Source organism: Gymnoscopelus microlampas (genome assembly GCF_963454915.1).
Source record: "Gymnoscopelus microlampas genome assembly, chromosome: 3".
NCBI lineage: Eukaryota > Metazoa > Chordata > Actinopteri > Myctophiformes > Myctophidae > Gymnoscopelus > Gymnoscopelus microlampas.
Genome location: NC_139940.1, coordinates 46,061,537 through 46,130,019, shown reverse-complemented (window position 1 = coordinate 46,130,019; position 68,483 = coordinate 46,061,537). Strand labels below are relative to the sequence as shown.

At 42.6% G+C, this 68,483-nt stretch overlaps 2 protein-coding genes across 4 annotated transcripts in view; both read left to right on the top strand.

Moving 5' to 3' along the window:
- Positions 1-1,604, top strand: part of lars2 (leucyl-tRNA synthetase 2, mitochondrial) — a 90,899-nt gene extending 89,295 nt beyond the window's left edge. The window contains exon 21 of the mRNA XM_084053774.1: positions 1,321-1,604. Coding sequence (XP_083909900.1) covers positions 1,321-1,500 — 180 coding nt within the window. The 3' untranslated portion in view covers positions 1,501-1,604. The remainder of the gene's footprint in view (positions 1-1,320) is intronic.
- Positions 1,605-11,389: 9,785 nt separating this feature from the next.
- limd1a (LIM domains containing 1a) lies at positions 11,390-63,097 on the top strand. 3 transcript variants are annotated; one of them, XM_084053778.1, is made up of 11 exons: positions 11,390-11,918; positions 12,757-13,815; positions 14,090-14,600; positions 30,844-30,945; positions 41,812-41,879; positions 42,433-42,501; positions 47,638-47,700; positions 49,045-49,175; positions 54,469-54,520; positions 58,511-58,579; positions 60,455-63,097. In XM_084053778.1, the coding sequence occupies exons 1-11, from the start codon at positions 11,913-11,915 to the stop codon at positions 60,593-60,595; spliced, it is 2,271 nt and encodes a 756-aa protein (XP_083909904.1). In that variant the 5' UTR covers positions 11,390-11,912; the 3' UTR covers positions 60,596-63,097. The 3 variants fall into 3 exon arrangements, with proteins under 3 accessions (XP_083909904.1, XP_083909905.1, XP_083909906.1); XM_084053779.1 differs by having other exon boundaries at positions 11,390-12,003; XM_084053780.1 differs by lacking the exon at positions 42,433-42,501.
- Positions 63,098-68,483: the final 5,386 nt, after the last annotated feature.

The following is a 68,483-nucleotide window of genomic DNA, read 5'->3' as shown; positions in this document are numbered from 1 at the left end:
ACACACACACACACACACACACACACACACACACACACACACACACACACACACACACACACACACTTAATCATCGTATCCCGACACATGCCCAGTAAAACTCCTCGGTGTCCAATGATCCCTTTGAGAGTCTACAAATTTGTCGAGTCTCGGAGTAAAATTTTTACTGTGCATATAAACAACCAGTTGTGCACACACATACAAATTGTCCTGTCCCTGTGGGGATAGAGCTTCTTGGGCTTGGGCCGCTGTCAGCCGGAGACACAGGCTCATAAACACACTTGAAGCAGCATGCAGTCCTCAATACAGTAGTGCAGAGCACCAACCGCCCTTCCCATATCTACCACAGACTGTCTGTTTTTAAATAGCTCTGTTTACATGGACTCTGTGTATGGGAAACTGGAGGACAGGCTCGTTCCGTTTGTTATTTTGGGCCTTCTTCTTTTTACGAGGGTAGGCCAATAAAAGCAAAATCTGCACTATTTCCTCTGGGTAATTAATGGTCAATTGTGATGCCTGTTTCGTCCATAGATAGCTGTGACCAAGTTGTCACAAACCCGGGGTGAAATGAGGAAACCCGAGATGAGGACACCGCTCAGAGGACGGTAGTTTTATTGCCACGTGAATAACAGAGGCTGTCTCGTGCACACGGCCGAGAGTTAACGACTAAATAGTAATGGTGGTCACCCCCAGTGACACTAACACAGTTTTAAGGTCCTTATGTAACAGCCAGGATTTTGAACGTGGGTCTCCCGCACGCGAAGGAACGCTTAACGCCAAGCATCTTCACCTCTAGGCTAAGAGGGAATCCCTCCTTGGCGCCAGGGGAGATCTTAGCCTTTTTGGTCTCAAAATCATACTTTTAACACGTAATTGAACACAAACAATGCAGTTTCTGCCAATAAGGGGGGAAAAAAACAAGTCCTGGTACTTATGTTTGGGAAAGTGAAATGGCTATATATACATGTTGTATTACCCTTGACGGAAGTACTTTCATGCAACAGAAATTGATAGCTAACCAACATCAGTGTAACGTGAGCGCCACTGCCAGTTGGATTTGGTTTTTAAAGTTTGATTTTGAGATTTTATTCAAGTTCATGTAGCTATTACAACCCAATGTTCTACTAGAGATCACATTTTTTTGTCAAATGTGGAACTGATAGGAGATCATAAACTATTGCTAGTGACCAAGGTTTTTCTAAACTGTTGGTTATTGGTATGGTGGACATGGTAATTTTTGTCATTTATTCACCTTTACCTTTTCACATAGAAGGAGAGTTTGGAAGCAGTAGAACCTCTTAACCTCCATCTACTCCTCAGGTAAACAACCAGCTGTGTGGAACGGTGACGGTGCCCGTGGCGATATCCCAGGATGCCGAGCGGGTGCGGCAGCTGGTGGTGGAGAGCGCTCTGGGACGGACTGTCCTTGGGGAGCGCAGCATCAAGAGAGCCATCCTGTCCCCGAGGACTGCACTCATCAACTTCCTCGTCGACGAGTGACGTCTGCAGAACGACAAAAACACAGCTGACCCGCATACCCGTACGTGGTCAGAAAGGTGGACTTCTGGTTCTTTACGTTGGACTGTACGACAGAATGAAGCCACTTTTTTGTACAAACATTCTTGACAATGTTTGTGTCAGGAATGTAATGTAAATATAATAAAATGAACATTTTATTAATGCTTTTTTATATGTTCATCTTTGAAGGAGAAAGAGCTTTGCACGTCCACTATAAATAAGATGCAGGACAGACTGGTCAAGACAGGTAAAATAAATGGAGTCCGCAATAGTTTATTAGCGCTTCCACACGACAAGGTCTTCTTCAGAATTAAGACTTTCTTCAGAAGACCTTGTTGTGTTGAAACATTCATAAACTGTGAGCTGTTTAATTTGACTCTGTGCCGACTCTATTTATTTTACCTATTCATTTTTAAAGACTGATTAACCACTTAAGCCCTATATACTTCATTGTATGACCAAAGAAATCACAATGCATCAACTCGCGACATATTGAGCTTTGCTAAGATTTTGGAAAATGTGGGGAAAAAGGTTACTAGTGTTAATGTGGTTAAGCTTCTGGACAACAGTAACCTCTGTTTATTTGTCTTTCTTAAACTGAGGCGTAAGATGCAGCATCAGTGATGCTGACATCATGTGCAGGTGTTGACACTAACGGTTGCCCGACTGCCCGTGGGCCGTGGCAATTAAATAAAACTTTTGGGCAAGTGAAGTTTGCTTTCAGGTTGGCCGGCGGGCAAGTGCGTTTGAATGGCCAAGCAACTGTCTTCATAATTGGTTATTCATGAAAGAACCAAAAATGCCAGTTTTACAAGTAGCAGTTTGCGCTCATCCAGACTATCAAAGTGACTGTCACCATGCGGCAATATCGATTGGATTTAACATTCATTTGATTTACTTTTCGGGCAAGTAGAACTTGACTTGTAATTGCCCGACGGGCAAGTGCCTCTGAGACCTTAGTGTCAACCCCTGATGTATGACGTCAGTGGGCCCCTCCTGACGTCAGACAAACACCCGAGCCCCCCACCTAGATTCCACACATGAGTCACATTCCTCCATCGTCTCAGAACTCTGGTTACAGCATCCCTCGCTACGCTTCACAAACACCTAACGCACCATGGCGGCTTCCCGCCTTGCTCCCTCCTCTGCCCTGTCCGCCCGGGCCTGTCTGTCTGCTCCGCTCCGTGCCTGTCTGTCTTCTCTGTGCCTGTTCTCTGTGCCTGTCTGTCTGTTTGCCCTGTGTGGAAGTGGATTGGCTCGCTCAATCTCAAGGGTTTAGCCCGGGCTTATCGGTAGTGCCTGCCCGCCCGAGGTCTCTGTCGCTGCCCTTATCAGACGGGGAGCTGTCTGAAGAAGCCATACATGGACTTGTATTGTAGTGTCATGATTAGTCCAGCACGGCAGCCAATGTACCGTGGCCGTCCGCTTGGCTTAACAGCAGTGTTTCCCAAATAATGGGTCGCGGTCTCGTGGACCCATGTTTATGGGTCGCAAGTAAATATCCCTATTCGAATGCTTTGTGTGTGTGTGTGTATGTATGTGTGTGTGTGTGTGTATGTGTATATATATATATATATATATATATATATATATATATATATATATATCTTAAATTATATATATATATATATATATATATATATATATATATATATATATATATATATATATATATATATATATATATATATATATATATATATATATATATATATATATATATATATATATATATATAATTTAAGAATATTTTCCAAAAAAAAAAAAAACTTAATAGTGAAAATAGCAGATCAACAAGCTCACAAGATCTGCTCTATGTAGATCCGTCATTTTCATTATTAAATAGGGCTCAAGTACTGTAGTTAGTTTTTATATTTTTGTAAGTTTGGGGGGAGAGACACCAAATGTATCTTTTTGGGTCTGGAGCTGAAGGAGTTTGGGAAACGGCTGGCTTACAGAACCACCATTGTGTTCTGCGGTTCTCGGGTTCCAAAGCGCTTCTGTGTTGGAGGCCGCCAGGCCGGCGGAGAGGCCCCCCCTAATGTGCCCAGGGACCGTTTCAAACTGACCACAAATATCTCTTGTCGTCAATCAAGTTTCTATTCGGGGGTCGATCCAGTCACAATGCTGTCGCCTCGTCACTCACAACTCCCATTCATTAGCTGTTTGTCAGTGTACACATTCATAGCATTGCAGCGCTGTAACTACCAGTATTGGATTTAGATACTTTTACTGCCCTGCCACTGCTTTACAGGACCAATGTGTGAGTCAGTTATTACCATCATCCATCCTGGCAGCACTACTAATGCCATGAAACGTACCCATGTAACTAACCAGCTGACCATGTGAGAACTGCTCTGGGTAAGCAGCAGTTGTTTGTCATTTGATACACACTATCTTCCTTCACAACAACCCCTCTCGCTTCAATCTGCTATTCCAATATGTTTTTTTGAGAAACGTCTAGTGCAGCGGTTCCCAAACTTGTTCAGCCGAGGCCCGAAAGATCATTTTGGTGATGGGTAAATAAAATACATTATTAATTGATAAGTTACCTACCTGTTGTGAGCTTGTAGGTCAGCTATTTTCTTTATTTCTGAAAAAAGTAATACACTTTATGGAATTTAATTTAATATAGGAAACGTACATTTTTTTTTAGGTTTACTCCCGATCCATAAAAATGGTTGCATGACTCCAAAATGGGTCCCGACCCATTGTTTGGGAAACGGTGATCTAGTGAATCATCCCGTGTCGCTCTACGTCTGATCCTCGCTGTATGTATCTGTATCTATTATTATTATAATAATATCTGTAGCTGTACCTGCCAGGTGGAATTTCATATCTTTGAAACCAGGCCTGTACGTGACAGCCCGGAGGTGAGTGCCACCACGCATAATAAGGTGTAGCCGGCGTTTCTCCCTTTAAAGAAAAAAATGCTTTGATAACTTCTGATGATCAAACTAATGTCATGTGAAATAATGCCGCATGGGATTACATGACGGATATACCGTACCGGAGGTGAAGAAGATCGAGTCTCTTCATAAAGAGAGTGAAATAAGAGTAGCTATACGGGGCGAGAGAGAGAGAGAGAGGAAGCCGTACTTTGTTGAACCTCTAACCTATTCTCCATATTTCTATATTCTATCTCTGGCTTTCAGGGAACAGGAAACGGCTCACAGGAGAGACAGAATAACAGGAAGAGAAGCCAGGATTGTGTGGGGGGTAGGGTAGGGGGGGAAATGTGTCCAGGGGTCACATACAGTCAACCAGGGCTGCTGGATTATGGGTTAACCCATTCAATTCAACGTGTCTCATTCATTCATCATTTTAGATATCTTTGGCTATTCAAAAATAGCAGATATACTATATCTATCTCCATAATGTACACGCTCATATTGCTATGAGCTTGTAGATCTGCTATTTTTAGCGGTGCCAACCGCTCTACACTTGACTCTGTCCGTATGAGCGTCCGTCCGTCCGTATGTTATGTCTGTCCGTATGTTTGAACACGGCAAGGTAGCAACACATGCGCCACTTCCACACACACACACACACACACACACACACACACACACACACACACACACACACACACACACACACACAAGCCAATACTGCACACATGCACACACACAAACACACGCACACACACACACACACACACTTGACGTCCGTATGTCCGTTTGTATGTTATGTCTGTTTGAGCACGGCATTTAAACAGCTATAACTCCAGTTCGCAGCATGCTACGGAGTACAAATTTTGTACATGGACTAAAACCACCAATAGGGACGAACTGAAATTAATTAAGCCCCGCCCCCTCTGTCTTCCTATTGGCTGGCCTTTAAACAGCCCTACGCCCAGTTTGCAGCATGCCACCAAGTCCAAATTTGGTATGTGGACTTAGACCACCAATAGGGACGAACTGTAATTACTTAAGCCCCGCCCCCTCTGTCTGCCCATTGGCTGGGCTTTAAACAGCCATTATTCCAGTTTGCAGCACGCTACCAAATACAAATTTGATAAGTGGACTCAGACCACCAATAGGGACGAACTGAAATTAGTTAAGCCCCGGCCCAAAGGCACCGCTTCCTTCACACAGGGTGTGATTTTTGAAAGATTGTGAAAATTTGTTTGTTAAAAGCCAAAGTATAAAAATAATGGTTATAGCTAATATCTAAAATGACTCAGTATGCGTTCCCAGATTGAATGAGTTAAAGAAGGAGCATTTCAACAATTTTCAACCTTATCTTCATATAATTGGTCCTCACTAATGCTCATTGTAAGATGGCACCTTCTCTGGTGGGCTGTGGACAGTCCAGAAACCTGCCTACCAATGACATCATCGATGGGGAATTCAAGCTAATAGAAACTGCAGCATGCTGAAATAGACGCGTTGTTCATGCATTAATAAAAAAAAACATTTTAAACGTACCGATGATGTAACTGGTACGCAGGTTTCTGAACTGTACACATCCCTCCTCTGAGACACAGATTGAGTAGACAGAAATGGTACCATGTTATCATTAGCATTAGTGAGGACCAATTATATGAAAATAAGGTCTGAAAATGGGTGAAGTGCTCCTTTAGTTGTGGGAAAGGACACTGGGTTCTGGGTGGTGGCCTTCTTCCCAACACCTGATCCCGTCACCTCAATGTGCTATTGTTGCTGTTTTTTGTTTGTTTGTTGGTTCTCAGCTTTCCTCTCTTCTCCTCAGAAGCCACAAGTCCTCCTTAAAGCCTCGCAGGCTTATAAAGCAACGAGTCTGAACTCGAACCGCCTCAAGCGACGCCCGCCGGCCAGCCCTCGACGGCGAAAAACAGCTGAATCTCAGCAAAATGCGAGTGCTGTCACCTTTTGTTTTTTCTTGTCGAGTCAGACGTGTCATGAAAACGTGCCTCAGGGCTTTTTTTTTTCTCTTTCTAAACGAGCAGCTTTGTACGTACCGTGTGTTTGGACAGTTATTTGGAGTGGTCTCGTGTGATTTCACGTTTCCTGTGACTAATAAGACCACTGACGGGCCCTCAAGTCATTTGAGACTTCCGTCAGGCCCCGGCAGTTGCCATGGCTACTGCCGGATCACTGAATAGGCAAAAAGTATTGTAGCTGTGACTCACGTTATGCTGTTAGTCCTCCTACAAACATCTACCCCGGAGACGTAGGCCCTGAGTGGGATTCAATGAGGTCTGACTGTACTGTAGCAATCAAAGGCCAAGTTCACAGTTAAGTCAAAGTCTCACACACACACGCACGCGCGCACACGCACACACACACATTGAGTCACCAATGGCACAAGCTTAGCCCTTATATATAACCTTATTATCCTCACAGGGGAACAGAATCACACCTGAACTCATTATAAATGTTAGTGACGTCAGGATCAGTAATTGGATCATCTGTGGATATATAGAGTACAGCATTGTGTGAGCTCATTGTATGGGGTTTTTATTTAGTCATCTCTGTACGTATGTGGATTTAGTTGTTTACCTCTGCCTAGCAACAGTCACCCAGGCTGGATGCTCCAGGGTTTCGATGGCTTTGTGAAGGTATTATGTAGTCCTGATAAACAATGGCTCTGGTCCGCGTTGGGAATAACTAACACGTTGTCACCCAAGTGGGTGACGTTCGTATATGATGCTGCTGTGTGACGGTGTGTCACAACAAGATGGGGCCCAGTCCAGTCCAGTGCCCAAAAGTGGGTTCTGGGGTCTCAGCCAAAAAAGGGCAACTTTAACCACTCGCGCCCTGGCATCCCTATTCTGGGGGGGGGGGGGTAAACGTTCAGCAAAAAGAGCCAATCTACAAGCCTACAACGCGGTGCGTCACAACATGTTTTGAGCTTGTAGATTGGCTATTTCCAGCGAAGACATTTTAGTGTTGAGCAAAAACAGGAGGGGGGCCTGGTATAGATCTCTGGGGGAATCCGAGCTATTTATTAATTAGCTAATGACAACATTGGATAGGTATTGTAAATGAGTGTTTCGCTACAACAACTAAACTGCACCTAGTTTTTTTTTGTGTGACAAATCTAACGCCCCTGTGTTGCCCATACCAAATTTAATAACCATAACTCAACTCATCCAGACAACCACTTCCATATTGTGTGTACTGTGTACGGTAGCTCAAACGAGTTTGAATACTTGGGAAATAAAAGTGTGTATCCTCTCCTATGTCATTACATGTTACTCTGCTAACATGTTTACTCTGGTATTTAATGAGGTGTTAACAGCACACTTAGCCAACAGAAAATGAGCGTCGGCATGTGTTCCTGTGTGCTCATTAGCATTAGCAGTAAAAGCCAGAGTGACCTCACGTTTTCCACTGTTGCAACCATCCCTGTCTGAACTGTGAGGGCTGTGTACGCACTGCAGGATAAAATCCTCAGTGTTTTTGTAAGGGAAAAAAATGTTAAAGCACTATTAGTCCGATAATCATTACTAAACCTAGTTTATTAAAAGGAGTCTCCCTGTCTCTTCAGCTCTTCAGTGAACTACGTACTAAACAGAAAATACATTTTCTGGTTGGGATACCATTTTTATCCAATAAGGAGAAATATCATATCAGCCTCAATTTGATAGTGTTCCAGTTCCAATTTATTCTGCTATTTTTTACTTATCACTTCTTGTTTCACATGTTTATCCTGTATTCTGTATGAGTTCCCTTTCCTGATTGGATTAAATTGGTATCCCGTCCAGAAATGTTATTTTCTGTTTACTAAAGAACTAGGGAGACCGGGACGTCTCTGGGGATAACATTAGCCAAAACAAAATAGCAGATGTAAGCTCTGTGGGCTTGTAGATCAGCTATCTTTGGCGAAACGTTTTGGTGTAGACGAAATGTATGGTAACCGAATGGACCGGTTGCATTTTGTACAGTTCTCAGAGTTAAATGAGCACTGAGGATATGTACAGCACAGTGTATGTCTGATAATGATGATGATGGCGGGTTATAGGGTCTATGCGTGAGAAAGTCATAAACAAGGTTGGGCTCACGCTGGGAGGACGGGCTGTGTTGTGGCGGCAGCAGCTTCCTCAATGTACAGATGGTTGTGCCTTATAAACAGTCGGTTGCAATTATACAACCCCATCACACAGCCTGGAGCCTGGAGCCTTCACACACTGGCTCCATGATGCTTCCACCTCACACCACTGACACTGGTGGATATCGTTGCTTTCGGATGAAAACATTGTCCACAACAGTTCATTTTTTATTATTTAAAATGTGTTTTTAACCCATTAAGAGTAAGACATGAGGCTGATTCTACAAATGCTTTCTAAGTCAGTTGTTCTCAATCTTTTTCGTAATTCAAATTGTTTCAACGAAGTGACGTGCTGTGAGCTTAGTAACTGCTATTTTTGAATAGCCAACGCTAAAATCTAAAATGACACGGATGCTTTCCTGCTTTTAATGCGTATTGCGTAACAATAGTGAAAATAGCCACAATGCGACGTGCGTTGTGAGCTTGTAGATCGGCTAATATCAGACTTTTGTGTGACACTCTAGTATGATGAAGTAGGGAAATTAATTGATAAAAAAAAATGAAATATGGAGATACGATGTTTCTGCCTGACAGCAACGATATACTGTACAGCATTTCCAAGACCCCCCAGTTTAACATGCAATGGGTGTGACTGGGTGATTGTAATGCACATCGTAAAGCACTTTGAATAAAGGCGCTAAATACCTTAATTGCACCATTTACCCCCATCAAGGATACAAATAAAAGGGAATCTGTCACTTGTGCCTTTGCTGGGTGGGGGGGGGGGGGGTTGTCTTTTTGCAGAGCCCACCTCACTTAACCTAACCTCCTCCTGCACTATGCACAGATAACCTCCCTCCCCCTCCCCTCCCTCCCAGCCTAACTTTCCGACCAGGATCAGCATACAATGGAAAGGAGGGTCTCAAGAGGGGACCACCGGTTCCAAAAAAGCATGTTTGTTTTCCATGGACATCGAGAGAGAGAGAGAGAGAGCGCCAGGAATGTGTGACATCACTCACCCGGAACGGGGGTGCCGGTGGGGGGGAGGGGGGGCTAGTGTAAATATGCCCCCTCCCCTCCTCCAACCCATCTCTCCTGATAACAAACATACAAGACATGTTTAACACGTTTCTTTTCTTTTTACGTAGTCTAATGCAGAGGTTCTCAAACTAGGGTCATGGGGTCCCCAAGCCATTGTAGATCAGCTATTTTTGAATAATGTTGACAAATGTTGACAAATCTCCTCTTCTTGGGGTCGCTGTTATCAAATGGGGGTCTGCGGCAAATACAATGTGATTTTGGGCGTCCTTGACATGAAAATGTTTGACAACCACTTGTCTAATGATTAGACCAGTGGTCTAGACTCTAGACTATAGTGGCACGTTGATCGTTGAAGCATGTATACTTTACCTGGTGTGACTTGACCTTGTTTTAGGTTAATAAATAACCATGGCATTCCTAAGCCAATAATGTGATGACCAGCCTCTGGCAGTGTCTCCTACTGACTACTGACTCCTATTGAATTATTGGGGTCCCAATAAAATGTTATCAAACTTGGGGTCCTTGAAATTAAAGTTGCTGTAAGTGATATTTTTTGGTCAAACAAAAAAAGTTTTCTGTTAAGTTAAAGCTCTATATTGTGATAGTAATCATTGATTACTATCACAATGTAGAGAGCTATCTAACCCCCCCCCCCCCCCCCCCCCCAAAAAAGTGAAAATAATCACTGTTTTGTCATTGTTTGTGTTGTGTTGTGTTGCCTTTTGTCATGTCTTGAGTTTGAAAATGGACAATAACGTTTTTTTATGACAAAAGGTTGAGAATCACTGTTATAAACTAAGTTATAAGTCGTTGACTGTCCCTGCATGTGTGCTGCAGATTTGGAACTCTTAAGATTTAGAAGTGGAACTCTGATACGAATCTGGAACTCTGATACAGGTCTGACTGCCTGGGCTGGAACTCTGCAGATTTGGAACTTGTGAGACTTGAGGATTTTTCAGTGGTGGAAAAAGTAGGCTACTCACATTTTGTACTTAAGTATCAATACTGTAGAAATACTCTGTTAGGGCACGGTCACGCCGCACTTTTATTTGACCTATGGGGCGGAATCTGCCAATGCTTTGTCAATGCAAATGCATGGATTCATGGTCTTGCGCATCTTTCACTAGAATCCACGCATTTGCTTTGACAAAGCATTGGCAGATTCCGCCCCATAGATCTTGCTTATCAGTAAAAGTCCGGAACACAAAATTGATTTACTTAAAAGTAGCCTAGGCCTACCAAAAGTAGAAAGTACTCATTATGCAGAAGAATGTCCCATTTCACAAGTTTTCAAATGTATAAAATGTGTAGCTAGCCTACAAATCTTTTGAAAATGGCAGATCTACAAGCAGCACTGTGAGCTTGTAGATCGGCTATTTTCAAATGGCCGAAATGTGTAAAATGTATGTTTTGTCATAATAATCCAAATCTACAAAGTAACTACTAAAATGTTCAAATAATTGTACTGGAGTGAAAGTATAATATTTGCCTCTGAGCTATGTGGAGTAGAAGTAAAAGTACTGAAAATTGGAAATAGCTACTCCTCAAGTAAAGTAAAAAAAAATAACTCAAAATTGTAATTAAGTAAATGTACTTGTTACTTTCCACCACTTGGGATTTTTACAGTGCATATTTGGAGCGCTGTGCCTTTAAACGCACTCTCACACACACAGCAGCATTGCACGGTCCACTGGCCACGTTGGGTTCCTCTCTCTCTCTCTCTCTCTCTCTCTCTCTCTCTCTCTCTCTCTCTCTCTCTCTCTCTCTCTCTCTCTCTCTCTCTCTCTCTCTCTCTACCCCCCCCCCCCTCACACACACACACACACACACACACACACACACACACACACACACACACTCGGGCTTCCATAGTTTGGATCTGTATTTATTCAGCTGTGAATGATCATCTCGCCAGTGGATTTATTTCAGTGAGACCTGCGGGTTGAACGGATGACACAGTGAGTGAGTCTCATTCACTGCGCGTAGAGAGAGAGAGAGATAGAGAAAGTTACACTGTGAGAAGTTCTGAATGAAGGTTCTCCATTAAAGAAGAAGAAGTGGGATCTGTAAACAAAGTAAAGTAAAGGGATCAGATCAGTTAGTTCAGTTCAGTGAGAGTTCGGGGATCGTGGATCCGTAGCTGCTTTTTATCAAGCGATCACACGGTATCCTGTCCTGCTGAGCAGAGCTGAGAGGACGGACGGAGCTTTTATTTCTGTTCTTTTGTCCAGTGTTTAAAAAGACGTGAAAGTTGTTGTCTGGACACAGACAGACAGACAGGAGAACAGCACTTCAACTTGGCCCGTGGATTAAAACCCCGTGACGGACTGACTGCTGCCTGGGAACTACTATAACTTCTGGATACTGTTTTCCAGTGGATGAAAGTAGGCTACATTTACTCAAGTACAGTAGTACTTAAGTACAATCCAATTTTCAATACTTTGACTTCTACTCCACTACATCTCAAAGGTAAATATTATACTTTTACGCCACTGATTGATTGATTGATTGATTGAATACTTTATTAGCAGTTTGCAAAAAAAAGTACAGTTCAATACAAGGTCTGCTAAGAGGAGTTTAAACCCGAGAAAGCCTATGGCTTGTTTCCGTTGGGCTCCTTTGTACTCAATTCATCGAAAATAAAGATTGTCCTCCCCGTCGGGGAATTGAACCCCGGTCTCCCGCGTGACAGGCGGGGATACTGACCACTATACTAACGAGGAATATGTACCGGAAAGCTACAGTAATAATATACCTTTAATTACTAGTACTATTACTACTACTTTTGAATTATTACATTTTAAGACATAATAATAATTATATTAACCACTTCAGCCCTATTTTATACATGGGGTATTTGAAAATGTCAGATCTACAAGCTCACACGCAACACATTGTGAGCTTGTAGATCTGCTTTTTTTCAAACATTTTAGTGCTTTTAATTTTGGTACTTTAAGTATATTTTGATGTAACATTTTGAACACAGGCCTTTTATTTGTAACAGAACATTTTTATATTGTGGTATTGCTACTACTTTTACTTAATTAAAATATCTGAATACTTCTTCCACCACTGCTTCTGGATATTGTCAATCAATCAATTCTCTGTTGTTGTGTAACTTTTTAATTATATTTTAATTTAATATTTTTTGTTACCAATGTTTTGCTCTGTGATTATTGAGCATCCTGCATATATATACATATATGTTTTTCTTCCTCCAAGATGGATAAATACGAGGATCTGGGTCTGGAGGCCAGTAAGTTCCTAGAAGACCTGAACATGTACGAGGCGTCCAGAGACGGCTTGTTCCGCACGAGGCGAGACGCCGGGAACAACCAGGACTTCGAGGAGACCCGCAAGGTGTTCGCCTCCAAGATGACCAAGATCCACATGCAGAAGCAGCAGGAAGAGCAGGCCAAGAACACCCTGGCGTTGAGGATGAACGGCGGCCACAACAACAACAACAGCAGCAGCAGCAGCGGGTATTACACTAAGGACCGGCCGCCCATCAACAGCTACCGACAGGCGGGTGAGATGGCGGCAAAACCCCCCATCCTCTCCGGCCCGGTTCCCGGGACCGTGGTACCGGGTGCCGTGGTACCGGGCACCGTGGCGGGCGGTGGTGCTGGGAGCCAATACGCGGCCTACGACGCCCAGAAACACCACCCAGCCGTCCAGACGGAGCTGCCAGCCAGCCGGGCGTACGGCTACGGAAACAATTACGATAATAAGGAGCGCTTTGAGCCACATTCTTACCACCACCAACAGCAACAACAACACCACCACACCCCGACCACTCCCAGTCCCCCCCCAGCCCTAGGAGGAAACGCGCCCCACAGCGCACAGGCCAGTCACCCTAGTCTCAGCCCGCCGCCCGGTGCTTCATGGGCCCCTCCTTCCAGAGGAAGCCAGGCCTCTCCGTCTTCTCCTGGGTCCAGGTCTGGGAGCAGCAGCCCCTCATATCACCATCACCAGCAGCAGCCCCCCCAGAGGCTGTCTCCATCTCCCTCCCTCAGCTCCACCGGCTCCAGCCACAGCCAGAGCCAGGCCGTCACCCCGCCGGTGAGGATGAGTCCTCCCTCCTCGGTGGCCGGCTCCCTGGCCAGGGTCTGGGGCGGAGGAGGAGGAGGAGGAGGAGGAGGAGGAGGAGGAGGAGGAGGAGGGGGGGGGGAGTCTGGCCCGGCAGCGCCGGGGAAGGCCGACCTCATCTCCAGCATTCCTCTGAGTGCCTTCACCGGTGGCGCTGACATCCACCATCACCACCACCAGCCTTCCACCAAGGTTAGTATAGTTACTGTATAATACGGGGTAGTCCAGGGCCACATTCAACAAAGCTCAGACAAATTGCTAAAATAGATAATCTACAAGCTCACAACGTGTGATGCGCGTGGATAGCTTGTAGATCGGCTATTTTTGCAATAAAAAAAACTTGTGTATGAAATATTGAATGACAAAGACTGATTTTAGTTAGTTTTTAACTAAAATGTTCTTCCAATTCCAGTTTTTGTTATTTCATAAGTTTTAGTTTAACTATAATAACCTTGCTTCCACTCAGCCCGTGTCAGCAGCAACACCATCCTCAGCCACGTACTCTCCACCTTCCACGGCGTCCAGACCCTCCTCCTCCTCCGCCAACCAGAACGGCCTGGCACCACAGACCTCCGTCTCCCTGGCTCACACAGCAGCAGCAGCAGCAGTGCCCTCATCATCATCTCCTGTCCTTCCCACCACCACCACCACCACGCCCTCTGAACCCCAGGTCCCAGCAGCCACATCCACAGCCTTGGCCCACGGATATGTCATTAAACCCGTCATCGGCCAGGGTCAGGGCCAGGGCCAGGGTCCGGTTCGGGGCCAGGCGGTCGTCGCCTCCAGTCAGGGGTGCCGCGCTGAGCCCGAGGGCTCCGGTGGTCCCACCGCCACCTCCAGGCCCGTCAAACTGCCCTGCCAGACCCTCCACGTGCAGCAGCCCGAGCAGGGGCCGTCCGCCGCCGAGATCAAACTGGAGGCCATCACCGACCGTCTGGAGAAGGAGATGGACGCCCAGCCCCGGGCCGACTACTTCGGTAAGAATGTTTTTTAGAGGCCGCTGAGATTAACAAGGGAACCTCTGTGTCATCAGCTAGGCTTAACTGAACTGCAGTACTTAGGAATGAGAGACCTTCCCACCCACAGCTCAGTACGCCAATGCTAATTTTGACATCAACCCACGCACTCACGCACCACACACACACACACACACACACACACACACACACACACACACACACACACACACGCAAACACACAGCCACAACTGTTTTCAGTCATGTCTTCATGTGGAAGCATCTTGCGCCGTGAAAACAGCCGATCTACAAGCTCTCATAATGTTACATAATATTGTGTTAATTGTTAATAGGAATCAGCGCTAGTGTGTGGGAGGCTCCTTTTCACACTGTTTCACAAGTCGCACGTTAGGACTTGGTCATACAAACATTTTCAGTCGTAAGATTTGATTCAGCTTTAATTCATGGTGACCTGCCAACCAACAGCTCAGCACGCCAATGCTAATTTTCGCATTTACACACAAAGTCACACACACACACACACACACACACACACACACACACACACACACACACCGTGTGTGTCACAAGGTTCTGTAGCCAGATTTAATGGCATTCCTGTGGATGTGTGCCAACATACATTGTGTATGAACAGCATGTGTATCTGTCTGTGTTCTTGAGGTCTGACATCATGATATATACCAGCCCTTTACACTCCAGCAAGCCTGAGGTCTCTCACTCACTCACTCACTCACTCACTCACTCACTCACTCACTCACTCACTCACTCACTCTTATACCTTATACCTTATACCTTACATGTATATCTGTGACTATATATGGCATTGGTTCCCCCAGGGGTCCTTGAGGGAGTTCCAGGTAAATGATAGATAGTTAGGAACCAAATTTACCCTTGTATGTAACTCAGAGAGTGTACAAATGGAACCAACAGTTCCATTTCGTTCCATTTGTACACTCTCTGAGTTAAATGAACATTGATTTTGCAATATAAATTGGGGTCTCAGAGATAGAAATGCCATTGTTAGAGCAGTAAACATCTCCTCTTATCGGGGTCCTTGGCATATCTTTTCGAATGGGTGTCCGTGGGCTAATAAGTGTCAATTTGGAGGTCCTTGACATGAATTAGTTTGAGAACCACTGGATCCCTGAGTGAAACATTGTCTAATATGTTTCATCTTGTTCTCCTCAAATCTCTCTCGCTCTCTTGCTCTCTCTCTCTGTGTGTGTGTGTGTGTGTGTGTGTGTGTGTGTGTGTGTGTGTGTGTGTGTGTGTGTGTGTGTGTGTGTGTGTGTGTGTGTGTGTGTGTGTGTGTGTGTGTGTGTGTGTGTGTGTGTGTGTGTGTGTGTGTGTGTGTGTGTGTGTGTGTGTGTGTGTGTGAGAATGTAATACAGTGTTTAACAGTAGACACTGGGCCTGGGGCCAGCCTGGGAGAACATAGTGCTGTCATCCTTTCTCTGGGCGTGTCAATACCTACACTCATTAGTAACTGGATATTGATCCCTTTGAGCCTTTTGTTGTTGTTTCGTTTTTCCTCAGAGATGCGCTGCTCTTTTTGTAACTTCACATCTTCCTCTTCATTTAACCCATTACACGCTCAGAGTTACAAATGAGCACTGAGGATTTGACCGTTTTGGAAAAAGAAATAAAAAAACGTGCGTGGGCGTTCGGTTGGCTGGCGCTGCCACTCGCTGCTTTCCAAATGACATCACATTCACCACCACAGACCTGCGCTTGCACATTCCACATCATTACCCTTTATTATGGGAGCGTGCCATGCATGTGTGCACACATGTGCACACTGAACGCACACACACACACACACACACACACACACACACACACACACACACACACACACACACACACACACACACACACACACACACACACACACACACACACACACACACACACACACCGACAGAGCAGAGGGAATGTACTAGCAAGAAGACTATGATGATACCACCTGTTGGTGTTGGATGGATGAAGCGATACAAAGGGAGGCTTTATGATTTGCAGCCTTTTTGTTTTGTTTTACAATTCAATTTTTTTCGGGGGGGTGGAGTGCGCTGTGTTCATAAACTATACTTCTGCTTCTCCAGCAGCCGTTTCCTCCCATCTTTGTCGTTGCATCATCCTTGGAGAAGCTTGTGTTATTTTTAGTTTCTGTGAAATGTATCATAGATGCAAGTTATACAGTACATGTCAGCACGACTCCGTAGTAACACATGTAAACATTGTGGTTGCATGCTGATCGTATATTGGGCAACAGGGGTGGTGGTATACTGTGGCTCAGGGGGTAGAGCGGGCGTCTTCAAATCGTCGGAAAGTTTCCCGCCCGGTTTCACCCCGCCCCCCCCGGCTCCTCCTGGCTTTGTGCCGAGGTGTCCTTGAGCAAGACACTTAAAGGACGACTTCACCCATGTTCAACTTGTCCTCATATAATTGATCTTCACTTATGCTCATGATAAAATTATACCTTTTTTTTCTACTTCAGAAACCCGCCTACAAGTGACATCATCGTTAGGCAGGTTTTTTTCTTTCAAACAAGATTTCACATTTTTATTTGTATTTGTATTAAGGCGAGAACAATGGCATCCATTATAGCATGATAATTTCCCTGGAATAGAAAGCCTGCAGTTTCTATTAGCTTGGATTCCCCATAGATGATGTCACTGGTTGGCATGGTTTCTGAACTGTCCACAGCCCTCCTCTTGAGACACCGAGTGAGGAGACAGAAATGGTACCATGTTATAATGAGCATTATTGAGGACCAATTATATGACGATGCGTTAAAAATGGGCGAAGTCGTCCTTTAACACGGGTCAATGTAATGCAGACATGAATGCACCATTTGCCATTTTATTTACCGGATAACAAACGGGCAGAATGTTGGGTATAGAGGAAGGTAGGGCCGGTGAGGAATGTTCCTCATCAGCAGAATCAGGGTTTATAGAGTAGGGCCCCAGTGGTCCCCTGGCCCGGGCCGGGGGGGGCTTTAGTACCTCATGTTAACACCTGCATCAGCTCTGTTCAGGCCATCTGGACTATGTGGACCAGCTGACACGGTGTTGTAACTGTTGTAGTGTCCATGACTTTAATCTGCTAATACCCCAGGGCTTCATTGTCTAGTTCAGCAGTTCTCAAAGTGGGGTTCGGGGACCCCCTAGGGGTCCGTGGGGGGAGGAGTGTGTCAAGTGGTCCCCAGCCAAATGAGGAACAGTTCCAACCACTTTTACCCTATGTTAGGCTATTTGAAAACGGCAAATCTACAAGCTCGCACCGCGAGAGACTTACAGATTGATTGATTGATTGAATATTTGATTAGACAGAAATGGAAACGGCATGGTAGTCTAAAAGGATCACACAAAACAGTCCAGTGGACTTATTTTCATTGAGGTCCTATATATCAGTGGTTCTCAAACTTTTTCAAGTCAAGGACCCCCAAATTGACACCTATTAGTCCGCGGACCCCCATTTGAAAAGATATGCCAGGGACCCCCATAAGAGAACAGTTTTATGGCTCTAGCAGTGATTCTCAACCATTTTAATTTCAAGGACCCCCATTTTTACATGCATTTGGCTACGGACCCTCATTTAATGGCATTTCTATCTCTGGGACCCCAATTTATATGGTAAAATCTATGTTCATTTAACTCTGAGAGTGTACAAATGGAACCAAATGGACCCGTTAGGGTCCATTTGGTTCCATTTGTACATGCTCTGAGTTACAGACCTATAAGGGTCCATTTGGTTCCTAACTTTCTATCATTTAGCTGGGGACTCCCTGGAACTCCCTCACGGACCCCTGGGGGTCCCCGGACCCCACTTTGAGATATATATATATATATATATATATATATATATATATATCTAGCTCTATCTGAGAGTGAGAGAGAGATGGGGGTCCGCAGCCAAGTACATATCAATTTGGTGGATTTTCAATGAAAATGTTTGAGAAGCACTGTTTAGTTGTGAAGCTAGCTGGTTTTCATGTGCGAGAGTGTGCATTCTAGAACCTTAGCAAGAGCTGATCATGCGTGGGCCTGATGATGGCATGTTGTACCAAGGACCAAAGCTGACCTTCTGTCCATGACCTTGGAAGAGAGAGAGAATGCACTATAAGAGAGAGAGAGCGTGAGAGGAGGGATGTTGTGCTACTGGGTTCAGCATCCTCCTCCTCCTCATCCTCCTCCTCCTCATCCTCCTCCTCCTCGTTGTTAAAGGAATTTCCTGCTGGAATGTCATGGTCGTAACTCAAGGATGTCGTTCAATGAGCGTTCAGTCAGTGTGTCTGCTCTGTGTCACTTGTCATTAGGGCTGCAACAGTTGTAATTGATTTTAGGGTCAACGTTTTCTTTTTTTTTTACCCATCCACTACTAAATCAGTAGTTCTCAAACCTTTTTGTGCCAATGACCCGCAGCAACATTATGTTATGTGTTTGGGCATGGACCCCCCCCCCACCTGAAAATGTTTTTTGGCAGGGACTCCGAGAAGAGAAGAATTTTTAAAACGCTTTAAAGATTTTTCAAAAAATGTTAAAAGCTGAGCTTGTATATCTGCTATTTTTTAATAGCCAATTCTAAAATCTAAAATGACACAGATACTTTCCCGGTTTTAATGGGTTAAATACAGCAAATAGGCGATCAACAAGCTTAGCTTACAACGATTTACGACGTGGCACGTTGTGAGCTTATAGATCGGCTGTTTTAACACTGTTAAAATTTTATAATTTGGGTCTTGAGTGGTTATTGGTTGGTTAATTAGTTGGCTTTGATACATCGATAGCTTGACGTATAAAAAAACGCACCCTGGAATTATTACATTTATCGAAAAATGTTAAGAAAATCATTTGTACACGAACGAGCGTCAGACACACACAGACATGAGTGTTGAGGATGTGTGGGAGATTATGGACAATGTGCACTTGTAAAAAGTGTTTTTCAATGTAGTATATGGTACACACACACACACACACACACACACACACACACACACACACACACACACACACACACACACACACACACACACACACACACACACACACACACACACACACACACACACACACACACACACACACACACACACGAACACATTCCCACACAGCCCACACACACACAAACACTCTGTTCCTTTGTGGAGTTTCCCACAAGAGCATGGCTCATCCTCTGAGTCATGCTTTCATGCCAGAAAAGAGCCTGCTTGATGGACAGAGGCAGTGTTTTGGCCTAGCGTGGCGGGCGTGTGTACACGGTGCTCCTTCCCGCGTGCGTGACACACACTGAGTCTGTTGGCGCAGGCAAGCGTTATCGAACAATGGGTTGTACATCACCGGGGAAGACTTACTGTACAAGCTCTCACACACAGTCAAGGAGTGAAGAGAATGATTTCAACCAGTGATTCATTCAAACATTTTCATGTCAAGAACCCCCACATTTATTTGTATTTAGTTGCGGACCCACATATGAAAGCCTTTGTGCGCCAGGGGACCCCCATTAGCCTTGTGTTAACCCATTCAATCCGAGAACGCATCGTCATTTTAAGATTTATTTGGCTATTCAGAAATAGCAGATATACAAGCTCGCTATGACCTTGTAGATCTGTGATTTTTGAAAAATCTTGGAAGATTTGTGCAAATCTTGGAATATTATATTTTTGTAACTCAAATCTTTGCTTCTGGGGGGGTCCCTGGAACAAAACATTTTGAGATGGGGGTCCGTGGCCAAATACATATCTAAAAATGTTTTCACATTTTTAACAGTATGTTGCTATATCAGTGGTGCTCCAACTTTTCCATATCCCCATCTCAAAATGTTGTTCCAGGGACCCCCCAGAAGTGCAGATCGAAGTAAAAAATGTCCGATTTAAAACATATATTATAATCATGTTAGCAAAAAGAATCCACAATAAATGTTGGCTATGCGTGGCTATGAGCTTGTAGATCTGCTATTTTTGAATAGCCAAAGAAATGTCACAAATGACACAGATGCTTTCCCGGATTGAATGGGTTAAATCTTTCAAGATTATTCCAAATATTTAACAATCTTTCAAGATTGTGTGTGTTCCAAAACATTCCACAAAGTGTCATTATGCATTTGCAGTTTCATTAAGCATTATGAGTCACAACTGATACAGAAGTAGACCGAATAGGAATAGATAGAAAACACGATCTAGCAAGCAGATTGTAGCTCTTCAACATCCTGTGTCCTTGAGCCTGCAGAGTATCCTGATACGTAGGAAGGGCACATGGTGTTAGAAACACACATCCATATGTTTACACAATTTAACAGGGATTACAAATCCTTATAAGATTATGTACAGATGTACTGGGACGTGTTCCAAGTCTTGAGCACAATACAACACTGTCCTTAGAGCCCTGGAGCTAGTGCGGTAAAAAAAAAGAAAAACGGCTAAACAATTTGCTCATTATTTAGAGCGCTTTTTTCAGCTTGACTAATATCACATAGGAGAGTACATTAGTGTTTTACAGTAGAGTTCTCAACGGGCCTGAAAATGAAGGCCCGGCCCTAACTGGGTCCCAACTGGGCTGGGCCGAACAGGGCCCGATACAATTACCATAATTTTAGGCCCAAAAAATGTGGCATCATGTCCTTAATGTCCTCAAAGTCACGCATCCAACACGCTTTGAACCGTTCCAGAGATAATGGCCAAAACATCTTGAAAACACTTTCGTTGTTTTTCAATGTTTCAGTTTTGCCGATTTTCGGCCTCGGGTTAATTAAGGAACCCGAGGCTCGGCCCGACCAATTAGCTTACATTTTCGTCCCGGCCCGAAAACGTCGTGTCGGGTAGGGTTGGGTTCAGGCAGAATTTGAGAACTCTATTTTACAGGCCTGTATCTAGTGCAGTTTAACATTATGTCTGCAGATACACACAGACAGGAAGCGATTGACGCGCATTGTCATTCATTTTCAATGAGAGGCGAGCGGCAGGTAGGGAGGCGGGACAGTCTTGAGAGGCGGAGAGACAAGTGTGCGCACTCCCGTGAAACCGCGGCGTTTGTGCTTGTTTCACGCACGCACACGCTCGTGACCAGAGCTGGATTGTGCTGAACCTTCCATTTGTACACTCTCTGAGTTAAATGAACATTGAAGATTTTATGGTATGCTGTATCAATATCTGGGCCCTGTGCTATTGAGCTGTACACTACAGTATATATATCGTTGCTGTCAGGCAGAAACCTTGCATCTTCATATCTCTTTTTTTCTTCCGTTTCTTTGTTCATTTTTTTTTCATAAATTAATATCTTACTAAGATTGTCGTGAAAAAGCAGCAAGAATTGCAGATCGACAAGCTTTTGTGATTTTCGCTATTTGTGATTTTTTAAGTGTGCCTATGGGTTTTATAGATATATAACCAAGCACTTGTGACTAAATGGATCCAATGCAGTTAATATTTAATATTAACTACATTGGATCCATTGGAACACATTGATATTCGATGATATACAGTATACCTGAATATAGTCTCTGTCGGGTGAAAACCATATTATGTCCAAAACTGTTACTTTTCAGGATTTTAATTCAAAAATAGCAAAATTAGCAGATCTACAAGCTCAAAACGTGTCGCTTCGTAACGCGCTTCAAGCTTGCTGATCTGCTACTTTTGAGGCCTTTGTGTGACGCTGTAGTAGTATGATCTAAAAGTGTGTGATGGAGATGAGAGGTTTCTCCCCGAAAGCGACGATATGCAGTATGCATGCAGAGCTGGATCCCACCTGTCTCTCTGTCTGTCTGTCTGTCTGTCTGTCTGTCTGTCTGTCTGTCTGTGCACCCTGCTCTGATTGGCAGAAACTGCAACTGGAGGTTCTGGGAAAATGAGTCCGCTGCCAAAAAAACGGTCTGTACCAGGGGAGCAGAGAGGAATGTCTGGAGAACGGAGAGAGAGGAATTTAAGAAATGGAAGCGAAGGAGGGTGTGTGTGTGTGTGTGTGTGGGGGGGGGTGATTATAAAAACGGGTGGGGGGGGGGAGGCCGGTCTGGGGGATTCCGATGAGCTGAGAGGTTCCCGCGGCGCGGCTGAATGGACGACTAGACAAACGAGAGACGTTTAGAGAAGGCTTTCTTGGAGGCCGTTGGTTCTTTTGTCCTTGGCTGTGAGAGCTGGAGTAGATTGGAAATTTATGACTGGATGGTTGCATGGTTGTGTGCATCTCACACACACACACACACACACACACACACACACACACACACACACACACACACACACACACACACACACACACACACACACACACACACACACACACACACACACACACACAGCTCCTGGCTCATAAAAGGCTGCCAGAGCAGGAGCCAGAAAACCCTGGGAAGAGTTAAGATGAAGCTCTCTACTCCTCAGCCAGATGAGATCAAGTAATCCCTCCATCCAAACACTGCACTAAGCACTGTGTGTGTTTGTGTTGTCCGTGTGTGTGACTGTGTTGTTTGTGTTGTTTCTGCACGCACAAGTGTGTGTGTGTGTGTGAGAATAATGATCAGTGACATGATGGCTCTTTTCATTATATGTTGGTGACACATTTTCACGTACTCTACACACACACACACACACACACACACACACACACACACACACACACACACACACACACACACACACACGTGCGCGCGCACACACATTCAACAGAGGTTTCTCCACAGCTTTGTCAGTGTTGGAAGAGTCCCCACTTCATGTGGTTGATAATGAATACAGATGGGATTCATTCATGGATTTGAAGGAGAGCATTTCTCTTTCATTGCTCCATCGTTCAAAAGCACTTCTAATCAGGAGGTGAAAGAGGATGGTGGATGTTTTGGAGGAGGAATGATGATAGAACCCTGGTGAGGAGGAGAGGGTTGTTAGATCTTTATTATTACTGTCTAGACCATGAACCCACTGGGAGGAGAGGAGCCAGTCCTTTATTATAAAGGAATGGAGAAGAGATGAGGAGATAAGAGATGAAAATAGTCCAAAGGAGAGGAAAAGAGAAAAGCAGAGAGGGAAGAAGTGAGTCGTGTGAAGGAGGAGAGGAGAAGAGAATGAAAGAGCGGACAGGAGAGCGAAGGATTAGAGAAGAGAAGAAAAGAGCACGACAGAGAGACAGACAGACAGACAGACAGACAGACAGACAGGCAGAGTTGTGACATCTGTAGAAGGTGAGCAAGTGGAATGGGGGGAGAGGACCGAATATTTGTCTGTCTCTCTCTCTCTCTCTCTCTCTCTCTCTCTCTCTCTCTCTCTCTCTCTCTCTCTCTCTCTCTCTCTCTCTCTCTCTCTCTCTCTCTCTGATCTACAAGCTAGTAGCGTGGCACCGAGTGCCATGCTACGAGCTTGTAGATCTGGGTTAAAAGGCCAAACAAAAAGGGGAAAAAAGTGCCTTTCACCATATAATGGTGGTGTTTTGGAATACGGGACCCTGGCCAGTGGTAGATTAGTTGTCGCCAGGCAGTGGCAGTTCAGCCGTGTTCCTCCTGAAACCAACAAGCTCCCACATCAGGAAGTAACAGAGAGGAAGAATGTACAAATAAAAGCTATTTAAAAGATCTGTATATGCAGAAACGCACCGTACCCAGTGTCACATGACAGACAGGAGGCCATGCAGTGACGCAGCCATATGTGCGTGCGTGTGTGTGTGTGTGTGTGTGTGTGTGTGTGTGTGTGTGTGTGTGCACTCCATGGGTAAATGAGAATAATGATCAGTGACATGATGGCTCTTTTCATTATATTTCGGTGACACATTTTCACATACTGTACACACACACAATTAATACAAATGATGTTAACACAAATATGTGTACATTTGTATTGCTATATCTTTGAGGGCCACATGTCCCCACAAGTATAGTAGAATTGAACTGAGGCGACAGTCACTTTTATCTTTCGGTGGGAACACAGCTTTAGGGTACGAAATTCCCCCCCAAAAAGGTAGAAATGGCATCCTATATTAAAATTGGCTAATGGAAGGGCCGGCGAGCGGGCGGACCACGGCCACGTCACTATGAGTCAGACATAACCCTCCTAAATAAGTATAGTAAAACGTGTGTGAGTGAGTGTGTGTGTGTGTGTGTGTGTGTGTGATCTGTTTGCCAGTCTCTCTGCTCCTCTCCAGCGGTGGTTGGAGCACCTTTCATGCAGGCCTGCAGACGAAGCATGCAGGAATGAGACTGCCAGATGTTTAAACACTTCAGTATAATACCTCACCATACCACGAATAGCGGAAATAGCCGAGATCTATTATGATCAGTGCCAGGAAAATGGCTTCCACATTTTCTGGAAGTTATTATGTGAATTCTGTTTGCAATGAATAATTTGCTCCATTCTAGCAATAAGAAAGCATCTCGTTAAAAGCCACTGATTGAAACATGGGGATGGTTGGAGACTTCCAGTTTAGCAATATATAAATGTTTTGGCCCCAACCACGCCCGCCTTAAGCACCTGTTTTTTTTTGGGTGAGAGGGAAGGAAGGGCCCTTGAGCAACCAAATATCGCCCGGTTACAATCAGGCTGTTACTTTCCAATTGTTTGGAGAATCAATTGAATATGTCACACCAGAAATTAGCTTCTATCGCACATGGGAGAGACTAATGTCCCTGGAACAAAATATCTTTGTTTGGGGGGGTCCACGGACAAATACATAACATTTTGGGGGTCCTTGACAAGTTTGAGAACCACTGATTGAATGGGTTAAGTGTAAAGTCATGGTTCACACTGGGGGTCTCATTCTGTACTTCAAAGTACAGAAACTTTTGTTTTCCATGGAAAAACCTTAAATGGTGAACCTACACAAAAAAAACTGAACAAAGTGAATTCTCCAGCTTTACAACATTAGCGGCTAATTTAACTTGTGCTGCATGTGCATTCCTGACATTTCTAAAATGTTAAATCCTCTGCTGTTGCATTCTGGGAGGTGTGGTTAAATTAGGTAAATATAGCTCCTAATTGTGTGTTTGTTGTGTTACACTGGGCCTGGGAGAAGTCCCCCATTTCAACAAGGTGTGTGTGTGTGTGTGTGTGTGTGTGTGTGTGTGTGTGTGTGTGTGTGTGTGTGTGTGTGTGTGTGTGTGTGTGTGTGTGTGTGTGTGTGTGTGTGTGGAGGCGAACAAACGCGTGATGTGAGCGATACAGAGGGCTCATTGTGAAGTGTCCATGCTGGAACCAGGCTGAGCTGGACCGGGGCAGGTTAGAAGGAGGCCCCTTCTCTGGCTCTGTCTGTCCTTCTGATGTGTTTATTTTTTTCGCTACCTAAAACAGTGTTTCTCAAATATGTTCATGTCAAGGACCCCCTTAAAACATGATGTGCCAGGGACCCCCATAAGAGTTTATGTTGTGTGTTTTTAAACGTTATTCCACATTTTTCAAAGTTTTCAAGATTACTCAAACTGTTTCCAACATTAGTCTAACAGGTTGGCTATTTTCAAATTGCCAAAAAATATAAGATAGGGTTACCCCCTTAAGACCCCCTCACTGGTCTTCTACTAGACTGAGGAACTCTGACAGATTTACTGTCATCTTATTAGTATCATCTTTTTAAACCTCTTTTATTAAAGTTAACTTTTGTAGGCCTTTTTTTATGACCTGTCTTTTGCAGTATTTGACTCACTGTATTCTATCAGATAGATTTACAAGCTATAGTTGACAGCTTATCTAGTGTTGCCAGTGATGATTCAAGTTGTCCCATTTCCCAGCTTTAACCCATTAAGACAGGGAACGCATCTGTGTAATTTGAGCTTGTAAATCTGCTATTTTTGAAAAGCCAAAGACATCTAAAATGACACAGATACGTCCCCGGTCTAAATGGGTTAATGTGTCAGCCATCATATCCACACAGTGATTCATGGTGTGTCTTCACAGACAAACTGAAACTATTTATCTCTGCCGTGTGCATTGCTGTGCATATTGAAAGCTAAATGACACTTTTGTAGAGGTTGTGTAGTTTCCATCAATAGTGGCTCCTTTGATATAGAAATTGATATTCCAAAGTAGTCTCCTTAATTTATCGTCTTGCATTGCACGCTGAAACAGGTCTCAAAGTGCAAGTGGGTTGTGCCAATATCATTACGTCATACGGTTCTGCATGTTTTTTTATTTCGTAATGTTACATATCGTTGCTGTCGTCGGGCAGAAACCTCTTATCTCCTAATAGGCCAGTCCACAGCAATGCAACCCCTTGCAACTGCCATTTGAGGAAAATGGTTGCAAGGAGTTGCGTGGCGAATCATTGGTGAATTTGGTGTGGAATGTCCTTAACAAAGTGTTCTGTTGTTTTTAAGAAGGGGGAGAAAGAGAGGTGTGTGTATAAGAGATGAGATATTTAGTTTTCAGGGCTCGTGGTAAATCAGCTGGCATCTCATAATCTCACAAAAATGTAGCCGCGGGTCCGTTTTTACGCTCTCACAGGTCAGCTCATAACTTTAGGCTCATAATTGGAAAGACAAAAATAGTATTAAAACGATCAATTAAATTGAAACCTCCCCGAGAATGTGGTGATTCAATGGTTCAATTATGTGAAGCTAAACTTGTTGAACCCTGCACTTCTGCCTGTTTAAACACCTGAGAGACAGACAGAAAGACAATGCACAATTCTTATGGTTTTGTAAGATATTTTTCTTACATTTTAGAGAGAGAGAGAGAGAGAGAAATTTGTACTCTGAGTTAAAGTAACACTCATGATTTTCCAGTGTAAGTACAGTTGTGACTCGCATACTTTATGTGTGTACTGTATACATCTTTCATGCCGGTTTCCTACTGTTCTCTTTTGTTTTACGTCTAAATTCCTTTTTCAGTCCGTGCGTCAGGCAGCTGCTGTGTATATTTATGTCTGTGTCTGCAGAGCTGGTAAAGTGACTAAGTACATTTCCAACATACAATAAGGTCAGACTGAAGAGGTCCTTTCCTTTGTCCATCAGACGACATTGGGCCCGATTCATGAACCGTACTTACGAACAAATTTGTTCTTAGACCCACTTAAGAAGTTTTATAAGAGATTTTGGCATTCACAAATGTTTTCTTAGCTGTGATTTGTTCTTAAGTTAAGAAGAAATCTACGCATACTAGAGAGCACTCTTAGGGTGGCCTTTGAGTTCTTAAGTGTGATATGTTTGTGCAAAAATAATTAATTCTCGAATTCAATTCTACAGTTGTATAATATAGGATTTAAATTACAATAATATTTTTTATCATATCTTTAGAGCAAAAAGGGTTCTCAAAGGTGTGGTCTGGGGACCCCCAGGGGTCCTTGAAGCTGTTCCAGGGGGTCCACAGCAAACGAGGAACAGTTTAATCACTTTAACCCTATTTTATACTTTGTTTGAAAATAGCTGACAACGCGTACCATTACTGGCAATTTTTTTGTAGATCGGCTATTTTCGAAACATTTTGATAAATCTTGAAAACATTTCCCTAGCAGAAAATATTTTCAGGTGGGGGTCTGCAGCCAAATGCATCTAACCCAAACAGACCCGGTTGAGTTGAAGCCCAAGCCCCATACCCACCCCATAACCCCCCACCCAACCCACCCTCATCGCCCCCCCATACCCCCACCCCCATATCCCGACATTCGCCACACCCCCATTTTCAAGTCCCCTTCCTACCTGAAAGCCCCCCTATACCCACCCGTCACACCCATCCCCATACCCCCCACACAGCCCCCTACACCCCTCCTTGCACCACCATATCACCCACCACACCCCTATTTCCACCCCATTACATACCAAGCAGCTGCTACCTTAAAGACCCTCTATATCCACCCACCAGCTTTCAGTACTAAAATGTTTTATATCCACTACTAACGCTACTCCGCAGAAATATTTATTTATTTTTATGTTTGGAGTCTGGTGTTCCAACATCTTTAGGCTTTAGTTTAGGTATTCTTTACTTCATTCTCTCAACTTTATTTCTCTGTGTGATTTCCTGTGATTTCTGTGTGCAGCAATCACACACAGGTGTGACTGCAGGCAGAGCCATGCAGTCATGCCTTATATGGGGATTGGTGGGGAGGCTCCCCATGGTAATTAGGATTAACTGGCACACCCCTTCAAGTTACGAGGATTGTGATTCATCATCATCAAGAACATAGTTACGAACAATTCTGCCTTTTAAGAACGTTTCATGAATCTGACTCGACTTCTCTTAGGAATTCACTTAGGAAGAAATTTAAGAAGACAACTTACGAATTTATTGCTGAATGAGGCCCATTGAGTCTTAATCAGGAGGTTAGGCCAGGGGTAGGCTGAGTGCTGGACATTGCTCTTGTTTTTATGTTTGTAATTCTGTTTTAGTTTTTTGTGTCATGTCAAATGTGTGTACTGTATATGTGTTGCATACATGGCTGCTGGGTCGCAAGACACATTTCAGTCTGAGCTGACAATAAAATATTATTGTATCGTACTCAAGTACTGTACTTACAAGTACAGGTTTGAGGTACTTTTACTTTACTTGAGTATGTCCATTTTTTGATACGTACTATACTTCAGCTCCACTCCATCTCAGAGGCAAATATTGTACATGTTTCTCCATGACAATTATTTCAAAACTTTAGTTATTTGTTACTTTGTAGATTTGGATTATCATTACATATTAACCAAATCAATGAAACCCCTTTATTTATACTGAATCTACAAGCTTGTGTGTGTGTGTGTGTGTGTGTGTGTGTGTGTGTGTGTGTGTGTGTGTGTGTGTGTGTGTGTGTGTGTGTGTGTGTGTGTGTGTGTGTGTGTGTGTGTGTGTGTGTGTGTGTGTGTGTGTGTGTAGGAACCCTTGGATGTTATCACAGTATTCATAGGACAGAATTCTCGTGGTGCCAAGTCAAATAAGCAAATGGCTCAATATTTCCCGTCAGTGCTACAGCATGCTAACCAGCTTCCTGACACTAATGGAAGTGTTGTTTTTTTTAATATATTTTTTCCATTCCATTGTTTTTGCTTTGTTTTGTATCGCTTTAATCGGCCGTATCACATCCTCCCTGTCCCCACACTTCCCTTCATCTGACTAATAATAACACTGTTCTGTATGAGTATCTCTATATTTTTTGGGGGCTTTTTCTGCCTTATTTATAGTTTGTGGTAGAAATGGACAGGAAACACGGGGAGAGAGAGATGGGTAAAGACATGCAGCAAAGACAGTCGGGAACAGGGGGGGAGGAATCAATTGGCATAATGACTAAATTGGGGAGAAAAAGGGTGGATAAAAAAAGCAATAGCTACCTGTGACTATAATATGTTCCTGAGCATTGTTCAAGTTATACTTAAATGCGTGTGGGTGGTACACACCCAAGATCTACATGCTCACAACACGTCGCGGTGCGATGCGTTGTGAGCTTGTAGATTGGCTGTTTTTGGTGCGCAACTTAAGTTAAGTATAACTGTGGCTTTTGCTCCGTAATGGACGTTTGGATGTATAGTCTACAGTCTACAGCTGCTATAGTAATGTGTAATGAGATGTTTTCATATACACATGTGTATGAGTAATAAGTGGTCATTGTGGGGGAGTGTGTGTGTGTGTGTGGACACACTCTTGGGATAAATGCTCTCCCAAGGAAAGAGAAATGGGGGAGGGGGAAACCTCAGAAAGTGAGGACATTTAGCTGGTTGTAACTCTTCGAGGGTTTCATCGCTAGGTTCAGCGTTAGCGCTAGGCTACGATCAGTGGTTGGAGTTGAGGTTAGGTATGTAGTAATCTAGTAGTGTGGGTGGATTAGTTTATGTCAGGTTAAGGCCTGAATGCAGTCAAAGAAACTCAATGAAAGGTCCTCAAAATGAAAGTTATACAGCCCTGCCTGTGTGTGTGTGTGTGTGTGTGTGTGTGTGTGTGTGTGTGTGTGTGTGTGTGTGTGTGTGTGTGTGTGTGTGTGTGTGTGTGTGTGTGTGTGTGTGTGTGTGTGTGCGTGTGCGCGCGCGCGCACTTGACAAAAAATATCCCCACACGTATAGTAGAATTTCAAAAATAGGCCCTTGTGAGGACAATTTTTCCTACTTCTTACAAGAGAAACGGTGGTTTTATGGTTAAATAAGGAAAAGATTCTGGGTGGGGTTATGGTCAGGATTAGACGTTTAGAGGTTAGGTTTAGGGTTTGGGGTTGGAGTTACTGTGTGCCTGATTTATACTTAGTTGCATGCCAATGTCGTGCACTCAAAGCACAGCGCTGACGGCGTGGTGTTGTTTTTTGGCATTTATAAAATGTTGTCTTCACATATAGTAATATAAACGTGTGTGTTGTGTTGTGTTGTGTTGCAGGGATGTGTGTAAAGTGCAACAAGGCGGTGCATGGAGCCAGCCAGGCCTGCCAGGCCATGGGAAGCTTGTACCACGACAGCTGCTTCACCTGTAGCGCATGCAGTAAGTACACGCGCATGCACGCGCACACACACACACACACACACACACACACACACACACACACACACACACACACACACACACACACACACATAGCACACAAACAAGTAGACAGTGATGGAAGAAGTACTCACATGTTGTAGTTTCTGTTACAAGTACAAGTTCAGAATTCGAAATTTACTTGAGTAAAAGTACAAAAGTATTGGCATCAAAATATACTTAGTACCAAAAGTAGTACTCATCAATCATTATGCAGAAGGTCACATTTCACAAGTTTTCAAATGTATAAAATTCCTTTGAAAATAGCGGTTTTAAAATCTACAAAGTATAGTAACTTAAGTTTCCAAAAAATTGTAGTGGAGTAAAAGTACAGTATTCGCCTCTGAGATGTAGTGTAGAGGTAAAAGTATTGAACAATGGTACTTAAGTACAGTTACTTGAATAAATGTACTTCCACCACTGCAAACAAGTAGAGATACACAAAGAGGAACATACAGTAAGTAGGTCAGAGTGCCTTATTGTTGGTATCAGCGGAGAACGAGGGTGTCTATCCCCTTGTCAAAGTCCTTTGGGAGATGGATGGTTGGGGTGGAGCACAACATCACCATCAGCTCCTGCATGTCTTAGTTACCCAAGCCGTGCTACTACTACGCTGAGGCTGCGGTGCCCGGGGATCGAACCCAGGGCCTTGCGGACACAAATACATATCATTTTGGGGGGTCCGCGACATTAAAAGATTTGAGCACCACTGATATACTCGGCATCAGGGTTAATACTCTCCTGAATCCTTGACCCCCCTGGGCCCTGGTCGTGTGGCCTCCTGGCTAACAGCTCTCCAAACCCCCCCGTTGTGTTCAGACTCAGAGGAAGTTGTACCTTGTTACCTCTTGTCACCCGCTGCCCCTGAGCGGCGATCCCACAATCTGCCGTGGATGAGAGAGAGAGAGAGAGAGACAGAGAGAGAGAGAGAGAGGCGTGTATAGCGCTGGCTGGTGTTTGGTTTCTGGGTGTGTCGGTCATTCATTCCTCCGGCCCACACAAAGAGCACAGAGCGGGGAACCACACTGTGGCAAACATGGCTCATTTCTGGAGAGCAGAAAAACACAGCTTCAGCCAGTCAGTCAGTCAGTCAGTCACCTGATGAACACACTGCACCAAGCACTAGGTTGTTCATTCATACTTTTTCTTTTTCTTCATTAACCCATTAAGACCTGCACGCATCTATGTAAAAAAAAAAAAACATTATTTTACACTTTGGGCTATTCAAAAATAGCAGATGCATAAGCTCGTAGCGCGGCACCGGTACGAGCTTGTAGATCTGCTATTTTTTTTAAATCGTGAAAAAAAATCTTTGAATATGTATATTCTTTTAAAGCAAACATTTAACTTTGAACTCAAATCTTTGCTTCTGGGGGTATCTGGAACTAAATATTTTGAGATGGGGGTCGGCGGCCAAATACATATCATTTTGGGGGTCTTACATGAAAACGTTTGAGCAGCACTGATACAGAAACATATGTTTTTCAAAATACTGTTCGGACATTTGTAGAATCGGCTTCAGGTCTCAATGGGATAATGTATTCACTCACTCACTCAAGTCACTTCAGACTTTCATCCCTTCCTTCTTTCATGATTGTATTAGTTACAGTATAAGCCAGTGGTTCTCAAAGTGGCCCAATGATTACCAATCTTCGGGGGGGGTCTTTCTGTGCACACATGCGTCACAGTCTGTGAATTTGTCCACCACAGAGTGCTGAAAACATGGCTCCCTGTGTGAACCTCTAGCTGGCCTTGTTCTGTCTCAATTCATGTAATTGACTCGTTGTGTCAGTGGATGATTGAGTGGTGTAACTATCACATGCACAGACAAATTCTTTAGGCTCCAGACTTCAGGGCTCTGATAAGGGTTTGGGCTCCTGGACTATTTCAGCTCCAGCCAGACCTCACCAACAAGGCCTTCCTTGATATGAACAGTGGTAGAAGACGTATACTCTACGTACATTGTTGTACTTGAGTAAAAACACAAACGTATTGGCATCAAAATGTACTTAAAGTTCCAAATGTAAATGTACTACAGAATGGCCCATTTCAAAAGTTTAAAAAATATATATTTTTTAACCCATTCAATCCGGGAACGCATCTCTGTCATTTTAGATTTCTTTGGCTATTCAAAAATAGCAGATATTCAAGCTCCCACAGTAGATCTGCTATTTTTGAAAAATCATGACAATTTGTGCAAATATTATTATTTTTTAGTTTTTTAAGCGAAAATTTGTAACTCAAATCCTTGGTTCTGGGTGTCCCTGGAACTACTTATTTTACAAATGTACGCTTTAAAAAAAATATATATACTCCAAGATTTGCACTCGGTGCCGCGCTATGAGCTTGTAGATCTGCTATTTTTGAATAGCCAAAGAAATATTAAAATGACACAAATGATGCTTTCCCAGTCTTAAAGGGTTAAAGCAGATCTAAAAGCTCACAGCGCGCTGCAAGCTATAGCCTAGCTAGTAGTATTTTCAAATATCCAAAGTATAAAACAGGTATAATATATGTCTTGTAACAAGTGATGTAATTATACAAGGTAACTTGTAAGTTTTCAAATAATCGTGTTTTCTCCTGCTGGCTGGCTGGTGAGATGGGGCTCGCCAGCCTCGATGAGTCTGACCACCAATTAAGAAGCACCCCCCCCCCCCCCCCCCTGCCATGTGGTGGGGTATGTGTGGCACGGTGGTGACCCCTGTCCAGGCTCATTATTCTGTACCCCATCCGACACACACAGTCACAGACGCACACACACACACACACACACACCTGTGATTAAACACCAATTTTCTCCTTTGTCTACCCTCTTCTTCTTTGTGTGTGTGTGTGCATGCTCAGAAAGCACAGTTTGTCTGTGATCATGTGTCTTGTGTGTGTGTGTGTGTGCGTGCGTGTATGTGTGTGTGGCGTCTCAGTCTGCGTGCAACGAGGCATGTGCGTGTCAGCAGATGAAAAGAGGAGGCGAGCGGTGAGAGGGGAAGATAATGACATCTTGAAACCGGGAGAGGAGAGAGAGAGAGCGGGGTGTGTGTGTGTGTGTGTGTGTGTGTGTGTGTACGCAGCAGTGCATACCTCTCATAGCTGTCTCCCATGTGAGGGCTGAGGGCACGGTGGGAGCACTGCTGGCTGCCTGGCCCCCAGGGGGAGAGCATCCTGGCTGGGGGAGGAATGCAGGCATAAGAGAGAGGCCCCTGTGTGGAGGCCCGGGCTCCTGGAGGACACAGGGTGTCTGTTATGTCAGCTGTGCATGGGCCCCGAGAGACGGAGGCACGCTAGCACGCACACACACACACACGCACGCACGAGACACGCACACACACACACACACGCACACACACACACACACACACACACACACACACACACACACACACACACACACACACACACACACACACACACACACACACACACACACACACACACACACACACACACACACACACACACAGTGCCCACTGTCTTGCAAGGAATCTCTCCTCCTCAGATCTTCACTGACCTTCACGCTTGTTGAGTTCCATAACAAAGACTTTATGACCCCCCCCCCCCCCCCCCACAAAAACATATAGACTCCATCTCCTACACCCTATCCCCTATCACCCCCACCTCCTACACCCTAACACCCCCCCCCCCCCCCCCCCCCCCAAGGTGCCAGTGAGGAAATATGGGTAGAGGAGACATTCCTTGTGGATGTGGAGGATTCAAGCTGCGTGTGTGTGTGTGTGTGTGTGTGTGTGTGTGTGTGTGTGTGCGCGCGCGTGTTTTTCAAGGGGTCTCTGCAGGGGGGCTTTCAACCTCAGGCTCATCATTGACTGCCTGTGGACAGTTACTAGACTGAGAATAACCCTGAGCCCTCTCTCAGCCCTGAGGAAGCCTCACACAGATTAAGACCTGTTTGTAAAGGGGAGGAGGGAGGGGGGGTGGGGGGGGGCAGGTTTATGAGCAAATCTACCAAAACAATCAACTGGAGCTGGGGGTACGAGGCCCGTAGAAGGACACAGAAAGGTTATAGAAGAGAGGGAAAGCCCCCCCGGAGGGGCTTCATGGGGGAGACAGGGATCGAGAGAAGGATGGAGATCCTTAACTTTGAACCCTAAACGCCTGGGAAAAAAAACGCCGTAAGAAACCATCATTGCTTTCCATAATATGTGAGACTGTTGTCTGTGTGTGTTGCCGTGATGTTCACACATTGAAAGAAACCCAAACACATGAGTTTGGAAGCTGTAGGAGCTATTTAATAGCTGAAGTGTTTAGTCGCCATTTTATAAAACAAAACTTTCACCGTCTCCTGATTTGTCTTCTAGCTCATTAACCACATGCACTGTGGCATCCCTATGCTGGGCATGACATAGTCTATTTGTCCACAGAATGTTCACCTACTAACATTTGAACAGAACTACAAAGTATAGACGCCTGGGGATCCCCGGTCAACAAAGTATAGAGGGTTTTTACCAGGTTGCAAACTGGTCTATATCTCACTCGCTAGTCGTGACTTTCGCTGCACTTTTTCCTCATTGGCTGGTCCTTTAGCCAATGAGGGCTCAATGTCCTCTCAGAATATAGGATCTAAAGACGACCCACAATACTGTGTTCGGCCACTGTATGTAACTCTATGGTAAATGGCGCTGTTGCAAAAGTGTTGACTTGACTCCTCACACAAGCCCTAACTGAGGCACATAAACTGATTTAGCTCCATTCATAAACTATTTACTATTTACTGCCATTTTGGCTGTTTTTGTTAGTCCGTAGTCAGTTGTACAGGTCCATTTGGTTCCGTGCGGGGACGCTGGAGAGAACAACCTGGTATAATATGACTATCATATGCTTGTTTAGTGGTTAATGCTGGACTTGGTAGGAGTGCATAAACGGCACAGTGCTGAATGTTTGGCAAAGGTGTGACTGGGAGTTTGCCGCGAGAGCGCACGTGAGAGTGCATGTATAGTACAGAGACCGTCTTTCACCTCCTACCTTTGCAACAGTGGCCCCTTCATCCCAGCCAATCACGTGGCTTCAGAGCAGAGGTCCTCCGAGCACTGAACCCCTTCTGTCTGAAAGGTTCAACTGAAGTACCGATTATGATTAAAATGTGTTTGGTCAATAGGAATACATGTTTTAATTGTAGTTTAATAAAGGTAGGCTATACACATGTAGTGAAGAACTAGAACTCTGTCTCAATAGATGTACAATTATAAGAAATGTACAACCACATTTCTGTATGGATTATAAACCAAATCCTATTTTCCTCACAATTTCGCAGAGCCCCCTGCAGTACCGGCAAACGGCCCTAGGGGTTCGCGGACCCCTGGTTGAGAACCCCTGCGTTGAGAGAAAACAAACAAGGATGTCACTGGTTCTGAAGGATCCCAGCGGCGCATTAAACGCAGTCACACACATAGTTTTGCGAGGGCCTTGACCGAAACCTCCCATTTTGCGGTTTACTCTGATAATTCAATCACCGCGATCAGATTACTCCAGAAGATTACTTTTGCATCTTTGACAAATTCGTATGGCGTTCCAAGTTGGACCTGCGTGGGATCTGATCTGGGATTACATCCTAAGGCAGACAGTCTGCAATACCGCTTTGTGTAAAACAAATTGCCGGAGATATAGATCACTGCGTCTCGGGGGTTGCTGCGAAGTTCAAGTCACATGGGATAACTCGCGGGATTCCGCGGAACTTTTTGACGGGTAAAATCCCCCTGCGTTTGGTTTTGTCCCACAGGTATTTAACATTTTCATGAAAGAGAATAAACCCCCCCCCCCTCCATTCTTTCTGAGGCCTCCAAACTGTCAGCCTTGACTTCTGTCTTTAATTAAAAGTCTTATCTAAATCCTTCTCCCTCTCTGACTTCCAACGGGGGAAGAATAGAGGAATGTGAAGAAGAGGAAGGGCCTGTATCTCTCCGTACATCCTCAAGTCATCCACTCCTCACTGTCCTCGGGGACGCAGTCCCCTAAATGTCTGTCAGTAATTAACCCCAAACCGCAAAACCCTGACCGTTCATTTAAAGGGCTAATTCACTCATTCGTCATTAAAACAACGTCTGGGTGAATCTGCTCAGCCTTTTGTGTGTGCACCCTAGACAGTTTTTTTTGTTGCTTGATTCAATATATTAATTTTTTTATCAGACGCTTGTATAAGAGGGGGGTCCTATACTAGCCCATTGAACTACATGTTACTCATTGAAAACACGTCCCTGGTTCTAGTGACTGTTATTGTCCTTCTAATGAATGAGGGGGCAGTATTTTTTCAACTACATTTTTTCAATTAATTTTCTACAAATGAAATTAATGAAGAAAATTAAAAAATGAAAGAAATTAAGTAAAACGTATTAGAAGGACACGCATTAGAGGGACAATATCAGTCAAGTGTAAAATGAAGCTCAATGGGCTCACGTATATACAGTAGGAGGGGGGGGGGCGTGTCTGACAAAAATAATATCAAATATCTAAATATTGAATCATGCGACTTGAAAACTGTCTGGTTTGCAGACAAAAGCTGCAATCTATAGTTGTTGACATTACCCCAGAAGTGATATTCCTGACCTGTAAGGGTCCGTTTGGTTCGATTTGTACACTCTCTGGGTTACTTGACACTGAGGATTTTACTGTGTACGTTTTCTTCACTTGGTCTTTAGAGTTAAAGTAACACTCTCGATTTTACAATGTAGTAGCACCGTGGCTCGATCCGAAGATCGAAAAGCTGCTTTGTGGACGTTTTTTTGTTGTTGTGAGAAGCTGGGCGTCGGCGAGGCCGCCAAACTGCATTCACATTATTTTGCCAAAGGGAAGATACATGTAATGTAATAATGGGGGCAGAGTGGTAGAAATAATTTCAGATGATGCTGATGTTCAAAGACTCACGAGGATCACGAGTCACTGCGTCTAGGAGTCAGAGGGACTCTGTGTTGTGGACGTACTTGTTGTTTTTCCTTCATTAGCTGGAAGGTTCAAAGAACCTGCTTGAAGAGGAACAGAGTGTACTTTAACCGTTCCTGCTCTTTCATCTGTGCTCTAGATGGAACCAGATGGAACTGCTTTATTGTCTTAATACTATCGTCTCGGTTGGGCAGGAACCTTGTATCTCCGTATTTCATCTTTTTATGGTTTCCTTTTCCTGAAAAGTAACAGTGTTGGACGTACAAGGTTTCCACCCGACTACGGCAGTATCCTAGTTTAAGATGTCAGTGGAACATTTAGGCTAAGAAAGGTATATTGTTATAACGGACCGTTTTAAAACCTAACCCGCTCTCATGTGCTATGAAAGAGAGAACAGCCTGAAATACTGAGTACATTAATTTACTTTTGACATTACTTGAGTAATGTCTGTAATTGAGTGCTTCAGGTACTTTTTTTACTTGAGAATTTTTCAATACCTTTGTACTTCTACTACACCACATCTCACATCACGTTGTGAGCTTGTATATCAGCTATTTTTTTTAAAGTTAGATTTTTGTATTTTACATCGGTACTTCAACCCCATCATTGTGTGTGTGTGTGTGTGTGTGTGTGTGTGTGTGTGTGTGTGTGTGTGTGTGTGTGTGTGTGTGTGTGTGTGTGTGTGTGTGCGTGTGCGTGTGTGTGTGTGTGTCATTTGTCCTCATGTAGCAGCAGGTTGGTGTGTCTGTGAGGCTTTATATTAGCGTTGCGTTTCTCCCAATTATTCTCCCCACGCCTGGCGAAAAATGACTGCTGCCATTCCATTGGCCCGGCCAACGAGCGCGCGCGTGTGTGTGTGTGTGTGTGGCCGCAGAGGGAGAGAACGAAGAACGCTCTTATTCACCCCTCTTCTTTCACCCCCCCCCCCACAACCCAAGCCTCCCCACTCTGAAGAAAATGTGTGGAATGTTCCCTCTTCCTGTGGGACCTGGGCAGACGTAGCGAGGTGTGTGTGTGTGTGTGTGTGTGTGTGTGTGTGTGTGTGTGTGTGTGTGTGTGTGCGTGTGTGTGTGTGTGTGTGTGTGTATTTGGAACGGGAGCCCCCACATCCAGACCATAGAGCCACCATTCTAGCTTACAGACAGACAGGAAGTGCTCCCAGTGTGTGTGTGTGTGTGTGTGTGTGTGTATGCGTGTGTGTGTGTACTTTTATTACAATACTTGCGAGGGCCAAACGTCCGCACAAGTATGGTAGAATTTTAAGCAATAGACATTGTGTGGTCCAAGAGAAATGGTTGTTTTATGGTCAAATATATATGAGTTAAGTTGAAAATGGGTGAAGTCGTCCTTTAATCAGTTCCTAATTGTAAGCCTATCTTCATATAATTGGTCCTCACCAAAGCTCATGATAAAATTATACCATAATTATCATGAGTATTAGTGACGACCAATTATATGAAGATATAGGTTGAAAAGGTTAGGATTAGATATTTAGAGGTTGGAGTTCTGCTTGATTTACTTAGTTGTGTGCCGGTGTCGCAATAATAGCAAATCTGCAAGCTCACAGTGCGTTGTAGAGCGACTATGTTTGATGCACGACGACACCAGTGCTCATGAAGTGTACTTTAACCCATTAAGACCAGGAACGCATCCGTGTCATTTTAAGATTTCTTTGGGCTATTCAAAAATAGCAGATACACAAGCTCATAGCGCGGCACCGAGTGCCGCGCTATGAGCTTGTAGATCTGCTATTTTTGAAAAATCTTGAAAAGGTGTGCACACTTTTGAATATATGTATATTTTTAAAGCGAAAGTTTTTAACTCAAATCTTTGCTTCTGGGGATTCTACAAAATAATGTCTTCTAAATCCTAACAGTTGAAAAAAGAAAAAAACGGCATTCCCGGTCCTAATGGATCAACTCAGGCTTTGTGGTTACGGTTAAAAATGTCTTATACCAACCAACTTGTGTGTGTGTGTGTGCGTGCGCGCTGTGAATGCTGGAGGGGAACAAAGCAGATGGACCGGGTGGGTTCTTCTGCCATGTGAGCCATCACCAGGGCAGGCTGTTTTAATCACTTCTGTCTGTCTGTCTGCTAATTGAATTCAATGGCACACATTTTCCCCTGATGTGCCGGTGGTTGGAGCGGGACGGGTGCTACAGCCTGGTCCAGATGTTCGCCCTGTGTCCCCGCTGAGACACACACACACACACACACACACACACACACACACACACACACACACACACACACACACACACACACACACACACACACACACACACACACACGTGCACACGTGCACACACACACAGCTCTTTGTGTGTTGTTCCAATCACATTACATCAGGAGGACACCAGACCTGCCATTAAAAAAAGCTGTTTATTTGGTTCTGGGCGTCTGGGAAATTAGCGAGCGTTTACACGCCGGTCCTGCTATACCTTCCATACCTCAAGTATTTATTCAAGTATATTTACTCAAGTTCTGTACTTCAGTACAATTTTGAGGGACTTTTACATCACCAGAGTATTTCCCACTTTTTAAAAATACTCTATACTACTACTCCACTACATCTCAGTGGCAAATATTGTATTTTTTTAGTTACTTTGCACATTACAAAACATACATTAATCATTTAAGCCCTGTTTTATACTTGAAAATAGCTCATCTACAAGCTCACAACCTTGTAGATTACTATTTTCGAAAAGGTTTAACACATTTTTAACATGTTTGAAATGGGCCATAATGAGTACGTTTACATTCGGTACTGTAATTATATTTTGACGCCAATACATTTGTACCTTTTACTCAAAGTAAAACCTTGAATACAGGCCTTTTACTTGTATAACAGAGTATTTCTATATTGTGGTATAGATACTTTTAGTTAAGTAAAAATTCTTGAGTACGTCTTCCACCAAGGTTCTTGAGTTATTATTTGGGGGACAGTGACTGTCTGGGGGAAGGATTTGAGATTTTCCACAAACCTTTCTCCCTCCATCAGGTCATGCGTACGTTACCTACTTGCAATCTGCCTGAACGGAGGCTACAGTACTTGACACAACTGTTTCTCCTACTTCTAATTCTGGGAGAAGACCTTGCGGTGCAGCTGGGACTGTTTACTGTGTCTGGAGTGAAATGTCTTAAAATGTTCTGTTTCTCTGTCTGTTCATGTTGTTTACTTGTTTGTTAGGTCTTAATCCATTCGAACCGGGAACGCATCTCTGTCATTTTAGGATTGCTTTGGCTATTCAAAAAATAGCAGATCTACAAGCTCATAGCGTGGCACCGAGTGCTGTCCGGCAGGAACCAGCTAACTCCAAAATGTAATTTTTTTAGGAAATGACAAAAACAAAACAAAAAGAGGAGTTTTTGTTCATCATTGATAAGAACAGCTGAATGGACCTCCAAGCTCACAATGAGGTTGGAGGTCAAAAGGGGGTGGAGCCTGGAGTCAGCAAAACCAGCTAACTCCACCCCCCTTTGGTGAACTTTTTAGCATAAAGTTTGAGGATCCAATGGAGTTAGCTGTTTTTTCTGGGGGGTTCTACAAAATGAATAGTAATATAGTAATAATAATAGTAATAGTCACTGAGGTGTTTGTAAATCCTAACAGTTTTTTTAAAAAGAAAAAAACATATGTTGGTATATAATATCAGTGGTTGCTCCAGGGACCCCCAGACGCAAAGATTTGAGTAAAAAAATTGCTTTAAAAATATAGATTTGCACGAATTTTCACACTTACTTAAAATACAAGCTCATATAAGCTTGTAGATCTGCTATTTTTGAATAGCCCAAAGAAATCTAAAAATGACACAGATGCGTTCCCGGATGGAATGGGTTAAAATGCTCTGTTTCTCTCTCTGTTCCTTTTTATTTACTTGTTTATTAGATCTTAACATGCTCCGTTTCTCTGTCTGTTCCATCTGTTTACTTGTGTGTTAGGTCGAAGGCTAAGGGGGAAGGCGTTCTACTATGTGGGAGGAAAGGTGTTCTGTGAAGAAGACTTTCTGGTGAGTGACTTGAGGTGTTTGTTGATCTAAAGCAGGGGTCTTCAACAGGGGGTCCGGGACCCCTAGGGGGTCCTCAGAGCTACTATAGGGGGTCCGCCAAATCTTTGTGTGATAGGATTTAGTTTTTTTTACATTAACCACTTGAACCCTAAAATTCCTTTTCCGAGGGGAACATTGGAAAATAGCAGATCTACAAGCTCTCAACGCCTCACGCTGCGAGGCGTTGAGAGCTTGTAGATCAGCTATTTTTGGCAAAGAGGCTATAGGTGTAGAGGGAAAAAATAGCAGACTAAGTAAAAAAAAACTTTAATCTGAAACACAATTTTATACAATATAGAGTAGGGGGTCCCTGCTTCATCTCTCTCTCAGCTAGGGGGTCCTTGGCCTGTAAACGTTGAAGACCCCTGATGTAAAGGATCTTTTAAAGGTGCTGTATGTGACATGTTTTTTTGTTAATATAAATAGTAATTATTGATATGGTTCTGTTTGTTCAGTAACAGGGGTCTTTCCCTGTCTCTACCAGCTGTTTAGTAAACAGAAAATACATTTTCAGGTCAGGATACCAAATTCATCCAATCAGGAGAGAGAACTCATACAGGACACTGGAGAAACGAGTGGAATTGTAAGTAATGAAACAAATAAATACATGAGAAGACAAAACTGGAAGTGGAACTCAAGCTGATAAATGATCTTTGTGGGGTTCTCTCTGTTACTGAACAAACACTCTATATTAGCAATGTTTACCGTCTCTATATTACTATATTACTAGCGTAATATAGAGCTTTAACTTTTTAACAATAAAAGTACGTTTCTTTTAACAAAATATCACTTACAACACCTTTAAATATACATTTGATTTTAGCACATAGATCCTACAGTATGTGCCCTTTCTATTCTTTACACTAAAATCCTCAGTGTTCATTTATCCCTGAGGGTGTTAAATTAACACACTGTGTTAATTTGCGTCACAGCGTTACAAATTGATAAATGAGATTTTTACTGTGTGAAAGTCACGGCATTTTCCAACAAACTAACTTTACTAACTTAAATCCATCTTTAACCTGTTCCATCCAGGAATGTATCTGTGTCATTTTAGATTTTAGCTATAAACATTGTTTTATACTTTGGGATACAAAAAAATAGCAGATATACAAGCTCATAGCGCTGCTCCGAGTGCCGCACTATGAGCTTGTAGATCTGCTATTTTTTAATGTCTTTTTGCAAATACATATTATTTTAAAGTGAACAACTCAAATCTTTGCTTCTGGGGGTCCCTGGAACTAAATATTTTGAGATGGGGGTCCGCGGCCGAATACATATCATTTTGGGGGTCCTTGAGCACCACTGATATTACAGCAACATAACGTTTTTCAGAAACCTGTTAGGATTCAGAAGACATCTACAAAATAGCAGATGTACAAGCTCACAACGCATTGCGTTGCGACGTGTTGTGAGCTTGTAGATCGCCTATTTTCAAATAGCCGATATATAAAAACAGGGCTAAAGTGGTTAATGTATGTTTTATCATTTATACCTGCAAACTAGTAACTAAAGTTTTCAAATAATTGTAGTGGAGTAAAAGTACAATATTTGCCTCTGAGATGTAGTGAAGTAGAAGTAAAAGTACTGAAAATTGGAAATACTCCAGTAAAGTAAAAAACACTTCAAAATTGTACTTAAATACAATACTTGAGTACATGTACTTAGTTACTTTACACCACTGCTGGGCAGGTGGTCCTCATATATTCTGTGCACATTATTTCCAACTCTAAAGTGTGGCAGGTCTTTCCCCACTTCGGCCTGTTTACGATTATTTGGCCGGCGTGACCTTCTAAACGTCAAACGTAAAACAGGAGAGTTTGACCTCTAAACATAAAATTTAAACGTTTAGAGCTTGACCCGGGTGGCTCGGGTTCGAGCATCTCCTGCAGACGTTTGCGTATCGCTTTTCCTCCCCTGGGTGGGATCGGGGGGGGACGTCAGTAACCAGAGATGCTACTTAGCGATGGTTTATGTGGGGTGTGGGCTGTGTTGGGGGGGTGGGGGGCACTTGAACCCCAGCATCCCTATAGGCTCTATGCACAGCAGCCATAATGTGAAGAAATTCACAGGTGTTGCCAATGGTACTAATGAAGGCTCTGTTCCATTCTGGTCAAACAGAGTCAGGGTGCTGATATTGTGCATGTTGGCTCACTGGAAACACTCTGCTACACCAGACAGTGGGTCTAAAATTGGGGTTCAGGGACCCTAATGGCCCCTTACGGGTGTGTAACTCTGAGAGTGTAGGTCCATTTGGTTCCATTTGTACACTCTCAGAGTTATGGTGGTCGTGGAAATTAAAAAGTCTGAGAACCACTGTGCTACACTAAATGGAACAGAGCCTTCATTAGTATCATTGGTAACACCTGTGAAGGAAGTGATACTATGGCTGCATAGAGCCTATTCTGGTGGGAACGATCGCCAAAATAACCTACAAGCTCACAACGCGTCACGTTGAAGACATTTGGTGTAGAGCAGGGGTTTTCACCCTTTTTTTATATCGAGGTCCATTTATTTATTCGGTATTTGAGCCGCGGACCACTGTTTCATGAGATTTCAGCTTAGACTTAGAACATTTTGTTGTCGTTGGATAAGATGTTGTCAATTCCATGCTGTATTGATGTTGGTACCATTAGGAGAGATAACAGGCCAACGTTTATCCAAAATAACAATTCTTCTACATGCTCTTATAATTGTGTAGAATAATTGGTTTCATTTTACGCTCTCAAGAGTTGAAAGATCTTATAAGGCTCCATTTGGTTACCAACTCGCCATCATTTAGCTGGGGACCACCTGGAACCTCCTCAAGGCCCACTGATGGTCCCCGAACCACTGGTTGAAAACCACTGGTGTAGAGTGAACCAGCATTCCAAGTACAGTTACAAAGTCTCAACTCCTCTCACACAAAGATTTGGCTTTGTAACTCTGAGGACCCCCCTAGGGGTCCCGGGCCCCCTGTTGAAGACCCATTGTACAGCTACATAATATGCTGTAGTTAGAACTCACTTTTGCTGCCTTTTGAAGTACTAGAAAACCCATTGAGGTGGAATATTTATTGTGTGACTATGTAAGAAGTTTTGAGGTGATTATTTTAGTCAGCCTTTCTGCAGCACTGGACTACATTTATATGTTAGTGCACTCCTGTGCATTTTGGTGAGTTATTAAATGTATTAATTCAATCACTTTATCGTGCTAATTGCTCAATTAAATCAGCTTTTGCCCCCCCCTCTCTCTCTCTCTCTCTCTCTCTCTCTCTCGTTAATTAATCTTCCTCCTCCACTAGTTGTCTCTGTTAAGTGTCCTCTGTTAATAAGACACTTATAATAACACACTAATTAAAGTTTGTGGTACAGAATATGTTCTGTTCAGAGAGCAGACCCGGGTCAAACAGTATTTCGCTAAATATTTCGCAGCATTTATTCTGACCAAACGGCAGTGCCAGAAATGTGAGGCTGACCACGTGAAGACAGTTCAGATTGTGTTTTATTGTTGTCAATTCCCCAAAAGTACTTTAAGCTCCATTCATGCCAGTGACATTGATGCGTGTGCGATGCGAGGGCGCGGACTAGCCGTCGGGCGAACTCGGGACTCCTGGATTGCTGCTCTCCTCTCCACTCCCTCCTAATCAGCAAGAGGGTCCGTACGCCCCCCTTCGCTCATAGCTGTGCCTTGGGTTGGCTCCCACCAGTTCCGGGTGCCTGACGCACTGCCAGTGTTGATTTTGTTGACTAAAACGATGACGAAAAATGTCTGTCTACTACCTTTTTTTTCACTTACGAAAACAAAATTAAGTTAAATTAAAAACTAAGCTATGATGACTAAAACTGTGACTAAATATACTGACAATTCTGTCAAACAAATAAAAACTAGACTAAAATGTTTGGGAGGGACGAGCGGAGAAGAGATCCAGTAGAACTAAGAGAAGTCACCACAGGTGCTCGCGGGTGTCACAGAACGAAAATAGCAGATCTACAAGCTCACAACGCGTCGCGCTGCGACGCGTTGTGAGCTTGTAGATCTGCTATTTTCGGCAAGTGAAAAATCAGCCATTTCGATGGCATCACGGCAAATCAATTGTAGATTTAGTCAACTAAAACGAGACTAAAAGTAAAACATTTCAGATGACTAAAATATGACTAAAACTAAACTTCAAACTAAATCAAAATTTGCTGTCACAATCAACACTGTGCAGTACCCAGCCAGCCTCGTCCCTCTCTGACCTCGTCTGTGACCTCGCGGAAGGCCTCCGCAGCGATCCACGTTTCTGATGTGGTCCTCCCCCCCCATGTGACATCAAATGCCATTCTTAGCATTCTTGTGCAGACGCCACCCAGGGCCTTTTCTGCATTAATTCACAGACTGTTGCAAACTCCACCCATCTAAATGCTCTAGTTATAAAACAAACTCCACGACTTGGTTTGGTTCTGGGTCTTAAGACCCCAGAAAGCTCCCGAGATGACTCAGTACTCAGAGACCAATGAGCAATACATAAAAAAACACACTAATCCTTAACATCTGTGATTGTTTAAGAGTGCATATTTCCAAGTCACTTATTTTGTTTACTGCCCTAGAGATACATGGTAGAGCCTTTGGATTATTTATGTGATCTTATCAACAAACAGAAGCGTAATAACAGTATACAAATGAGATTTATCGAGTCCGTCACCCAGTAAAGACCCTGTAAAGACCCTGCAAAGATCCAGTTACACCCAGTAAAATCCTGTTAATTAATCTTAATTTGTAACTCCAAGTGTTTACAAATTAGTGAGTTATAGAATTAATAATAATTCCATTTGACCAAGAGTGTACAAATAGAACCAAAATGTGGACCATTTGGTTCCATTTATTTCACGCTTGGAGTTCAATTAATATTGAGGATTTTATACTGTGTATATGCTTTCACAATACTCTGTGTTATTGTATCTGTAACTCACAAATTAGTGAGTGTCACATTGAAATTATGACCCCAAGAATGTACAAACGAGTGTACAAAGAGTGTACGGGTCCATTTGGTTCCACTTTGTCCACACTGTTGGAGTTTAATTAACACGGAGGATTTTACGGCGTATGCTTTCAGTTCGTCTTTGACGTCATTGTCACATCGTTGTGAACAGTGGTGTAAAGTAACCAAGTACATGTACTCAAGTACTGTACTTAGGTACAATTTTGAGGTATTTTTTACTTTACTGGAGTATTTCCAATTTTCAGTACTTTTACTTTTTACTTCTACTCCACTACATCTCAGAGGCAAATATTGTACTTTTACTCAACTACAATTATTTGAAAACTTGAGTTACTAGTTACTTTGTAGATTTTGATTATTATTACAAAACCTACAGTAACCACTTCAGCCCTATATACATTTCGTCCATTTAAAAATAGCCGATCTACAAGCTCACAATGCGTCGCATTGTAGATTGGCTATTTTCAAAACATTTGTATACCTTTTATATTAGAAAACTTGTGAAATGGGACATGCTGAATAATGAGTACTTTTACTTTTGGTACTTTAAGTACATTTTGATACCAATACTTTGTACTTGGTGGCCTTTTTTTAACTTTTACTCAAGTACATTTTGAATTCCGGACTTTACTTGTAACAGAGTATTTCTACATTGCAGAATTGACACTTTTACTTAAGTAAATAATTGGAGTACTTTTTCCACCACTGGTTGTTGTGACATGGTTGTGACAGTGTTGTCCTCTCCTTGTATTTCAGTACTCTGGCTTCCAGCAGTCTGCGGACAAGTGCAACGCATGCGGCCATCTGATCATGGATATGGTGAGTGCCGTGTGTGTGTGTGTGTGTGTGTGTGTGGGTGTGTGTGTGTGTGTGTGTGTGTGTGTGTGTGTGTGTGTGTGTGTGTGTGTGTGTGTGTGTGTGTGTGTGTGGCAGATGCCTTCCTCAAACATTCAGCAGCTCCACCCGTAATAAGTTTCCTGTGGGCACATCTGGATAACGACTCAGGAGGAAGTGGTGACTGTGCTGTGTGTGTGTGTGTGTGTGTGTGTGTGTGTGTGTGTGTGTGTGTGTGTGTGTGTGTGTGTGTGTGTGTGTGTGTGTGTGTGTGTGTGTGTGTGTGTGTGTGTGTGTGTGTGTGTGTGTGTGTGTGTGTGTGTGTGTGTGTGTGTGTGTGTGTTCACTTTTTCCTTTTTAAGCACATGGACCCTAGCATCTGTATTCTGGGCAACATGTCATAATAGACAAACAGAGTTTCCCATGGAAAACTGGCGCGGACGGACGGACGGACATTATCTTAACCACTTAAGAAAAAATATTTTGAACGTTTTGAAAATTGTAATATTACCGAACATTATAATATTACCGGGCAGCACACCCTTGGGTCCTCTGACGTGCGCAGAGTTTGAAGATTTCACACATTTATAGTAGGAGTCAAAATGTCAACACTTTGTTTGTTGCTATAATCAGTGGTTCTCAAACTTGTTCTTGTCAAGGACCCCCAAAATGATATGTATTTGGCCGCGGACCCCCATCTCAAATTATTTTGTTCCAGGGACCCCCAGAAGCAAAGATTTGAGTTACAAATGTTTGCTTTAAAAATATATATATTTAAAGATTTGCAAAAACAATCTCGATTTTTCAAAAATAGCAGATATACAAGCTCATGGCGCGGCACTCGCTATGACCTTGTATATCTGCTATTTTTTAATAGCCAAATAAATCTAATATGACACAGATGCGTTCCAGGTCTTAATGGGTCAAACACACACATACGTTGGTGGGTAACATCAGGGCAGAGAGCGAGACACACACCCAGGATGTGTGTGTGTGTGTTCTCGTGATGACCAAGTCATGAGTGGAAGTGTACCAGCGTAGGAAGGAACATGAGTGTACATGTGTTCTCCATACACACACCCAGCATGCTTCATGTAACAGCCAACAGGAAAGGATGGTGTGGTGTACGTATGTCTCAATGGGTTCGTCAATACGTTGTCTTGAAAAGACAAAAAAAAGGCTCATGAAGAACAATGGTTCTTTTGTCTTGATCTTGACTAAAAAGACATAATGAAGCCTATTCACAGTGTATAGCTGACCTAATATTCTCCTTCTCCTCTGCGTGTGCGTGTGCGCGTGCGTGTGTGTGTGTTGTGTGTGCGCTCGCAGATCCTACAAGCCCTTGGGAAGTCGTACCACCCAGGCTGTTTCCGCTGTGTCATCTGCAACGAGAGCCTGGACGGAGTGCCCTTCACTGTGGACACGGAGAACAAGATCTACTGCATCAAAGACTATCACAGGTACTCATGGTTGAAATGAGATCTACTGCATCAAAGACTATCACAGGGTACTCATGGTTGAAATGAGATCTACTGCATCAAAGACTATCACAGGTACTCATGGTTGAAATGAGATCTACTGCACTCTTTCACTGCCATATTAAATACATAAATGAATCGCCCACTGCCAGCGATTTTTGGTTTTCCTTACCTTTTCAACTAGTCACAGAATATTTATATCCAGTATGATTGATCCCCCGACGGTTGCTAAACACGGAGGGTTCCACTGTGCTTGTGGAAAAAAAAGGGAAAAAAACGGTTTCGTCACCAAAGCGCTACTCTTTGAAAACACGTGATTTTACGGTTTTGGCACCCGATGTGTTAAAATGACCTCTACTTTATCAAAGACGATCCCAGGTACTAATGGTTAAAATGACATCTACGGCATCAAAGGCAGCATACTACAAACAAAGTCGGTCACTAGGTACAAAATTACATGATTGTGTATGGAGCACACAAACAAACACAGTGTCTTGCTGAAGCTCGTTTTTGGCAGCACTTACACCTCTGAGAATTTCTAAAACTAGCTGAACTAGTAGACTACCATCGCAGAGACAATGCGAACGTTGTGTGTGATTGGCCGGACGCTAAATGTGCAAATTATTATTGCGCGTGCAGTGCTCGACTATGCGGTCAGCTTACTTGGGTGCCGATGACGCCAAAGTATATGATGATGAGTGTAGGAAAAGTCATTAAAGAAAACTATGGGTGAATTACCAGCTAATCCTGGTGGCTCAGACCAGCTCATGGTCTCAACCCATTAAATGCATCTGTGTCATTTTAGACTTGAACCACTTTAACCATTGTTTTATACTTTGGCTATTCAAAAACAGCAGATATACAAGCTCATAGCGCGGCACCGAGTGTGCCGTGCACACTCGCTGAACATGCGTTACTATTTTTGAAAAATCGTGAGCATGTTATTTTAAAGCCAGACCTCCAGAAGCAAAGATTTGAGTTAAGAATGTTGTTTCAAAAAATGTATGTATTCAAGATGTTCAAGATAAAAAAATAATAATAGCAGATCTACAAGCTCATAACGCGGCATGAGCTTGTATATCTGCTATTTTGGAATAGCACAAAGACATCTAAAATGACACAGATGCGTTCCTAGATTGAATGGCGTTAATAATATCAAAGTGAAGTGCATTACTGAACAAACAGCGAATGGAATAGATTTTGTTGTCCTCTGCTTTTAGCTACAGTACGTTTAACCCTTTAAGACCGGAAACGCATCTCTGTCATTGTAAGATTTCCTTGGCTATTCAAAAATAGCAGATATACAAGCTCATTGCGCCGCACCAAGTGCCGCGCTACGAGCTAGTAGATCTGCTACTTTTGAAAAGTTGTGCAAATCTTTGAATATATATATATTCTTAAAGCGACATTTTTTAACTGAAATATTTGCTTCTTGGGGGTCCCTGGAACAACATATTTTGAGATGGTGGTCCGCGGCCAAATACATATGATTTTGGGGGTCTTTGACATGAAAAGGTTTGAGAACCACTGATATTATAGTAACACAAGTTTTTTCAAAGAAACTGTTGGGATTTAGAAGGCATTTGTAGAATCCCCCAGAAGCAAAGATTTGAGTTAAAAATGTTCGCTTTAAGTTTATGTATATGTTAAAAGATTTGCAAACATTTTCATGATTTAAAAAAAATAGCAGATCTACAAGCTCATAGTGCGGCACTCGGTGCCGCACTATGAGCTTGTAGATCTGCTATTTTTCAATAGCCAAAGAAATCTAAAAATGACACAGATGCGTTCCTGGTTTTAAAGGGTTAAAATGAAAGCTCAACACTCCTCCGGGTTCCTCCGCCGCCGCGACCATATCAGGTTCAGGGGGTCCGCAAAGGTGGGCTGGGTTTCCCTCTGCCCCCTCCGGGCTCCGCCACGTGTGGCAGACACTTGAGAAGGCTCTCAAGCAAGCAACTTTAACCGCTTGCTGTCCAGTTAAAGTGGAAGGTATAGGTGTGTGTGTGTGGATTAGCGTAAGGATTAGGCATTTAGAACATGGGTTCTCAAACTGGGGTCCGAGGACCCCTAGGGGTCCTTGGGGAAGTTCCAGGGGGTCCCCAGCAATATTTGTTAATATAGCATATAGATCTGCTATTTTCTTTCAATCTTGAACATTAGTGAAAGTTTTTTAATACATTTTTTTTTTGTTTATGCTTCTGGGGGTCCCTCGTCCCTGGCACAAGATATTTCCAATATATATCAAATTGGCGGTCCTTGACACGAACATGTTTGAGAAACACTGATTTAAAGGTTAGTTTTAAGGCTCAGGAGGATGTGCTTGATTCATACTTAGTTGCGCGCCTGCCTGTGTCACGCACCAACAAAATAGCGCTTGCGACACATACTGTAATAAATCTTATATTTCCAGGGTTAGAGGGTTAAAAATGGCACACAAAAATGTCATTCATTAAATCGACGTCCTAAAATAGTATGGTAATAAAAACAGTATGTGTGTGTGGCCGTCAGCACCTCTCAGCCTAAACACAGGGGTCTCGCTGAGCGATGCAGAACAACACAGTGTGTGAGTGGAAAAGCAGCACACAGCTCGTGACTTTCTGCTAGAACAATCAGCCTCGCTGTGAGCGGCAGAAACTCCCTGGATGCTCTCACTTTAACTCTCTCCACACTAACTCTCCACTGGTCTGTGGAAAGTAACCAGGAGGACAAAACACACTGCAGCTGCGTCCACAAGCTCGTTTCGAGCTTGTAGATCTGCTACTCTTGCTATTTTTTTATTTGAATCCTGAAATTAGTAACAGTTTTGGACATTCAGTTTTGGACATATCATCTCGGTCAGGTTTCCACCTGACTGAGACGATATACAGTACTGTACAAAAATCCTCTGTGTTCATTTATCCATTGGTAATTCTGAACAGGTACAACATTGGTTCTATGTTGTTTTTTTTGCCAGCTTGCAAGCTGGTCTAAGAAGAGACTGACCACTAGTCAACATGTGTTCGACAGATTCTCAACAGATTCTCAACAGATTCTCAACATGTTTTTGATCATTGGTTGTCATTTCAGCCAATGGGGCTACTTTCCCATACTCTGAACGGGTGGTCTCGTCCTCCCAAGCTATGGCGCGACCGGCGTTTTCCCAGTGACTTGCAGGCGAGATAGCCCCGCGAGATAGCCCCGCGAGATAGCCCCGCCCCCCACACCAGGCGAGCGCAGTCAGCGGTGCACAGAAGTCAAGGCACAGACGGCTGTGTTGTTGACGAACAACGGATGCACGCTTATGAGAAACAACAAAAATAAAACCTGCCGAAACAGTTGCGTGCATTAAGATGACGATAAAGGAAACATTCAAAAAAGAAAGCAAGCTGGTATACATGACTGAGTCATGTCTTGTTTTGTTCAGCACCAGGGGTCTCCTTGTCTCTCCAGCTCTTTAGTAAACAGAAAATGCATTTTCAGTTTGGGATACCAATTTTATCCAATCAGGAGAGAGAACTCATACAGTATAATGGATACACCAGTGAAATGGTGCATTTATATAGTAAAAGTGAAATTGCAAGTGATTAAACAAAGTAGTGAGCAGACAGAATTGGAACTGATGCATGCGCTGGATGAAATTGGCAACCCACCTGAAAATGTATTTTCTGTTTATTAAAAAAGCCCCCTGTTACTGAACAAACACTCTCTAGCAATGATTACTTTCAGAATACAGAGCTTTAACTTTTTAACGGAACATTTTTTGTTTTAACCCATTAAGACCGATTCCACAAATGTCTTCTAAATCCCAACAGATAAAAAAAAAAAAAGACGTATGTTTCTATATCTGTGGTTCTCAAACTTTTTCATAATATTCAAGGACCCCCGTAATTATATGTATTTGGCCGTGGACCCCCATCTCAAAATATTGTGTTCCAGGGACCCCCAGAAGCAAAGATTTGAGTTCTAAAAAATCGCTTTGAAAGAATATATATATTCGAAGATTTGCATTTGCAAAAATAGCAGATCTGCAAGCTTGTAGATCTGCTATTTTTCAATATCCAAGCGTAAAATAATACCTTTTAGCTCAAAACACAGATGCGTTCCCGGTCTTAATGGGTTAAAATATCACTTACCCTGCCTTTTTAAATGAACACTGAGAATTGTACTGCGTATGTATTTGTCTGTGTCAGACTGCAGTCATGACACTGAGGCCCTGGCGCAGACATCCAGGTGCCAACCATCTGCCGGCGGCAGGGAAATAATGAATTCATTTAGCTTTTTGGGATTTTGTTTTCCTACTTTTCCTTTACGATTGGTGGAATGAATCTGTGTGCGTGAGAGAGAGAGAGCCAGCAACATCTGCAGAACCTGGCATACCCCTTTATCCCTGCTTAGTAGAACCAGAACACTGCGCTGCTGCACACCGTCTGGGCATTGGCTGACACTAGGGGTGGGCCGAGAGGTTGTAGACCCACTGTTATAGTCTGAGAGAGGGAAAGTGTGTGGTCAATTTAACTTGTCATCAATGTAACTCAAAGCCGCTAAACGCCTGTCCACACCAAGAACGATAACTATCAACCAATCGCAATTCATCTGAACTTAACAGGAACGTAAAGTTCAGCGGTGGAAAAAGTACTCAAATGTTTTACTTAAGTAAAAGTATCAATACTGCAATGTCGAAGTACTCTGTTACTATGTAAAAGTCCGGAATTAAACATTTATTTGAGTAAAAGTACGAAAGTATTGGTGTAGAAATGTACTTAAAGTACCATAAGTAAAAGTACAAAAATGTTTCAAAATAGCCGATTTACAAGCTCACAACGCGTCGCATCGCGACGCGTTGTGAGCTTGTAGATCGGCTATTTTCAAATAGCCTATGTATAAAATAGGGCTAAAGTGGTTAATGTTGTGGTTAATTATGTTTCATAATGTAATCATTTATATCTGCAAAGTAACTAGTAACTAAAAACTAAAAATACCTCACAATTGTACTTAAGTACAGTACTTGAGGAAATGCACTTAGTTACTTTACACCACTGCGTAAGTTTAACGCTGATGATGAACAATGTAGTTTTATAAAACGACATCGTTCATCATCAGCGTGGATGCTTGCATCATTATAGTTATATTCATCTTTATAATTATTATTCTTGGAGTGGACAGCCCTTAAGGGTTGAAAGGGGTACGCCAGACATTGCGTAGTTAGCATTTACAATGATTATATGCTTAGGGTTTACAGTTCAAAATGTTCTATTGTGACGTTGTTGTTTCTTTTGTTTGTGTGACTCTCTCACAGGGTCCTGGCTCCTAAATGTGCCGCCTGTAATCAGCCCATCCTGCCCTCTGAGGTAAGACCACGTCAACCTGCTATCGGTGGTGGGAAAAGTACTCACCTATTTTTCTTAAGTAAAAGTATCAATACTGCAATGTAGAAATACTCAAGTAAATTTGAAATGTACTTGAGTAAAACTACAAAAGTGTTGGTATCAAAATGTACTTAAAGTACCAAAGGTAGAAAGTACTCATTATGTAGAAGGTCCCGTTTCACACGTTTTCAAATGTATAAGATGTATAAAAAACATTTGAAAATAGCAGATCTACAAGCTCACAATGCGTCGCATCGCGACGCATTGTGAGCTAGATCGGCTATTTTCAAATGGCCGAACATTATATAGGGCTGAAGTGGTTAATGTATTTTTGGAAGAATTATCTTAATCTACAAAGTAACTAAAGTTTGTAGTTGAGTGAAAGTATAATATTTGTCTCTGACATGTAGTGGAGTAGAAAGTAAAAGTACTGAAAATCGGAAATACTCCAGTAAAGTTAAAAAAAATACCTCAAAATGTTACTTTTAAGTACAGTACTTGAGTAAATGTACTAAAGTTACTTTACCCCACTGTCTGCAATACGGAGCAGTTTAGTCATGAGGGATTACGCCACAACACTGTGTGTTGGTTCAAAGTCCTGTGGACAGGTTTCGGTGCCAAATGCATTACGGCATGCTCTGTTATCAGCCCACAAATGGCCTACTTCTGTCTCGGTTTACGAGAGACTGATAGCAAAAATAAACCACACTTAACCGCTGTAAGTGCAGACTGTGGTTTTAAAAAGGTGGTGAGGTCATCCTTCTGAGAAATAACAGGCTTCATGATGAACGAACGCATCAACGTTTGGATCCACGGTGAATAAGAATCTGAATCACTTCATTTAACATTCCATTGTCTTTAGCGTTTGTCACTGTGACAGCCCCAACAAAACATTTATGCAAAACTACCTAAATAAAAATGTGTTCCAAATGAATTCACTGTAGATATTATTTAGTAACAAACTCTTAATACTCACTGTTTAAATCTTTAAACAGACACACTAAACCACTTTCAACCCGGCGTCCCTATTTTGAAATGTCATTATAGGCAGGATTTTTCCCCAAATGTTTTCACAAATGGTAAAAAATAGCCAGTGGTGTAAAGTAACTAAGTACATTTACTCAAGGACTGTACTTAAGTACAATTTTGAAGTATTTCCAATTTTCTGTACTTTTACTTCTACTCCACTACATCTCAGAGGCAAATATTATACTTTTACTCCACTACAATTATTTGAAAACTTTAGTTACTTTAGTTTGTAGATTTTGATTATTATTACAGAACATACACATGTATATACATTTCAGCCATTTGAAAATAGCCGATCTACAAGCTCACAGTGAGCTTGTAGATCGGCTATTTTCAAAAGATTTTTTATACATTTGAAAACTTGTGAAATGGGACATTCTGCATAACGAGCACTTTCTACTTTTGGTACTTGTAAGTACGTTTTGATACCAATACCTTTGTACTTTTACTCAAGTAAATTTTGAATTCTAGACTTTTACTTAAACAGAGTATTTCTACATGACAAGATGATTCAAGGAGAGATGATACAAGGGTTCTGCCCTACAGCGACGTTATACAAATGTCCCGTGTTGAACCTGATGAAATGAAAACCAACTGTACCAGAGAATACAATGTCAGGTTATTCAACCCCGTCGACCTGCTTCTCATGTGGGTACACACTGATACTCAGCCTGGAGGCAGTGGTGGATGGTAACTTAAGTATATTTACTCAAGTACTGTACTTAAAAGTACAATTTTGAGGTGGCAAATTATACTATACTTAGTTTTTTTTTTGTAAATTATTTTTTTGTCAAACCTTTTTTCGATGCATTGTGAGCTTGTGCTCTTTTAGAATAGACTACCGGTAAACTTCACTTAAGTACAGTACTTCAGTAAATGTACTTAGTTACTTTCCAGCACTGGTGGCCAGGTATTGGGTGTCTCAAGGTCGTGCCCCTAAGGGGTAGAAGTGAGGATGATTTAGCGTGCGCCACATGTTAAGGTATCCCTTTTAAACCATTGTGGTGAGGTGGAGCGAGGGGAACGTGCTCCGAGGCTCTGAGGCGTGCGTCAGACGATCATCTTTCCATCTTTTAAAAGAGTCGTTCACCTGGTGAACTTTAACCAGCAGGTGTTCAAGTTAACACAGTTCAAGTTAAACATGCCATGCTCGTATCGCTGCTGTCGGGTTGAAACCTTGTATGTCAAAAAAAAACGTTACATTTCAGGAAATGGAAAAAAATAAAAATAACCTGTGTTCCAATGGATAGTTATTATTTTAGTCAATGCTTTATAAACCAACAGTAGTATTTTGAAATCAATTATTTGGCATACAGGGAGCCTTTGTCAAGATCCAAGAACTGGAGTGATATGCTCCACTTCTTGGGTAATAGGCTCTATTCACAGCAGCCATATTATGAAGAAATTCACAGGTGTTACCAATGATACTAATGAAGGCTCTGTTCCATTCTGGTTAAACAGAGTCAGGGTGCTGATATTGTGCATGTTGGCTCACTGGAAACACTCTGCTACACCAGTGGGTCTAAAGCTGGGGTCCAGGGACCCTCATGGGCTTCCAAATGGCCCCTTACAGGAACCAAATGGACCCGTAAGGGTCCATTTGGTTCCATTTGTACACTCTCAGAGTTGTGGGGGTCGTGGAAACCACTGTGCTACACTAAATGGAACAGAGCCTTCATTAGTATCATTGGTAACACGTGTGAAGGAAGTGATAATATGGCTGCTGTGCATAGAGCCTATAATAAATAGGTGCTTGGGTCAGATCACTGACTACAAGAAAAAAGCCAGATGCAGGATGTGCATACAATATTTTAGTACATCGGGCAGAAACCTTGTATCTCCATGTTTCAAATGTTCGTTTTTTCGTAAATCATTGCCCTACTTCATCATACACGTGTGTCGCACAACAGTAGTGAAAATACTCGCGATGAGAGGCATTGTGATCTTGTAGATCGGCTATTTTCAAAAAAAAAAAAAAAAAGTGATAATAAAAAAGGAACGGTTTTGGACATATGGGGTTTCTGCCCGACCGCAACAATATGTACTTAGTTATTCTCTACCACTGCATACAGTACTTGGCAGAATGCAGCTCTCTCTCTCGCTCTCTTGAAAGAAACCTCCAAAATTAGAGCTGCCTTTGCTGGAATGCCCTTGGCCCTCCCTTCCCCTCGGAGTACCGTACGTAGGGGTCTGGAATTCAGAGGAGGGGTACAGGAGCGTGCTCATACTGTATGCACAGCGTGTGTGCAGGAGGGTGGCTTAGTTTGTCCCGCACCTGCATGAAATTTGTCATGAATACGTCCGGTGAAATTCTTGCTTATTCTATCACCACAAGAACACTTAACGTAAGCACAATTATGCTGATTCAGGCCGTTTTGTTTTCTTGGTTTGTAAAACCTGCGCACTTATGCTTTTACTGCAAGTTAGATTTATTTCGTCATGGGTCTGAATACCTTTTTGTCCTTGGATCAAAGTGTGGTTTTTGTGGGCATCCTTCTATAAATGCGCAAAATATCTGTGTGTGTGTGTGTGTGAGACTGTGTGCGTATGTGTGTCCCTCACATATCTCGAGATCCGATCAACTTCTAACTCGCCGTACGTACCGCAGACGACCCGAGGGAGTGATGCACCCGAGTGGGAATTAATTTGTATCTGCGGTTGTCCAAAAATATAGATACATCCGCGAATCCCCATATATGGAATATTTGGGCATAAAAGGAACACAGACAAACGGGAACAACGGGTATTGCATATATGCATCGTTCCCGGCTTACATTACGTTCCTGAGTAGCCCTGTGCCCAACTGCCACTGGTTTAGTTTGGTTTAAAATGCTGTTAATGTTGTTGTCAGTCAGAGAGGCAGGATAATGGAATATTTACAGATATGATTGACCTGTCTGTCTGTCCGTCCATGCGTCTGTCTGTCTGTCTCTCTCTCTCCAGGGGTCAGATGAAACCATTCGAGTTGTATCCATGGACAAAGACTACCATGTGGAGTGCTATCACTGTGAGGTGGGTTCAAAACAGTGCCAAGCACAGACACTCCGCTTGCGCACATGAAAATGTGCAATAAAGTGTGTCTGTGGGCGCTTTTTGGTGGGTCATTTCGACAGTGGTTCTCAAACTATTTCATGTCAAGGACCCCCAAAATTGACACTTATTAGCCTGCGGACCCCCATTTGAAAAGATATGCCAGTGACCCCCATAAGAGAAGATTTTTACGGCTTTAGCAGTGATTCTCAACCATTTTAATTTCAAGGACCCCCAGTTTGATATGCATTAGGGCTACGGACCCCCATTTAATGACATTTCTATCTCTGGGACCCCAATTTATATTGTAAAATCAATGTTAATTTAACTCTGAGAGTGTATACATTATTTTGTACACTCTCAGAGTTACAGACCCATAAGGGTCCAATTGGTTCCTAACTATCTATCATTTAGCTGGGGACCCCCTGGAACTCCCTCAAGGACCCCTGGGGGTCCCCGGACTCCACTTTGAGAAACTTTGTATTGTTTTGTACCACTAAAAGAACTCTGGATTTGGCTCTTTGTGACAGATACGAATGTCCTCGAACAATGTTCATATTCACACAGCTGGTAGTGCCACAGCTGCTTACTGAAGAGCTGTTTAGAATATACGCAACAAGGAGGAGGAGGTCTTAATTAATTTGTAGGGCTTAATTACAAGCTCTGGCGGTAAATGCACAGTAAATCCCACCGTTACTTTAACTCCCTAGTGTGTACAAATGTAACCAAATGGCCCTGTAACACTCTGGGGAGGTAAATTAAAGCCAAGGATTTTAGTATGTGTGTGTGTGCTGGCGAGAGGCGAGCTGCGAGCATCATCTGATGATGTTTTACTGGAGTCCATCTCCTGTTTGGCTGGAGGCTGACTGACAGCTGAATTCCGGACAGGGGAGCGTTCAAGGACCCCACAATTTATATGAATTTGGCCGTGGACCCCCATTTGAAAATATTTTGTTTCAGCGACCCTCATAAGATTTGTGTCGTTAAAGTTTCTCCAATTGTTTTAACAATAGCAGATCTACAAGCTCAGCCTGTTGCTATTTTCAAACCGCCTATGTATTATAGGCTTAAAGTGGTGCAACTGACTTTTCATGCTATAGCCAACTAATTTAGCTGGGGACCCCCGGCACCCCCTTGAGGACCCCTAAGGGTTCCGAGACCCCACTTTGAGAACCACTGATCTAGGGGACAGGGGAGTGTTTAATCGTGCCTTCTGTGCTTTAACACATTGGTTCTCAAAGTGGGGTCCAGGGACCTCCATGGGTCCTTGGAGAGTTTCCAGGGGGTCCCCAGCAAAATGTGTAACATTGGCTACTAAAAAATAGCAGATATACAAGATCTGCAAGCTTGTACATCTGCTATTTGAAATGTTTTTGAAAAATCTTGAAAGTGCATGAAAGATTTTTGAATAATTTGGAATGTTTAAAGACACATTTTCTCTTCTGGGGGTCCCCTGGCACGAAATACTTTCAGATGGGAATCCGTGGCCAAATACATATCAATTTGGGGGTCCTTGGCATGAAAAGGTTTCAGAACTACTGATTTAACACTTCATGCAAAGGCTGATCTTTGACCTGGCATCACCCTCGCCATCATACTGACCGTTATGTCTAACCTGCTACGTTTTTATGCTATGCTATGTTATGTATAAATGTACAAATCTCTCTTTTGACCGGTTTCTTTCCAATTTTTTCCCCTCGCTCTCCCTCTCTCCCTCTGTTTCTGCTGTTTCTCCTGAAAACGACCAACGATGGAGCTTGCACAGAACAAAAAAATTCACCCACTTTTCAGCTGTAAACCTGTGATGTGACAATAAGACTGTTTGTGACCCTCCCTCTCTATTCCTCTGTCCTGTAGGATTGTAAAATGGAGCTGAACGATGAGGAGGGCCACCGCTGCTACCCGCTCAACGGTCACCTCCTGTGTCACTCCTGTCACCTCAAGCACATCGAGCCTGGCTGCTCCTCGCCCATCGCCGCCTCCTCCTACCAACGCTAGCTGTTGTCAAACAGCGCCATCTTGTGGTACTCTGGTGAACTGACCACAACAAAGACAGTTGTTTCTTTTTTTTTCTGCCAAAGAAAGTGGAAGGCTGTTTATTCCACTGGTTTCTCAACGATGGGGCTGGGGACCACCGGGGGTCCAAAAGGACCCTTATGGGTCTGTAACTCTGAAAGTGTACAGATGGAACCAAATGGAGCCTTAACACTGAGGATTTTACAGTGTAGACTGGAGTCCCAGAGATTTAAAAAAATCACACCCTGTGTGAAGGAAGCGGTGCCTTTGATGAGCCCCGTATTGATGTTGTCATCAATATTTGTTTTTCGGACAGACACACGGACACCCGGACACACGGACACACAGACAAAGTCAGATATAGAGCGGTTGGCACTGCTAAAAATAGGTATCAAAATCCTTGAAATTAAAAAGGTTGAGAATCACTCAAATAAACTATGCTGGAACACCAAACTACACTGCAAAATCCTCAGTACTTTCAGAGTGTACAAATGGAACCAAAATGGACCCGTAACACAGGTGAAAAGAAGCGGGTGAAATTATTTTTCCTTTTTTTGTGCCATCAAAGATCGCCATCTTCTGGATCTCTGGAGAACTTATGGGTCAGCGCTACAGACCCATAAGGGTCCATTTTGACCCTTGGTGGTCCCCGAACCCGACGTCGAGAACCAGTGGTTTATTCAACGTCCTCGTTGAGATGTTGATGTTTATTTGATGTAATGAGCTGTTGTGCCTTGAAAGCAATCGCCATGTTAATTTCTGTCACGGACGGTCGGTCGATGATATCGACCCAACATGAAATCAATTTCCAAAGCCATTTTGCCTGGGACACAACGAAATAAGTCGTTACGCCCACTGAATACTGACTTTGCAGAAAGTTCACCACCTAATGTTTTTTTTTTTGTAAATATCACTTTGCATTGGCTGTGTAAATATTATGGAAATACATTATAAACTGTGTGTGCCTTTTCAGCTTCAGTGACTGACACCGGTTCACCTTATGGGTGCTGCTGATGTGTGTGTGAGCCTATAGAATCTAATGATATGCCAATTCACAGCTACAGTTTAGACTTAAACATAATGGCTATTTTTCCGACGACAAGAACCGTAAGTGAACAGTGCCGTGAAGTATTTCATTGGGTGGGTTCTGGGTTTGTTTCCATAACGCTGCGGCTCGGTTTCAGATGTTCTCAGAACCTAATTCGGTCGCAGTCTGCACACTCAAAACTGTGCAAAATCAGATTTGATTTATTTTTTATAAAGCTTTAGGTCATATACCTTCTTCAGGGCCTAGTATGACCGAAAGCTTGACACGGTATATACATAAAAACATATTATTTTTTTATTTTGCACAGTTTTGAGTTTTGTGTGCGTTGAGAGGCTGTAGATGTTTTCTGTGAGGTGGTTTTTATGACGTAACTCCCCCTTCAGGGGTGGTTGTGTTTTTAATGGAAACGTAAACAATCTTTAAAAAAAAGTCACAGCTTAACGGGTTCTGTGAAGGTTTCAGGTGATGGAAGGTTCTGGGTTATACACTTCGTAGTGGAAAAGAGCCAATAGTCTTGATTCTTCTCACACGTTTTCTGGAGTGGAATATATTTATATGAATGTGTTTGAATCCATAGTTGATTCCTATATGACAGAGGGTCTAACAGAGATGTTACTCCTGACCACGTGAACTCCATAGTGACATGTGACACAGATACCAGGTACCATATCGTCGCTGTCGGGCAGAAACCTCTCGTCTCCATAATTTAACTTCTTGTATTCTTTTCGTAATTAACGCCATACTTGATCATACTACAGCGTCACACAAAAACAGCTAAAGTAGCAGCTCAAAACGCTGCGCGAAGTGACACGTTTTGAGCTCGTCGATCTGAATTTGAATCCTGAAAAGTAACAGTTTTGGTTTCCACCCGACAGAGACGATATATATCCAATATAGTATATATATATATTCTCAAGATTTACAAATGATAAATTAACACTGAGGATTTTACTGTGTACAGTAGTAGTTTGCCGCCTCCTGTAACTTTTTCCTATTTGACAGGTTGTTCATTACAATATGTTCTGATCCGTCGACTGAAATAATTTTTATCTCATTTTGTTCTTCCCTGCACCCAAAGACAACAATGTTGTTTAACTGCTCATAATATAAGGAAATAAATGCATTATTTCAAATATGAATGTTTGAATACAACAATCTCAGACTACCAGCCTATGTGGCACATATTTTGCAACTCTATTTATTTGGATAAAAGTATAGGATTACTTTTTTTGGATGACATGGTACAGTATGACTTGTTTTGTGTTTTTGTTTACATGGAAAAAGTATAATTGTTTTTAATCATTTGAATGATTCTTATTTGGACGACTATATGACTAGAGTGGCGTGACCTAGAAGCAGATGTGAAGAGATATGTCCACACACGGGGACAGCTGGAGAAACTGGCCCAGGACCGAGATGCCTGGAGAGCACTTGTTCATGGCCTATGCCCAAAGTTGGGCTATAGGCGTAAGTAAGTAAGGGTTCTCCAACTTTTTCAGGCCGTGAGCCCCCAAAATAATCATATTTGAACTGAACCCTGACAAGCACTTGGAATTGTAGGCATTACTGCATTTAGTTTGACTCAGTTCCACAGATAAGTATTGTGAAAATAGCCGACCTACAAGGTCACAACGCCTTGTGAGCTTGTAGATCGGATTTCTTTTTTTTATACTTTGAGTCAAAACATGTTAAGACAATACCTCATTGAGTACATTTTTTTCACATGTTTTATGTTCCTGTTGTTAACAGACATTTTGACCCTTTTTTTCTTTCTTTTTTTGCATATAGTATATCAAGTTAAGGAAGTTGTCTCCCTACACTTCCATTGTGAAATTTTGAAATGTCAGAACTTGTGATTCTTTTTTTCAATGTATAAAAAAACAAATACGCAATACATTAAATCATGGGTCTTCAACAGGGGCCTCAGAGTTGCTACAGAGGGGCCACTACAGAGGAGGCCACCAAATCTTTGTGCGATAGGATCCTTTTTTGATTTTGATAACCATTTGACGCATGTATTCCGGGGGGAATAGTTGATCTACAAGCTCACAACGCGTCACAGTGCGCTGTGAGCTTGTAGATAAACTATTTTCATCAAAGAGGTTTGGAAAATTGAGCAGACCAAGTACAAAGGTCAAGTTTACTAAGTAAACTACACATTAATGAATGCAACAACAGAAAAGTGTAAAAAAAACATGATTTTTCACAACCATGATGATATTGCTAATTGGTCAGTATCATGTCAGTATGTCACTATGACGCCATCTATGAAATCTAAGAAAAAGTTGAATGTGCAACTCAATTTTATACAGTATATAGTGGGGGTCCCTGCTTCATCTCTGTCTCAGCTAAGGGTTCCTTGGCCTGAAAACCTTGCATTAAATAATCAATTTATCTAAAGTAAATTATCTGAGCAAAAAAAGTGTAGGCTGAAGCCTTGGCTTCTTTGAACATATGTGTTCAGATCCCTTTATTATTATACAATCAAATAAAACATTAAGACATATACCGAAAAGTCTCAAAAACACAAAGATGTGTTTACAAATATTCCCATTATATACACAGAAGTTATAAGTCTCAAGACATCCAGACATCTTTCCCCACAGTATGTGAGATCCAGGAAAGAAATGTCATATTGACATTATCACCCGGTCATTATAATATCAATAAACTTAGAAGAACTCAGGCTGACTCCGTTTTTTCCCAGGCCCGACAGTCATTATAAACATCTGTATATCCTCCAATGATCATAACACAACCATTATGAATTAGTTAGTCAAGAATAATGCAAGATAAATTCACTATTACATTTTGAAACCAGGAGGTGGCACTAAAGTCAAAGTAATAATCCCAGTCAGTCAGTCTTCTGTGCTCTTCAAAATAATACTCTGCACATCGGAGAGAAAAAGTGATCATAACGTATGATAACAAGTCTTTTATTTTCTTCAGCAATTTCATAAAGGTCACAATCAGATTATTTTTATTCACAAGCTTGTCCAGCCAGCTCTCTTTGACTTCAGACCTCTCCTCCTTATTCAATACCAGTGTTGCCAGGTTTTGCGAGAGAAATAAGCAACCAGGTCTAGAAAACAAGCCCAAAAGAAGCAACTATTATAATAGACCACATGAGCACTTAAACCTATAAAATGTGGAATATTTGGAATATTTTTTTAAACATTCTAACAGCAGAAATCTGGTATGGGGCTCCCTGGCACAAAACATTTTCAGATGGGGATTAACTAGGGACAAATAGGCTACATCATTAATGTCCATCATGACATGACATGATGACAATATGTGAGAACGACTGGTTGAAATAATAATTAAAATGTTGGAAACAAGCCCAAATAAGCACTTTAGAAACAAGCCCAAAAAAACGCAACCACCAATACAAGCAACTGCACAGAAAAACAAGACCAACGTCGCTTGTAATAAGCGGACATGGCAACACTGTTCAATACTCCTTGTACTGCTCCCGTTGCATTATTATGGGCCAACAACATATCGGGTAAAACTATAAAGGAACGAGCTAGCCAGGAGTCGAACCTAGAATCTTCTGATCCGTAGTCAGACGCGTTATCCATTGCGCCACTAGCCCGTCTAGACAGCCTCCCGTTATAAGGGATTTTAAATGATTCAACAAACCTATAACAGATATATTCTGTTTTCCTCTATTATTGTATTCTACTGTATTCTATTCCACCCTAAAAAAAAATATTTTTTATGGTTATGGGCTTTTCTATTTAAACATGGTAGCACTGAGAACGAAATGAACACGATAAGAATATCTAGTTTATGACATGGTAGTAGTAACTGCCTGTTTTTTATTTACTGCTTGGTGCTCTGATCCGGTGTAGAGCCCGCCTACTGTAGCCGGTCATTAGAACCCGCACGTACATGCAAGCACACAAGCCGTTTCCGTATCCGCTCTAGACCGGATCTCAAACCTGAAAACCCGACTTGATCCGCAGTCCAGGTTAATGCTACCGAGCAGTGGATGACGTTCGATCCTATTTCTTTATCATAAACTCATAAAAACTGTAAAATAAACACGTCACTAACAACTAGAATATACTGAACTACACCAGACTAGGAAACAGGAACGGCTTCATTAAAGCATAACTTCTGGGCATTTGAAGAGTTGAACAGTTTAGCATTATTGTAAAGTAAAACGTAGCCTACTCAAGTACTGTAGCCTACTTTTAAGTATTTTGAGGTGTTTTAACTTTTCTTAAGTGTTTCCAATTTTCAATACTTTTACTTCTACTCCACTACTACATCTCAGAGGCAAATATTGTAATTTTACTCCACAGCTTTAGTTTCTAGTTACTTTGTAGATTTGGATTATTATTACATACATATATTAATTACATTAACCACTTCAGCCATATGTATGGCCATTTGATGGCAGTGGTTTAATGTATGTTTTGTAATAATAATCATAAGTGAATGCACTTACTTTACCACATGAGTTTGAGCGATGTTTGATCATTGTCTGAAGAAATGTGTTGCGTTAATTGCCTATAAATCGTTTTTTCTTTTGCCGCAAACAAATAATGGAAAATATTTATTTCAATTAAGTTTTTTCGATGTCACTCGCAGGTGGATTAATTGTCCTTAATCTTGCTATTTATAAAAAATAAAACATCACAGGAGGTGGTGATGTGTAGTGTATTTCAACATTAACTGTATACGTCTTGGTGGTCTGGAGGAGGACAAAATAATTGAGTTGATCAGAACTAAACTATTGTAGCGAACCTGCACTGAGTGACGTGGACAATGACGCGTGTCAATCACAGGCTGATGGCACGCACCTGATTGTGACTGACAGACGCGGATCAAGCACGGCTGGACATGATTGTGTTGAGGGTGACGGGACACTATAAATCTGTGAACTCAGAAGAGACTAGACGTGTCTGGAGAGCGGAGCTTATTCAAGTTCAAAGACGAAGCCAGCGTAGCTTCTGTCTTGCATTCACTGCGGGGGGTGGTTGCTGCTCGCATGCCGGTTAGGGCTGCCGGCAGTGAAGATAGATAGGAGAGCAAGGGTTAGGTTGCTGTGTTAGGCAGGGCGAGATATTAGTATAGTGGGGACGAGATAGGAGTGCTTCATCATCCCGCTCTCCAGTTGTGCGAGTGGTCTCCTAAAGCCAACGGAGGCTGCTCACGGCGTTGGACGAGCAGACGCAAATCACACAAACACAAACTGTCAATCAATCAAAGTCTGCTGACCCAGCGCCAAAGTCCAGACCCGTTGGGGGTCGCCTATCCTTGGAGAGTTAAGTAGTAGTTTTAGAGTTTCTAGTACATGTATGTGTTTATTATATTTAGGTCTTTATGAATTCATGCTCGAGCTGTTTTAAAAGGGGACAATCTTTAGTTATTTGCTGATTTAATTAATTGTAATGTGATGATTTGCCTATGGTTACAGGTTACCTATCAGTATTTTATTAGTGTTTGTCTGCTTTAGTATAGTAAATGAATAAAGTATCCGATTTCTATTAATGTCCATTGGAAGTTCTGCCTCCGTTATTATGCTTACAGTATAAATATTCTGTGGGCGGGCTCTTTACAATTCTCATACCTGAGACAAGGTTTATTACACTATTATAAAGCAATCAGGTTAAAAGTTAAACCGTCAAAACGCTGCAGTGCATGGCAACCTGAACCGTCCAACTCGATCGATTATTATTAGCTAGCAACTAAACATTATGACAATAACTCCCTTACCTCTGCTTCATTGTTTATCCATTGTTTGATGGATGGTGTAGGGCCTAACAGCCCTACACCATAGGATCAGATCAGGTAATTCCTTTTAACAGGTCGTTCATGAAAGTCCTTGCGGTCTTGTTTCCAATGAGAACCGCCATGTGAGCAATTAGGGGTTAAGAGTCTTGCTCAGGGACAAATTTCATTTCATCGACACATATACTGATCTGGCCTGGAATCGAACCTGGGGCAACCAGGGCCTCTGGCTCCCTAGGCGGGTTCACTAACCATTCAGCTATGGCCGACCCAGGTCATCTATCATCCATGATGTGACCAGACTGCTTTCTGGGAGTTTGCAACCTTTAGGCCAGGGGTCTTCGGCAGGGTGTCCCTGACCCCTAGGGGGTCCTCCAAATCTTTGTGTGATAGGATTCTGAGGGGAATGAGTAGAATATTAGCTAAAAATAGCCGATCTACAAGCTCACAACGCTGCACAGAGCTTGTAGATCTGCTATTTTTGGCAAAGAGGTTTGGTGTCAAAGGGAAAAAAGCTAACGAAGTAGGCCTTCAGAGCCAACAGTCAAGTTTAGTATTGAGGCTTTAAGTGGTTAAATGTCTGATAATTACACATTAACATGAAATAATAGAGAAGCTAATGTATTAAAAAAAAACGTATGATTTGTACAACACTGATGACAGTCTATGAAGCTATCTATGAAACCTAGGAGAAAGTTGAATCTGCAACACAATTTATACAATATTTGTGGGGGTCCCTGCTTCATCGCTCTCTCAGCTAAGGGGTCCTTGGTCTGAAAAACGTTTTTATTTTATTTCAAGGACCACCAGTTTGTGAGCCCCTCAGAACTCTGGGCACCATTTAAAACAAAACAAAAAAATACATATTTACTTACTTTATTATACATTTTAATGTATTGTAGCCTATAAATGGGGGGCATACAATTAATAAATGTTTAAGTAGCCTACACTTAAGGCCTAATATTTCTATATTAGCTAGAAAGTCATTATGGGTATAAATAAGATGAAGGGTACATTTAGGTCTGATTATGATGTAGGCCAACCATACATGTCCAAATCATGTATTCTTTACATTAT

Excerpts from the sequence above, each read along its gene's own strand:
- limd1a (XM_084053778.1), top strand. Across the intron at positions 41,880-42,432 it reads TCTGTGAAGAAGACTTTCTG|GTCAGGATACCAAATTCATC; the intron begins GTGAGTGACTTG and ends ATACATTTTCAG. Across the intron at positions 47,701-49,044 it reads GCCATCTGATCATGGATATG|ATCCTACAAGCCCTTGGGAA; the intron begins GTGAGTGCCGTG and ends GTGCGCTCGCAG.